Source organism: Leucoraja erinacea, chromosome 38 (genome assembly GCF_028641065.1).
Source record: "Leucoraja erinacea ecotype New England chromosome 38, Leri_hhj_1, whole genome shotgun sequence".
In the NCBI taxonomy this organism is placed as follows: Eukaryota; Metazoa; Chordata; class Chondrichthyes; order Rajiformes; family Rajidae; genus Leucoraja; species Leucoraja erinaceus.
In genome coordinates, this window is record NC_073414.1 from 2,575,334 (window position 1) to 2,636,281 (window position 60,948).

General features: G+C 47.2%; 2 protein-coding genes across 4 annotated transcripts in view; both read right to left on the bottom strand.

Annotated features, from left to right (window-relative positions):
* LOC129714121 (ras and Rab interactor 3-like) overlaps positions 1 to 19,901 on the bottom strand; it is a 28,038-nt gene extending 8,137 nt beyond the window's left edge. Inside the window, 8 exon segments of the mRNA XM_055663605.1 lie at positions 5,733 to 6,440; positions 8,421 to 8,786; positions 9,646 to 9,727; positions 9,730 to 9,739; positions 11,107 to 11,179; positions 14,202 to 14,310; positions 15,273 to 15,465; positions 19,362 to 19,901. Coding sequence (XP_055519580.1) covers positions 5,733 to 6,440; positions 8,421 to 8,786; positions 9,646 to 9,727; positions 9,730 to 9,739; positions 11,107 to 11,179; positions 14,202 to 14,310; positions 15,273 to 15,465; positions 19,362 to 19,411 — 1,591 coding nt within the window. The 5' untranslated portion in view covers positions 19,412 to 19,901.
* A 12,304-nt stretch (positions 19,902 to 32,205) lies between these two features.
* On the bottom strand, positions 32,206 to 57,998 carry sirt2 (sirtuin 2 (silent mating type information regulation 2, homolog) 2 (S. cerevisiae)). 3 transcript variants are annotated; one of them, XM_055663607.1, is made up of 19 exons: positions 57,924 to 57,998; positions 57,400 to 57,507; positions 57,184 to 57,307; positions 56,626 to 56,732; positions 52,503 to 52,534; positions 51,690 to 51,738; positions 50,762 to 50,878; positions 49,642 to 49,683; positions 48,996 to 49,102; positions 47,724 to 47,780; positions 46,289 to 46,357; positions 45,040 to 45,169; positions 43,892 to 43,951; positions 41,953 to 42,008; positions 40,114 to 40,190; positions 37,259 to 37,310; positions 36,709 to 36,776; positions 35,344 to 35,410; positions 32,206 to 33,482 (listed from the first exon to the last, which is right to left on the bottom strand). In XM_055663607.1, the coding sequence occupies exons 3-19, from the start codon at positions 57,300 to 57,302 to the stop codon at positions 33,312 to 33,314; spliced, it is 1,380 nt and encodes a 459-aa protein (XP_055519582.1). In that variant the 5' UTR covers positions 57,303 to 57,307; positions 57,400 to 57,507; positions 57,924 to 57,998; the 3' UTR covers positions 32,206 to 33,311. The 3 variants fall into 3 exon arrangements, with proteins under 3 accessions (XP_055519582.1, XP_055519583.1, XP_055519584.1); XM_055663608.1 differs by lacking the exons at positions 57,400 to 57,507; positions 57,924 to 57,998 and having other exon boundaries at positions 56,626 to 56,682; positions 57,184 to 57,300; XM_055663609.1 differs by lacking the exons at positions 57,184 to 57,307; positions 57,400 to 57,507; positions 57,924 to 57,998 and having other exon boundaries at positions 51,686 to 51,738; positions 56,626 to 56,680.
* Positions 57,999 to 60,948: the final 2,950 nt, after the last annotated feature.

Consider the following 60,948-nt stretch of genomic DNA (forward strand, 5'->3'; position numbering starts at 1 on the left):
CGTGGGCGCTCAGCAGAGTAACAGTAACAATAGATGAGGAGGAATTTCTTCAGTCAGAGCCTGGTTCATCTGCGGAATTCATTGCCACAGCTGGCTGCCGAGGCCAAGTCAATGATTATTTTTAAGACCGAGATAGATAGATCCCCGTTAGAGAGATAGGATCTGCACTCGAAGAATTATTGATTGTTCCTTAACACCCCACAGATGCCACTCGACCTGTTGGGTAGCTTCAGCAGATTGTCCAAACTCAGCGGGTGAGGCAGCATCTATGGAGCGAAGGAATAGGTGACGTTTCGGGTCCATAGATGCTGCCTCACCCGCTGGAGTACAACAGGAGGTAAACTCCAGAGCAAATAAAATCATGGGAGACCCCTTCCACCCCTGCAACGGACTGTTCCAGCTGCTACGGTCAGGCAAACGCCTCCGTTGCCATGCGGTGAGAACGGAGAGGTTGAGAAGGAGTTTCTTCCCAGAGGCAATTCGGACTGTAAACGCCTATCTCGCCAGGGACTAACTCAACTGAACGTTTTTCCTTCCATTATTTATTATGTAAAAGAATATGTGTGTTATGATTGTGTTTATAATTTGTTTGGTTGTTTTGTTGTTTGTCTTTTGCACAAAAGTCGAGCATTGCCACTTTCATTTCACTGCACATCTTGTATGTGTATGTGACAAATAAACTTGACTTGACTTGACTTGACTTGACTGAGTTTCTCCAGCATTTGTGTCTACCGTCCATTCTAAGCAGCACCACTTGTATCTCTAAAGTCTAAAGTACGGGGGGGGGCTCATTGAAACTTACCGGATAGTGAAAGACCTGGATAGAGTGGATGTTTCCACTGGTGGGAGAGTCTAGGACTAGAGGTCACAGCTACAGAATCAAAGGATGTTTCTTTAGGAAGGAGGAGGAGGAATTTATTTAGCCAGCGGGTGATGAATCTGTGGAATTTCTAACATGGCTTTAACTCTTACATTCAATGCCCTGGTTAGTGAAGGCAATCATACCTGATGCCTCCTTCACCACACCATCTACTGATGTTGCCACTGTCAGAGAATTCTGGACTTGGACCCCAAGATCCGTCTGTAAGTGTGATGTCCATCACACAACCCCTGACCTCCACACAGAGTGGTGAGTCTGTGGATTGCTCTGCCTCAGAGGGCGGTGGAGGCCGGTTCTCTGGATGCTTTCAAGAGAGAGCTAGATAGGGGAGTCAGGGGATATGGGGAGAAGGCAGGAACGGGGTACTGATTGGGGATGATCAGCCATGATCAGATTGAATGGTGGTGCTGGCTGGAAGGGCCGAATGGCCTCCTCCTGCACCTATGTTGTCTATTGTCTATTGTCGTTAACCTATGCACCATGAGCCTAAGCATGGAAGACTATCATTAACAAGGAAAATTGACACAAAATGCTGGAGTAACCCAGCAGGTTAGGAGAAGGAATGGGTGACGTTTCGGGTCAAGACTCTTCTTCATTCTTTGGAAACGGCACCCATTCCTTCTCTCCATAGATGCTGCCTGTCCCGCTGAGTTACTCTAACATTCTGTGTCTATCGGTGTAAACCAACATCTGCGGTTCCTGTCTGTACATTAACATGGTCAGTCTAGGATGCTGGAAGCCCATCTTAGGCGCCGTGAGGCTTGGGCTCAGAGGTGTCTGACATGCAGGAAGTTGATAAATATTTTTATCTGAGCTCTGACACAACGCCCGGAAAACCACACAGTCCGACTTCTGCAGAAGTTCTTTGGAGGTGAGTGACTTAATTTCTGGCCTGAGTATATATATGGATCTGTGACAATCCTACTTTGGGTTTCATGTGAATTCCCCTCAAGGTGGTTAGTGAAAGGGAGGCTGGAACGATACGGAAGTTGATTTAAAACTTCTCCATAAAATTCCTGTACCCTAACAAGCAGCGCCAGAGACTTGGGTTCTCCAAATCAGAGGAAGGACATTATTGCCATAGAGTGAGTGCAGAGACGGTTCACCAGACTGATTCCTGGGATGTCAGGACTGTCTTATGAAGAAAGACTGGATAGACTTGGTTTATACTCTCTAGAATTTAGAAGATTGAGAGGGGTCTTATAGAAACTTACAAAATTCTTAAGGGGTTGGACAGGCTAGATGCAGGAAGATTGTTCCCGATGTTAGGGAAGTCCAGGACAAGGGGTCACAGCTTAAGGATAAGGGGGAAATCCTTTAAAACCGAGATGAGAAGAACTTTTTTGTGTGAGAGTGGTGAATCTCTGGAACTCTCTGCCACAGAGGGTAGTTGAGGCCAGTTCATTGGCTATATTTAAGTGGGAGTTGGATGTGGCCCTTGTGGCTAAAGGGATCAGGGGGTATGGAGAGAAGGCAGGGATGGGATACTGAGTTGGATGATCATCCATGGTCGTATTGAATGGCGAATGGTGCAGGCTCGAAGGGCCGAATGGCCTCTACTCCTGCACCTAATTTCTATGTTTCTATATTTCTATCGTGTGTGTTTGTGTGCCTATGTTTACATGCATGTGTGTGTGTGTGTGTTTGTGTGTGTGTGTGTGTGTGTGTGTGTGTGTGTGTGTGTGTGTGTGTGTGTGTGTGGGTATGTGTGTGTGTGTGTGTGTGTGTGTGTGTGGTGTGTGTGTGTGTGTGTGTGTGTGTGTGTGTTTGGGTGTATGTGTGTGTGTGTGTGTGTGTTTGGGGTGTGTGTGTGTGTGTGTGTGTGTGTGTGTGTGTGTCTGGGTATGTGTGTGTGTGTGTGTGTGTGTGTGTGTTTGCATGTTCGCCCGGTGACCTCGTGGGTTTCCTCTGGGTGCTCTGGGTTCCTCTCACACCCCAAAGACGTTTGTACGTGTTTGTAGGTTATTTGGCTTCTACAAAATGGGTAGGGAGTAGATGTGAGAATGGAATAGCATAGAATTTGTGTGAATGGTTGATCGGTGTGGGCTGAAGGGCCTGTTTCCACGCGGTATCTCTAAACTGATCTAAACTAAACCCGCACTTGCAGGAATAAATTCTCCAACGTTAGGTAACTCATTTTTCCTTCCCTGTCTATCAGAATCTGCTCGCCACGCGGGTTCGATCCTGACCACGGGTGCTGTCTGCACGGAGTTTGTGCGTTCTCCCCGTGACCTGCGTGGGTTTTCTCCGGGTGCTCCGTGCAAACTCCGTACAGTCAGCAACCCATGGGTCAGGATCGGGCCTGGGTCTCTGGCGCTGTGAGGCAGCAGCTCTACCCGCTGCGCCCCTGTGTCGCCCTAGAGATGCAAAAACCCAGAGGTCGGTGATGTCTGCACAGAATCTCAGAGGGACTTCCTTCACCACAAGAGGGTTGAGAATGTGGAACAAGAGGGGGTTTGAGGTGTTTAAAGGGGAACCAGGGTTTCATCAGAAGGCGGAAGGGTGGCAGAGGAGAGGGTATGGGAATAAGATCGTCCCATCAACAGAAGGTTAGAGACCCCCGCTTACTGGAGGACAAAGAAGGGAAGAGATTTAACTTTATTTTCGCCTTCCATCACAGTGAGGAATGTGGTGGATGTTTGTGTTAAAATGTACTTTGTGTGTTCTGTTTATTATTGGTATGATTGTATGGCAATTTAAATTCGAGACATCACCCATTTCCTTCGTTCCATAGATGCTGCCTGCCCCGCTGAGTTTCTCCAGCGTTTTTGTCTACCTTCGATTTTTCCAGCATTTGCAATTCTTTCTTAAACAGGTATCAGACTCAATTGCCTCTTGAGAACACAGTGCTGCACTTTAGAGAGTTGTTTTGTATTGATACTTGAACAATGATACTCTGTAAAATAATGTAACAACTACTGATATACTTTAAGTCCATCGGAACCAGCCATCATTGAGTGTTGGACTTTCTGATTCTGTGCCATTGTAAATAGGCAGAGAGAGGAATGGCAACAGACAATTTGTTACAATACAGTGAAGGTTATGGTTACCATATTGTGAGATTTTGTGTATTCTTTGACTATGGACAAAATTGTCTGATCATTATAGAAACATAGAAAATAGGTGCAGGAGTAGGCCATTCGGCCCTGCACCGCCATTCAATATGATCATGGCTAATCATCCAACTCAGTATCATGTACCTGCCTTCTATCCATACCCCCTGATCCCTTTAGCCACAAGGGCCACATCTAACTCCCTTTTAAATATAGCCAATGAACTGTGGCTTCAACTACCTTCTGTGGCAGAGAATTCAACAGATTCACCACTCTCTGTGTGAAAAATGTTTTTCTCATCTCGGTCCTAAAAGATTTCCCCCTTATCCTTAAACTGTGACCCCTTGTTCTGGACTTCCCCAACATTGGGAACAATCTTCCTGCATCTAGCCTGTCCAACCCCTTAAGAATTTTGTAAGTTTCTGTAAGATCCTCCCTCAATCTTCTAAATTCTAGCGAGTACAAGCCGAGTCTATCCAGTCTTTCTTCATATGAAAGTCCTGATATCCCAGGAATCAGTCTGGTGAACCTTCTCTGTACTCCCTCTATGGCAAGAATGTCTTTCCTCAGATTTAGAGATCAAAACTGTACACAATACTCCAGGTGTGGTCTCACCAAGACCCTGTACAACTGCAGTAGATCCTCCCTGCTCCTATACTCATCTCGATACCAAGGCAGGCTTGGCGATCGCTTCGTTCAACACCTCCACTCGCATTAACCAACCTGATCTCCTGGTGGCCCAGCACTTCAACTCCCCCTCCCATTCTGAATCCGACCTTTCTGTCCTGGGCCTCCTCCATGGCCAGAGTGAGTCCCACCGCAAATTGGAGGAGCAGCACCTCATATTTCCCTTGGGTAGTTTACACCCCAGCGGTATGAACATTGACTTCTCCAATTTCAGGTAGTCCTTGCTTTCTCCCTCATTCCCCTCCCCTTCCCACCTCTCCCTCAGCCCACTGTGTTTGCCTCTTCCTCTCTTTTTCCCACCCAACCCCCCCCCCCCCTCACATCAGTCTGAAGAAGGGTCTCGACCCGAATCGTCACCTATTCCTTCTCTCTATAGATGCTGCCTCACCCGCTGAGTTTCTCCAGCATTTTTGTAGACAATAGACAATAGGTGCAGGAGTAGAGGCCATTTGGCCCTTCGAGCCAGCACCGCCATTCAATGTGATCATGGCTGATCATCCCCAATCAGTACCCCGTTCCTGCCTTCTCCCCATATCCCCTGACTCCGCTATTTTTAAGAGCCCTTTCTAGCTCTCTCTTGAAAGCATCCAGAGAACCTGCCTCCACCGTCCTCTGAGGCAGAGAATTCCACAGACTCGCCACTCTCTGTGAGAAAAAGTGTTTCCTCGTCTCCGTTTTTCACACAGAGAGTGGTGAATCTGTGGAATTCTCTGCCACAGAGGGTAGTTGAGGCCACAGTTCATTGGCTATATTTAAGAGGGAGTTAGATGTGGCCCTTGTGGCTAAGGGGATCAGGGGGTATGGAGAGAAGGCAGGTACGGGATACTGAGTTGGATGATCAGCCATGATCATATTGAATGGCGGTGCTGGGTCGAAGGCCGAATGGCCTCCTCCTGCACCTAATTTCTATGTTTCTATGTTTCTATGTTCTAAATGGCTTACCCCTTATTCTTAAACTGTGTGTGGCCCCTGGTTCTGGACTCCCCCAACATCGGGAACATGTTTCCTGCCTCTAGCGTGTCCAAGCCCTTAATAATCTTATATGTTTGAATGTTTCATTTTTGTCTACCTTTGGCTAATAAAGTATGATGATGCTTTACACAAAGTCTTACCTGTGTCACAGTCCTCCTGGTCGCTCTGGTCGAGGATGTGAGTGAGCTCGGAGCTCTGTGTCAGGTAGTTACGGAGGCTGGTGATCATTTGTTGGACTCCCTGCAACATCTCGGTGCTGCTGGCGTGCTTGTTGCCGCTCTGCGCGGTGTAGGAAACGAAGCCTTGGACCAGGCTGCCGAAGTAGCAGCCCTTGTTGTGGCCCAGCTCCTCGATCCTGTTCCTGACGCGACGGTCGGGCGACACCAGGCCGCCGAAGGCGTGGCTGACGGCCGACAGGCGGTTCATCACCTTGTTGGTCAGGGCGTGCGAGTGGCGTTTGTGGCGGTGCCGAGACGGCAGGAGCAGCGACCCCCCGCTCTCCTCCTCCACGCTGCTGATAGACAAGGAGTCCAGCTCGGAGATGGGCGGCAGCGTGGGGCTGTCGCAAGCCAGCAGAGACGTCTCGGAGTGAGCCTTGCGGAGCGTGGACGAGCCCCTTGGCGCTCCGGTCTCTGCCCACGAGGCTCGGAAGTAAGGGGGCAATGTGGAGCTGTCTCTGGCCATCGCTGTTCCCCGTTCCCCGGGACACAGGGACTCGGCCGCCTCTTCTCGCCGCTCCCCAGTATCCGTTTCCAAATCCTCTCCCCAGCTCCAGGCCGCTCGCTGGGTGAAGAGCTTTCTCCTCAACACCGTAGAACGAAGCTCCGGGTTAGGCTCAGGGTGGGGAACTGCAGAGAGAGAGAGAGCACACAGTTCAGATTATTGTCCCGTGTGCCGAGGTACAGTGGAAAGATGTTTGTTGGGTGCTGCCCAGTCAGGGGAAAGACAATACATGATTACAATCCTGGGATCATTCCTATATAGGCATATGGATGAGAAGGGAATGGAGGGTTATGGTATGAGTGCAGGCAGGTGGGACTAAGGGGAAACAAGTTGTTCGGCACGGACTTGTAGGGCCGAGATGGCCTGTTTCCGTGCTGTAATTGTTATATGGTTATATGGTTATATGGTTATAAACCTCCTCTGGACTATCTCCAGCCCCAGCACGTCCTGCCTCAGATTATGGGGCCCAAAACTCAAGGTTCAAGAGAGTTTATTGTCATGTGTCCCTGATACGACAATTAAATTCTTGCTTTTGCCTACAATAACTGCTCACACTACTCCAAACACACCAGGCCCAGGTTCAATCCTGACTACAGGTGCTGTCTGTGTGGAGTTTGCACGTTCTCCCCGTGACCTGCGTGGGTTCCCCGGGCGCACCGGTTTCCTTCCACACTCCAAAGACGTACAGGTTTGTACGTTGATTAGCTTGGTAAAATTGTAAATTGTCCCTAGTGTGTGTGTGTAGGATAATGCGAGCTTATAGACAATAGACAATAGGTGCAGGTGTAGGCCATTCGGCCCTTCGAGCCAGCACCGCCATTCAATGTGATCTTACCCCGTTCCCGCCTTCTCCCCATATTCCCTAACTCCGCTATCTTTAAGAGCCCTATCGAGCTCTCTCTTGAAAGCAACCAGATAACCTGCCTCCACCGCCCTCTGAGGCAGAGAGGTAGATAGGTAGATAGATTAGGTAGATAGTAGTGCAGCACTGCTCTCTGGTTGTGGTAGGATGGTTCAGTTGCCTGACACAACGTTTACACGCGTATAGAATATTTTGTTATTATATATAATTTGTGTTGACTGTTCTGTTACTGCAGGTAAGCATTGTAAATGCAAGTCAAAGTCTTAAGAAGGTTCTACATCCAAAATGTCACCTATCCATGTTCTCCACAGATGCTGCCTGACCCGCTGAGTTACTCCAGCACTCTGTGAAACGTCGCCTATCCATGTTCTCCACAGATGCTGCCTGACCCGCTGAGTTACTCCAGCACTCTGTGAAACGTCACCTATCCATGTTCTCCACAGATGCTGCCTGACCCGCTGAGTTTACTCCAGCACTCTGTGAAACGTCACCTATCCGTGTTCTCCACAGATGCTGCCTGACCCGCTGAGTTACTCCAGCGCTCTGTGAAACATCACCCACCCATGTTCTCCACAGATGCTGCCTGACAAAGTCTGTGGAATTCTCTGCCTCAGAGGGCGGTGGAGGCCGGTTCTCTGGATGCTTTCAAGAGAGAGCTAGATAGGGCTCTTAAAAATAGCGGTGTCAGGGGATATGAAGAGAAGGCAGGAACGGGGTACTGATTGGGGATGATCAGCCATGATCACATTGAATGGCGGTGCTGGCTCGAAGGGCCAATTAGCTTACTCCTGCACCTATTGTCTATTGTCTATTGTCCATTGTCCCGCTGAGTTACTCCAGCATATAACCATATAACAATTACAGCACGGAAACAGGCCATCTCGGGCCCTCTAGTCCGTGCCGAACACTTATTCTCACCTAATCCCATCTACCTGCACTCAGACCATAACCCTCCATTCCTTTCCCGTCCATATACCTATCCAATTTATTTTTAAATGATAAAATGGAACCTGCCTCCACCACTTCCACTGGAAGCTCATTCCACACAGCCACCATAGAAACATAGAACTAGAAATTAGGTGCAGGAGTAGGCCATTCAGCCCTTCGAGCCTGCACCGCCATTCAATATGATCATGGCTGATCATCCAACTCAGTATACACCACTCTCTGTGTAAAGAAGTTCCCCCTCATGTTACGTAAAGAAGTTTCCCCTCATGTTACCCCTAAACTTCTTGTGTCTTACCTTTAAACATCTCGTCTTCATCTACGCTCCTCCCTGAATCCGACTTCTCGCTGTCATTCCTCTCTAAGATCTCCGGCTGCTTGTGCGGGGAGCCGGGGTCCCTGGCGGCTCCCGCCGAGCGCTTCCTGCATTTAGTGGCTACCTTGGATCGCCGGAGGCTGCAGGGAGAGCCCTGGCCCAGCCAGCCGTCGCCGTGTTCCTTCAGGAAGAGCGGGTTGATGAAGAACAGCGCCCCGTTCTCGCCGGTCACCTGGATGGAGCACATAGGCAGCTGTTGCTGCTTCAGGAGCTGCGTGGTCGGCGCGGGTTCGATCACCGCCGACCCACACGAGCCTTGTTGCTGGTTCATCGGCTGATCCCAAAACTCTGCGGGGAACAAGCCAGGGGGTTAATTAGAGGGTTTAGGAATAAGGGGTAGTCGTCGGCCATTTAGGACTGAGATGAGGAAAATACCTTTCCAACCAGAGAGTTGTGAATCTGTGGAATTCTCTGCACAGGCAGTGGAGGCCAATTCATTGGATGTTTTCAAGAGAGAGTTAGATATAGTTCTCAGGGCTAACGGAATCAAGGGATATGGGGAGAAAACAGGAACGGGGTACTGATTCTGGATGATCAGCCACAATCACATTGGCAGTAGACAAAAGTGCTGGAGAAACTCAGCGGGTGCAGCAGCATCTAAGGAGCGAAGGAAATAGGCAACGTTTCGGGCCGAAACCCTTCTTCAGACTGATGTAGGGTGGGGGAGGGGGGTGGGGGTGGGGGGGAGGGGTGTGGGGTGGGGGAGAAGAAAGGAAAGGGGAGGTGAGGAAAGGAAAGGAAAATGCTGGCTCAAAGGGCCGAATGGCCTATTGTCTATTGGCTGATGGGCTTGTGGGTTGCATTTGAACCATTTAAGGTTATTCCTCACCTTCAGCGCTAGATTCGAGGATATAGGGGACTTGTGAAGGGCAGGAAGGTGTCCACGCCGTGTTGGCATGTGTAGCTGGGCCTGGACTATAGGAAGGTGCAGCTGCCTGCTGTGGAGGGCCGGAGAGGGGCGGTAGGCCGCGGCCACTGGCAGGCCGGTGAGAGGCCAGGAGTCCGACATCAGCCCCCCCTGTGGTTCGAGAAAGCAGAGCTGAAGCGAGAGTCGCGAGGAGGAAGCGCAAAGCAGGAAACGGGCCCCGAGGAAAGGAAACCGTGCAAACTAAACATGAAACAAGTAAATGTGGTGAGTTGAACTCACGCATGCCGAGTACCGAGATCCTCTCCAGTTCCTCCTTGTCGGTCGAGCATAGGATGGCAAATGGCAGCAGCAGCCGAGAGGGGGCAGGACATCCCTGTGACAGAGAGTGGGGTACGTGTGTTATAGAGAGGGCGTGCAGATACCCAATGCACTAGTTCCTTATTCCACGTTAGAGGTTCCTGTTTTTTTTGCAATTACAGAATACGCAGAAATTGGCGATGGTTTTTTCCATTGATAGTCCCTCGACGAGCGACGGTCTACATTGTAAATACTTCCCTGTATATGCGGTATGCATGATGTGAATGCAGATTGGGTGAGGTGCTAACATTTGCTAATAGCGGTCCATGTTACAGTAACTCGACTTTCAATGCCAAGTGCTGCCCTGATCAGGTGTTTTACAGAAAGTAACCTTGCAGGTTCAGCAGCAGGCAGTGAAGAAAGCCAATCATAACAAGATGGGTTGGCCTTCATAACACGAGGAGTTGAGTAGACAATAGACAATGGGTGCAGGAGTAGAGGCCATTTGGCCCTTCGAGCCAGCACCACCATTCAATGTGATCATGGCTGATCATCCCCAATCAGTACCCCGTTCCTGCCTTCTCCCCATATCCCCCGACTCCGCTATCTTTAAGAGCCCTATCTCCTTAAGAGCCCTATCTCTTGACTTCTCCCCATACCTCCCACAACATTGGGCCTAGCCTAGGCGCAATCCAACCAGGACATCCTATCTACCTCATTTGGCAGCTCGTTCCATACACCTACCACCCTTTGTGTAAAAAAACGTTGCTCTCAGTTTCCTATTAACCCCCCCCCCTCACCTTAAACCCGCAACCTCTGGTGTCGGAAGGAACTGCAGATGTTGGCTGAAACCGAAGATAGACACAAAAAGCTGGAGTAACTCAGGGGAGCAGACAGCATCTTTCTGGAGGAAAGGAATAGGTGATGTTTCGAGTCTCCTACCATTCTCCAGAGATGCTGCCTGCCTCGCTGAGTTACACCAGTGTTCTGTACCCTCTGGTTCTTGATTCCCCAACTCTGGGTAAAATACTCTGTACATACAGCACGGAAACAGGCCCTTCGGCCCAACTCGTCCGTGCCAGCCAAAATACTCCATCTAAGTTAGTCCCTCCTTTTGACCCATAGTCCTCTAAACGTTTTTCCATCAATGCACCTGTCCAAGTGTCTGTTAAATGTGGTTATATAGTACCTGTCTCAAATACTTTATCTGGCAGCTCCTTCCATACACCCACCATGCTCGAGGTGAAATAGTTCCTGTTAAATCTTTCCTTTCTCATCATCCCCCTTTCCCTCCGATCCTTCCATATCAACGATCTCTTCAAATCACCGAGTCATACAGCATGGAAAGAGGCCATTCGGCCCAACCCGGCCATGTTGACCAAGGTAAGGTACCCCGGCTAAGGTACTCCCACCATTGAACTGCAGGCATGCAGGTAGACTCACCTGCTAACACAGTAGTAGCCAATCAGCTGGAAGATGCTGGTGAATCCCAGGTAGGAATGTTCCAGGTAATAAACTGCATGGAAAACAAGAATGAATTTGGGATCATTTGGGACAAGCGGGTGACGCAGCGGGTCACGGCGCCGGAGACCCGGGTTCGAACCCGACTGCGGGTGCTGTCTGTACGGAGTTTGTACTTTCTCCCCGTGACCTGCGTGGGTTTTCTCCGAGATCTCCGGTTTCCTCCCACACTCCAAAGACGTGCAGGTTTGTAGGTTAACTGGCTTGGTGTAGAAGTATAGAAGTTGGGATGTAATGTTAAAATTGTACAAGGCATTGGTGAGGGCAATTCTGGAGTATGGTGTACATTTTTGGTCTCCCAATTATAGGAAGGAAGTCAACAAAATAGAGAGAGTGCAGAGGAGATTTACTAGAATGTTGCCTGGGTTTCAGCAACTAAGTTACAGAGAAAGGTTGAACAAGATAGGTCTTTATTCTTTGGAGCGCAGAAGGTTAAGGGGGGACTTGATAGAGGTCTTTAAAATGATGAGAGGGATAGACAGAGTTGACGTGGATAAGCTTTTCCCATTGAGAGTAGGGAAGATTCAAACAAGAAGACATGATTTGAGAATTAAGGGACAGAAGTTTAGGGGTAACATGAGGAGGAACTTCTTTACTCAGAGAGTGGTAGCTGTGTGTGGAATGAGCTTCCAGTGGAATTGGTGGAGGCAGGTTCGATTTTATCATTTAAAAATAAATTGGATAGATATATGGACGGGAAAGGAATGGAGGGTTATGGTCTGAGTGCAGGTAGATGGGACTAGGGGGGAGTAAGTGTTCGGCACGGACTAGAAGGGCCGAGATGGCCTGTTTCCGTGTTGTAATTGTTATATGGTTATATGGTATAAATGTAAATTGTCCCTAGTGTGTGTACGACAGTGTTAATGTCGCTGATCGGCGCGGACTGATGGGCCGAGCGGCCTGTTTCTCTAACGGTAGTTCCTTCCTGCACATTTTTGTCTGGTTTTACAATAACATGTTTTTTTGTACCATCTACATCTTGGATTACATTAGTCACTTGGAATAAAATTATTTCCTAGCTACACGAGTTAACTTCCTCTTCAGGTACCTGAACCACACGTAGTATCTGTATTCTTTGTTCCACCCACGGTGCAGTTAATGTGAATGCAGGTAACGCCTCCCTTGTCATCTTGTACAAGAGATAGTCATCATTTCATAACTCTTCTCACTAATTTTCCATTTATTTTGCATTAAAATTTTCCCTTTACGAGTATAATTTGACAATGTTTCAAAAATAAGATTTTTATCATCTTAAAATAATAATTCAGTCAGATTTAAATCATTCACAAGGATTACTGGCTGGTAATTTACAATGGGATAGCTTCATTCGGGCTGGGAGTGTTAGCTCAGGGCACCGTGGCTCAGCGGGTTGGGCCGCCGCCTCACAGCGACAGAGACCCGGGTTCGATCCCGACTTCGGGTGCTGTCAGCGTGGAGTTTGCACGTTCTCCCCGTGGCCGCGTGGGTTTCCTCCGGGCGCTCCGATCACCCCCCACACATTCCAAAGGGTTTCTAGGTTAATTTGCCCTCTGTAAAATGCCCCTACTTCGAAGGAAGAGGGGAGGAGTGCACGCGGGGGAGGAGTAACAACAGCCTTCGGCCCACCGAGTCAGCACCGACCAGCGACCCCCGCACACTAACACCATCCTACACACACTAGGGACAGAGATGCTAACCCACAAACCAGTCTGACGAAGGGTCACATATTTCCTTCGCTCCATGAGTTTCTCCAGCATTTTTGTCTACCTGCAAACCTGCACGTCTTTGGAGTGTGGGAGGAGGCCGGAGACTCCCGGAGGAAACCCACACAGGTCACGGGGAGATCGTACAGACTCCGTTATCTAAATAGTGGCCGATATTATCTAAATGGTGGCCGATATTATCTAAATAGTGGCCGATTGGGAAAGGGGGAGATGCAGCGAGACCTGGGTGTCATGGTACACCAGTCATTGAAGGTAGGCATGCAGGTGCAGCAGGCAGTAAAGAAAGCGAATGGTATGTTAGCTTTCATTGCAAAAGGATTTGAGTATAGGAGCAGAGAGGTTCACTGCAGTTGTACAGGGTCTTGGTGAGACTACACCTGGAGTATTGCATACAGTTTTGGTCTCCAAATCTGAGGAAGGACATTATTGCCATAGAGGGAGTGCAGAGACGGTCACCAGGCTGATTCCTGGGATGTCAGGACTGTCTTATGAAGAAAGACTGGATAGACTTGGTTTATACTCTCTAGAGTTTAGAAGATTGAGAGGGGATCTTATAGAAACTTACAAAATTCTTAAGGGGTTGGACAGGCTAGATGCAGGAAGATTGTTCCCGATGTTGGGGAAATCCAGGACAAGGGGTCACAGCTTAAGGATAAGGGGGGAATCCTTTAAAACCGAGATGAGAAGAACTTTTTTCACACAGAGTGGTGAATCTCTGGAACTCTCTGCCACAGAGGGTAGTTGAGGCCAGTTCATTGGCTATATTTAAGAGGGAGTTAGATGAGGCCCTTGTGGCTAAGGGGATCAGGGGGTATGGAGAGAAGGCAGGTACGGGATACTGAGTTGGATGATTAGCCATGATCATATTGAATGGCGGTGCAGGCTAGAAGGGCCGAATGGCCTACTCCTGCACCTAATTTCTATGTTTCTATGTTTCCATGTACAGACAGCACCCGTAGTCAGGATCGAACCCACGTCTCTGGCGCTGTGAGGCAGCAACTCTACCGCTGCGCCACCATAGAAACATAGAAAATAGGTGCAGGAGGTGGCCATTCGGCCCTTCGAGCCAGCACCGCCATTCTCTGTGATCATGGCTGATCGTCCCCAATCAATAACCCGTGCCTGCCTTCTCCCCCATATCCCTTGACTCCACCAGCCCCTAGAGCCCTATCTAACTCTCTCTTAAATCCATCCAGTGACTTGGCCTCCACTGCCCTCTGTGACTTGCTGAGTTACCTCAGCATTTAGTGTCTGCATCGTGTTCATTAGCCCCTGCAGGACCCTGGGGCAAGGTAGTCATTGAGGTGAGCTTACCTGAACCATTTTCTTTGACAATAAAGTCCTCTGTCTCACAAGTCTGGTGGTCCAGGCGAACTGTCAGTATCTTATGCTTCCCACCATTATTACTCCAAACCAAAAATGCCTGGAGATACAGAGGATAATAAAACGCTTAGTTCCGTGTACTGAGGTACAGTGAAAAACTTTCATTTGTTGACCAGTCAAAGAAAGAACTACATGTATGCAACCATGCTGCCACAGTGCGGATATAAAGGATAAAAGGGACAACATTTAGGTAATAAGGTCATAAGTGATAGGAGTAGAAATAGGCCATTCAGCCCATCAAGTCTACTCCGCCATTCAATCATGGCTGATCTATCTCTCCCTTCTAACCCCATTCTCCTGCCTTCTCCCCATAACCCCTGACATCCTGTACTAATCCCGAATCTATCTACCATGGCCATGATTGGATGCCAGTGTAGGCTTGATGGGCTGAATGGCCTAATGCTGCTCCTATCACTTATGAATATGAACTTGGGGAACCGTGATCTGTTGGGTCACCAGCCGATGGTGGGGTTAGGTTGGATTATTGTCTCTTCCAACACAGACATGATGGGCTGAATGGCCTACACCTGCAACTATTGTCTATTCTAACACAGACATGATGGGCTGAATGGCCTACACCTGCAACTATTGTCTATTCTAACACAGACATGATGGGCTGAATGGCCTACTCCTGCACCTATTGTCTATTCTAACACAGGCATGATGGGCTGAATGGCCTACTCCTGCAACTATTGTCTATTCTAACACAGGCATGATGGGCTGAATGGCCTACTCCTGCAACTATTGTCTATTCCAACACAGGCATGATGGGCTGAATGGCCTACTCCTGCACCTATTTTCTATTCTAACACAGACATGATGGGCTGAATGGCCTACTCCTGCACCTATTTTCTATTCTAACACAGACATGATGGGCTGAATGGCCTACTCCTGCACCTATTTTCTATTCTAACACAGGCATGATGGGCTGAATGGCCTACTCCAGTGCAGCAGGCTACCCAGAGTCAGGGACTTGGTGAATTGGCCACGCGGTGGACTTACCCCGGCGGGCTGGCATCTAAGGATCTCCTTGACTTGCTCCGGGTCGACTCCCAGCTGCAGCCAAACCTGGTGGGACAGCAGCAGCTTGTCGAACAGACTGAGTTTAGCTGGAGTCGCTGGCTTGCCCTGGTTCTCCTCCTGCCAAGGCCGGCGATATCCTCCATTGCACAGTTGCCTTTGTGGGCTGTAGGGACTGAAACGACGTGAGAATGTTACGGGCGGTGAAAGAACGGCAGGGCCTGTCCCACTGTACGAGGTAATTCAAGAGTTCTCCCTAGTGTTCCCCTGATTCGAGCTCGTGTAATGTACGTAGGAGCTCGTGGATGCCCCGTAGCGGCTCGTACGAGTAATGGAAATCCGGTAAAATCGTGACGTATTTTTCAACACTGTGAAAAATGTCCACGAGTAAAAACATACTCGCGATGGGAAAAATGTTACTTTTTACTCGTACGAGCCGCTACGTGACATCCACGAGCTCCCACGTGCCCGCTACGTACATTACACGAGCTCGAATCAGGGGAGAACTCGGGAGAACTCTTGAGGGAGAACCCCTCGACCGAAACACTCTGGAAAATGTGCGCCTCACCTAATGCAAAAACACAAAGTGCTGGAGAAACTCCGCGAGTCAGGCAGCATCCGTGGAAGGAAATGGACAGGGGAGGATTTCAGGTCGGGAACCATCTTTCAGACTCGTGTCTCGACCCAAAATGCTGCCCATCCATCCCATTCCCTCCACAGACGCTGCCTGGCCAGCTGAGTTACTCCAGTACTTTGGTCTTTGTTCAATATTGCAGCATCTGCAGTTTTTTGTGTCACCACGGCTAATCTGACTGTGACTTTGCCCATAACCCAAACCGACCAAAAATATACAATTTCCATCTTAAATATATCCAATGATTCATAGTATTTTCTAGTTCCATTTGCACTTACTGGATATCATCATTATTTCCTCCTTAAGGGCCTGTCCCACTGTACGACGTAATTCAAGAGTTCTCCCTCGTGTTCCCCTGCTCTGCGGGTCATGTTTTTATCTCCACGTTTATTAACTCAGCAGTCAAACCCACATTAGACTCTCCAGCACAAATATTTACCCAGAACATACAGAGCAGTGCGGGAATATGCCCCATGTGTTTGTGCTGAAAAACAATGCCAATGTCAGGTCTCCTAATTTGAGGAAGGACATCCTTGTGATTGAGGCAGTGCAGCGCAGGTTCACGAGATTGATCCCTGGGATGGCGAGACTGTCATATGAGGAAAGATTGAAAAGACTAGGCTTGTGTTCACTGGAGTTTGGAAGGATGAGGGGAGTTCTTATAAAAACATATACAATTATAACAGGACTGGACAAGCTAGATGCAGGAAAAATGTTCCCAATGTTGGGCGAGTCCAGAACCAGGGGCCACACACAGTCTTAGAATAAAGGGGAGGTCATTTAAGACTGAGGTGAGAAAAAACTTTTCCACCTAGAGAGTTGTGAATTTGTGGAATTCCCTGCCACAGAGGGCACAGTGGAGGCCAATTCACTGGATGGATTTAAGAGAGAGTTAGATAGAGCCCTAGGGGCTGGTGGAGTCAAGGGATATGGGGAGAAGGCAGGCACGGGTTATTGATTGGGGACGATGATCACAATGAATGGCGGTGCTGGCTCGAAGGGCTGAATGGCCTCCCCTGCACCTATTTTCTATGTTTCTATGTTAAACTAATCTCATCTATTTATCTCCGTGTGCCCATCTGAAAGCCTCTTAAATGCCACTAATATTTCTGCCTTCGCCAGGCACCCACTACCCCAAATATTTGATCGGTACGGGTGTCAGGGGCCATGGGGAGACGCCAGCAATGGCTACCTCGCCAACAGTCTGTCTGTCCTTTACTTATTTGTGTTTCAATGGATCCCTTCAGTTCCTATCTGCTGAGAAGCAACATCCATCCCCCCAGGTAAAGGACTTTGAAATCCAACCCTGGCACACACATGGTGTCAAATATGTTGTAGTTTGTGCAGTTTTATCTCTTGTAGGTTCAGTGAGCTGTGCAGCAACGGGTGTTGGAGGCGTGAAACAGTCACATAATAGAGGCGATTAGTTCTGAGCGGAGGAAATGTGTTCTGTAATATACAGGCTGGGGCCATTTCCTGCAGTTGTCAATTTTGATGAACGTGCTTCAAGACAGTCTAACCATCATCCCCGAGATAGACACAAAATGCTGGAGTAACTCAGCGGGACAGGCAGCATCTCTGGAGAGAAGGAATGGGTCTGAAGAAGGCTGATCTATCTCTCCTTCCTACCCCCATTCTCCTGCCTTCTCCCCATAACCCCTGACACGTGTACCAATCAAGAATCTATCTATCTATCTCTGCTTTTAAAAATATCCATTGACTTGGCCTCCACAGCCTTTCCATGGCATGGAATTCCACAGATTCACCACACTCTGACTCTCAGCTCCTTCCTAAAGGAACGCCCTTTAATTCTGAGACTGTGGCCGCTGGTCCTAGACTCTCCCACTAGTGGAAACATAATCTCCTCATCCACTCTATCAAAGCCTTTCACTATTCATTTGGTCTCCTGTAGTAAGGAACTACAGATGCTGGTTTATGCCGAAGGCAGAAACAAAATGCTGGAGGAACTCAGTGGGTCAGGCAACATAGAAACATAGAAACATAGACAATAGGTGCAGGAGTAGAGGCCATTCGGCCCTTCGAGCCTGCTCCGCCATTCAATATGATCATGGCTGATCATCCAACTCAGTATCCAGTACCTGCCATCTCTCCATACCCCCTGATCCCTTTAGCCACAAGGGCCACATCTAACTCCCTCTTAAATATAGCCAATGAACTGGCCTCAACTACCTTCTGTGGCAGAGAATTCCACAGATTCACCACTCCCTGTGTGGGAAAAAAAATTCTCATCTCGGTTCTAAAAGACTTCCCCCTTATCCTTAAACTGTGACCCCTTGTCCTGGACTTCCCCAACATCGGGAACAATCTTCCTGCATCTAGCCTGTCCAACCCCTTAAGAATTTTGTAGGTTTCTATAAGATCCCCCCTCAATCTTCTAAATTCTAGCGAGTACAAGCCGAGTCTATCCAGTCGTTCTTCATATGAAAGTCCTGACATCCCAAGAATCAGTCTGGTGAACCTTCTCTGTACTCCCTTTATGGCAAGAATGTCTTTCCTCAGATTAGGAGACCAAAACTGTACGCAATACCCCAGGTGTGGTCTCACCAAGACCCTGTACAACTGCAGTAGAACCTCCCTGCTCCTATACTCAAGTCCTTTTGCTATGAATGCTAACATACCATTTGCTGTCTTCACTGCCTGCTGCACCTGCATGCCTACTTTCAATGACTGGTGTACCATGACACCCAGGTCTCGCTGCATCTCCCCTTTTCCTAATCGGCCACCATTCAGATAATAATCCACTCATCTACTCTATCCAAGTCTTTCACTATTCATGTGATCTCCTGTAGTAAGGAACTGCAGATGCTGGTTTATACCGAAGGCAGACACAAAATGCTGGAGGAACTCGGTGGGTCAGGCAACATCTCTGTAGAAAAAGGAAAAGGTGACATTTTGGGTGGGACTTAAAGATAGAGAGAGCCAGGACAAAAGAGGACCAGCAACAGATGACCTCGGGAAGGGTGGAGTCCAGAATAGACCATTGTTAGCTGGGGAAGATGCACTAACAACATGGATACAAGGGCCACTAGACAGGAACACGTGAAAGAGTCTCGTAAGGTGGCAGCAGGGAAGGTTTTTTCCACTTGTAAAGGTACAGTACATCAAAAATCCAACAGGAACTTCCAGAGAAATCCCTCTCCTGGATGGTTGGTGTGGACACGAGAGTCACATTCATCCCAAGATCCCAACATTGACAGAGAAGATGGGCAAAAATGCTGGAGAAACTCAGCGGGTGAGGCAGCATCTATGGAGCGAAGTCGAGACCCTTCTTCAGACTGATGTGGGGGTGGGAAGAAGAAAGAAGATATATGACGAGTTGAAGATAGGATTATGTTGGGCGGTGGGCCGAATGGCCTGCCTCCATGCTACAAATTCTGCACAATTGCAAGGATAGAGAGGAAAGTTCGGAGACCTACCTCATTTGTTCCTCGGAGTTTGTAGTATCCTGGATGGATGTTCTCAGCATTTTTTTTGTCCAGACGGATCTTCTAGTCACGGAGGTGGCTTGTTGGCCAGGCCATGCTGTGCCTCGAGTCTCTCTTGTTCCTGCACTCACTAACGCACACACACCCAGCCACCACGGAATGGGGAGGAGGTGATACAAGGGAAATCTCGGACAAAATCTTTCTGCCCGTCAATAGAGGCTGGTGATCCGAGGATTGGCCAGAAGGTGGTAGGTTGGGAAGCAGGAACGGTTCATGAGGTGGTCCCTAGATTAAGCTGTTGCTGCTGCTGCTGCTGCTGCAGATGAGGTTATTTCCGGAGCTGCTTTCTCTCTCTCTCTCTCTCTCTCGACAATCCACTCGAGCCCGGGTTTTGTTGTGAGCTGAGTTTATAACAGTTCAAGACTGAACCACAAACAGCGCGAATGTGGTCACCTCACTCCGTGCTCTGTTTCCCCAGCCAATGGGCGCACGGACAGACAAACTGTGTGACCCAATTTAAAGATGGTTTGAGTTGGGTTTCCAGACAACACTAGAAGCCCTTGCTCCTCTCAGACATGGAGTCTTCTCCTTGATCCAGGGGGAGACCACAAAAACTCGCTCATAATTCAGGATCATCAACTTGTGACCGGTCTTTCCTTCATTCCCTCCAGTCTCCAATCCCCCTCTCTCTCCCTATAATCCCCAAACCCTTCCTATCTCCAATTCCCAATCCCACTCACTCCAATCTCCAATCTGCCTCTCTCCCTGTAATCCCGTCTCTCTCTCTTTCTCTCTCTCTCTATATATATATCTATCTCTCTCTCTCTCTCTAGTCCCTCTCTCTCTCTCTCTCTCCATCTCTCTCTATCTCTCTCTCTCTCTATCTCTATCTATCTATCTATCTATCTATCTATCTATCTATCTATCTATCTATCTATCTATCTATCTATCTATCTATCTATCTATCTATCTATCTATCTCTATCTATCTATCTATCTATCTATCTATCCCTCTCTCCCTCCCTCTCTCCCTCTCTCCCTCCCTCTCCCCCCCCCCCACCCCTCCCTCCCCTCCACCCTCACCACCCCCTCCTCTCCCTCCCCTCTCCCTCCTCCTCAGTTCATGTTAGTTTATTGTCACGTGCACTGTCATTGTGGAGTAAAAATGTTCAACCAATACTGATAGAGGATCTGCCAGTGGGAATATTGTAATAGAGCATCTTAGTCAAGTGAATGGGATCAAAACACAGCGACTCAAACAGTGGGGGCGATGGGGATGGGGGGCTGGTCCATACAAGAAGATGGCCGGGAGTGAGGAAGGGCTGGAGCATCTATGGAGCGAAGGAAATAGTCTGAAGAAGGGTTTCAGCCCGAAACGTTGCCTATTTCCTTCGCTCCATAGATGCTGCTGCACCCGCTGAGTTTCTCCAGCAATTTTGTCTACCTTCAATCCTGATCTTGCCTGTCAGGATTGAACTGAGATCTCCAGTGGTGAGAGGCCGTGTCACTATGTATCCTCTCTTCGTAAATATTCCCTTAGCTCAGGGATAAGTCGGGAGGTGTAATTAATGCTGGTGGACAAAAATGCTGGAGAAACTCAGCGGGTGAGGCAGCATCTATGGAGCGAAGGGAATGGGGCCGAAACCCTTCTTCAGCACCCTTCATAGCAAAAGGATTTGAGTCTAGGAGCAGGGAGGCTCTACTGCAGTTGTACAGGGTCTTGGTGAGACCACACCTGGAGTATTGAGTACAGTTTTGGTCTCCTAATCTGAGGAAGGACATTCTTGCCATTGCGTACAGAGAAGGTTCACCAGACTGGTTCCTGGGATGCCAGGACTTTCATATGAAGAAAGACTGGATAGACTCGGCTTGTACTCGCTAGAATTTGGAAGATTGAGGGGGGATCTTATAGAAACTTACAAAAATTCTTAAGGGAGTTGTGCAGGCTAGATGCAGGAAGATTGTTCCCGATGTTGGGGAAGTCCAGAACAAGGGGTCACAGTTTAAGGATAAGGGGGAAATCTTTTAGGACCGAGATGAGGAAAACATTTTTTTCACACGGAGAGTGGTGAATCTGTGGAATTCTCTGCCACAGAAGGTAGTTGAGGCCACAGTTCATTGGCTATATTTAAGAGGGAGTTAGATGTGGCTAAATGGATCAGGGGGTATGGAGAGAAGGCAGGTACGGGATACTGAGTTGGATGATCAGCCATGATCATATCGAATGGCGGCGCAGGCTCGAAGGGCCGAATGGCCTCTATTCCTGCACCTATTTTCTATGTTTCTATGTTTCAGACTTCAGACACCGCCACATCCATGAATAAATAACAAGATTCAAATCCCATCATCCAGCATAGGAGTTTCAGTTGTTGAATTATTTTACAGATGTTCTTGTGCTGATGTTAGCTGATATATTTCACTAAAGGCTAGCACCTTCTGCCTCGCGTCCACAGAGGGCTAGCAGAGCATTAACATAGCGCTGATGATTTGTCATCCTACACATCAGAATTGGCCTCTTCCTATCAGAAGTACCCGCGTTCCTTCAGCGTGTTAATTGGGCAGGTGCTAATTCAGAAGCTGGTGCATCGTTCAGGATTCAAGAGGCACTCGGAGAGAGGTTGGAGCAGCAGCGACCTCGTAAACTGGTCTTCCCGAGTTTTCAACTTGGGGGCTTTTTTTTTTTACTTGTTGCTGGAAGATCTTTCCCGACGAGATGCCCAGAGGATTTCTGGTCAAGAGGAAGAGGAGGAGGTCACAGAGCGGACGGACAGGGAGTCAAGTCGTGGGGTGCGACTGTGTTGAGAGTGGTCCCTGTCCGTGGCCCTTGTTGGGAGGATGGAAAGCAGAGCAAACCGGGGGAGGCAACGAAGAGAGATTCTGGAGCCAACATGCATCCACCGCTGGATTCCCAGTTCCAGGTGACGGGGCTCAGCCCAACACTGGAGCCCTGACCACAGAGATTGTGCCACCTCCATCCCTTGGTACACTTCAGTCAACGACAAAGGCAACACACCCCGAGGCACTGGTACAGAGGAATGTGGACCCGTTGGTGGAGGAACCAAGGTTTGTGGAGAGGCAAGCAAGAGGAGGCGAGGAGGGGAGGAGATGGGGCGGTGATGTCCTGGGAGCGTTTGTCTGCCAGTTGTGTGGGGATGAATATCCCGACTGCTTTGGCCTGGCCCGACACAGATGCCCTGGGATAGTCCAGGTGGAATACCGATGTTGGGACTGCGGCAAGATCTTCAGCTGCCAGGCCAACCTTGCCTCCCACCGCAGGTGGCACAGGCCCCGTGGCACAGACCCCGCCAACAACCAGGTCAAGAACAGGGAGGTTCCCCATAGCCCGAACAGCCGCGCTGATATCAAGCAGAGGTCGGTGGGCCCACAGAGACCAAACCTGCCCCAGACTCAAACGGAAGAGGAGTTGAGTATCCAACAAGCTAGAAAGAATGGAGATGTTTGTACGCGCTGCCCCGATGTATTGGATGGGCAGCACTCTCTATTCCGGACACTTCGGGGGTCTTGTGTGCCCACTGATTGCCCAGTGGGTATCGGGTGGTCCTTCCAGAGCTGGGGGCTCCCCTAGTCTGTACCAGGCAGGTGAGATCTTTGGGGTAGGCATCCATGGGACCGATGTTTCCCCACGCACGCTGGAGGGCGTTCCTTGCAGGTGCTGCCTCGGTGGGTCACTTGAAGCATCGAATCGAGGCAGGTGACCCAACTTGTGCCGGTGGACAACAGGCAGGTGGTGCTTCAGCTACAGGAGCGACCAGGTTGTTAAATGTACAAGGTACTTGATCAGTACTGTAGATGCCTCATCTCCATAAGTCTGAATGGAGACTGGCTGGCTCGAATGGTGCTGGCTCGAGGGGCCGAATGGCCTCCTCCTGCACCTATTTTCTATTTTCTATGCAGGATGTATGTGGTTGTGGTAATCCATTCTAGAAACATAGAAAATAGGTGCAGGAGTAGGCCATTCGGCCCTTCAGGCCAGCACCGCCATTCATTGTGATCATGGCTGATCGTCCCCAATCAATAACCCGTGCCTGCCTTCTCCCCATAATCCCTTGACTCCACTAGCCCCTAGAGCTCTATCTAACTCTCTCTTAAATCCATCCAGTGATTTGGCCTCCACTGCCCTCTGTGGCAGGGAATTCCACAAATTCACACAACTCTCTGGGTGAAAAAGTATTTTTTCTCAACTCAGTCTTAAATGGCCTCCCCTTTATTCTTAGACTGTGCGTGGCCCCTGGTTCTGGACTCAGCATCGAGCTTGTCCAGTCCTTTTATAATTTGATATGTTGGATATGATTTTATTCGTGGCTCTCCCATGCCTCAATCTGTTGTATTAATTGTTTTCTCATCTGGTTTCCTTTGCCATTAATCTGGCCTTCAGCTAGAATGGATAAACCGTGTATAAGGTAGACAAAAATGCTGGAGAAACTCAGCGGGTGAGGTAGCATCTATGGAGCGAAGGAATAGGTGACGTTTCAGTTATGAGGGAAAAACACCTCTGCTCTTTCATCTAAAGTGGTGCAAAAGACGAGGCAGAGGCTGGGCCCTTGGTTAAAGTTACAGGTTTAAGGTGAAGGGGAAAAGATTGAATAGGAATCTGAAGGGGTAACTTTTTTCACTCAAAGGGTGGTGGGTGTATGGAACAAGCTGCCAGAGGAGGTGGTTGAGGCTGCGTTTAAGAAACAGTTAGACAGGTACTTGGATAGGGCAGGTTTGGAGGGATATGGAGCAGAACGCGGGCAGGTGGGACTAGTGTAGCTGGGACATGTTGGGCGGTGTGGGCAAGTTGGGTCGAAGGGCCTGTATCCACGCTGTGTCACTCTGTGACTCTTAATGCCCCTGTCCCACTTAGGAAACCTGAACGGAAACCTCTGGAGACTTTGCGCCCCACCCAAGGTTTCCGTGCGGTTCCCGGAGGTTGCAGGTGGTTCCCGGAGGTTGCAGGTAGTGGAAGCAGGTAGGGAGACTGACAAAAACCTCCGGGAACCGCACGGAAACCTTGGGTGGGCACAAAGTCTCCAGAGGAACTGAAAAGTCACATATCCACGCTCTCCAGAGATGCTGCCTTCTTCTGCCACTGACTTTCTCTGGAAAGTTTAGTGAAGGGGTCTATCTATTTAAGGTGCTGTGAATGTCAACATCCTTTATGAACTAAACAGCCCCCAGCAGTTGTCTGTTATCAGAGGGTGTTTGAAGCTCAAATCGATTCTCAGCTTTCCGCTCCATTGCCGAGTGTGTGCAGGTTGCTATTTCCTACACTGGTAGATTACACAATGCAACCATGTTGAGACTCATGCTGAGCTTAACAGGAAATGAACAAGGTACTTGCAGCCACACAAACCTCCTTCATGTTCAATTGAAAAGTTTAGCAGTTAAAATTATTCATTGTCCTCTCTCTGTTTTACTATAAACCCGGTAAAGTATTCAAACAGCAGCGTGCGACACCAGATAATAGGTGCAGGAGTAGAGGCCATTCGGCCCTTCGAGTCAGCACCGCCCGCCATTCACTGTGATCATGGCTGATCATCCCCAATCAGTACCCCGTTCCTGCCTTCTCCCCATATCCCCTGACTCCGTTATTTTTAAGAGCCCTATCTAGTTCTCTCTTGAAAGTATCCAGAGAACCGGCCTCCACCGCCCTCTGAGGCAGAGAATTCCGCAGACTACACAGTCTGCGGATTAATTTGCTTTTAAAAAATGGAAGTGAGAGACGGAGAGACCACAACGCAGGAAAAATAACTTCCTCAATTGTTCTCTGGTTCCAGTCTCTTGCACAGCCCTGATTTTACCCACCCCTCAATTGGCAGCTATGCATTCATCTCTACAACCCCACCCCCGCCAAAACCTCTCTGTACCCCACTACCCCACACCCCTCCCCACTCAAGCCAATGAACCTACAAAGCTGCACGTTTGTGGGAGGAAACCGGAGCACCCGGAGGAAACCCACGGGAGAACGTGCAAACTCCGTACAGACAGCACCCTGTACTCGGGGCTCTGGCGCTGTGAGGCAGCAACTCTGTGCCTCCCTATCGTGTTCTGGGACCAATATTAGCTATTAATAAATATGAATAACTAAACGTTTGATCAGTATCACATTTCTGTCTGTGGGAGCTCAGTCTGTTCAAGATGGTTCCTACACTACAACACTTCCTAAAACGGCTTCGCTGGGCGTGTGAGGGGTTCTGAGACGTTCCAAGATTGTAACAGGCATAGTAGAAATAAAAGTCGATTCTGAGGTTGATTCTGACCTCGGGCGCTGTCTATGTGGAGTTTGCACGTTCTCCCTCTGACCACGTGGGTTTTTCGTCCTGGGTGCTGTGTTAGGCAGGAAACATGTTCCCAATGTTGGGGGAGTCCAGAACCAGGGACCACAGTTTTAGAATAAGGGGTAAGCCATTGAGAACGGAGACGAGGAAACACTTTTTCACGCAGAGAGTGGTGAGTCTGTGGAGTTCTCTGCCGGTGGAGGTCGGTGGAAACCGGAGCTCCCGGAGAAAACCCACGCAGGTCACGGGCAGAACGTACAAACTCCGTACAGGCAGCACCCGTAGTCAGGATCGAACCCGGGTCCCTGGCGCTGTGAGGCAGCAACTCTACCGCTGCGCCACAAGTACTGGGACTTGCTGATCAAAAAAGATGTGGTTCCCATTTACAGCCACTGATTGTTTAAGAAAGAACTGCAGATGCTGGAGATAAAAAATCGAAGATAGACAAAAAAATGCTGGTGAAACTCAGCGGGTGAGGCAGCATCTATGGAGCGAAGGAATAGGTCGAGTCTTAGAATAAAAGGGAGGTCATTTAAGACTCAGGTGCGAAAAAACTTTTTAACCCAGAGAGTTGTGAATTTGTGGAATTCCCTGCCACAGAGGGCAGTGGAGGCCAAGTCACTGGATGGATTTAAGAGAGAGTTAGATAGAGCTCTAGGGGCTAGTGGAGTCAAGGGATATGGGGAGAAGGCAGGCACGGGTTATTGATAGGGGATGATCAGCCATGATCATATTGAATGGCGGTGCTGGCTCGAAGGGCCGAATGGCCTCTTCGTGCACCTATTTTCTATGTTTCTATTCGACCCAAAACGTCACCTATTCCTTCGCTCCATAGATGCTGCCCCACCCGCTGAGTTTCTCCAGCATTTCTGTCCACAGCCACTGATTTGTACCACATTTTTGACTTGCATTCACCGTGGGGGGGAGTGGAAGATAATTACAGTGCTTCAACGGCATAGTTTGAGCTGTATTTAACGAGTTAGCGAGAAGGAAATAATTGCAACAGTCACACCGCACTCACCTACTTCCTATGGATTCAACACGGGAGAGGCAGAACATGCTCCTGCTGTTGGCCTGGCTCTGCCACTTGCCTCTCAATGCCTCGGGGGTCTCAGCAGCCGAAGGGCCAAGGGGAGGAGGCACAGTAGCAGTTTCTGCCCGGCTGAAAGACGAGAAGAGGAGAGAGATCTGAAAGAAGGCTTTGACGTTTAAAAATAAAACAGCGCGTGTTGCTAGGCGAAGAGCGACGTGTGCTAAATTAAGAATAGAGGGTTTAACTAATGCTAATGTCAAGTCACTGCTTCCTGAAGTTTGGCTTTGGAACGCGGATGGGGGAAAACCACAGCGGACAGGAATGAATAATGAAGTTAGAGGAGGGAAAAGTGTGGGTTGATGCATTGGGAAATGGTGAATAGCTCTTTGTAAATAAAGCCCTTATCTCACGGTGCGAATCCACCCACGAGTAACCCAGAGTGAAAGAAAAAAATCAGACTCGTGGTTGTGTACGAGATTCCAAGTTTATGTTCAAGAGTTTAACCGAGTTCCCACGGGTATGTCTAAGTTTGCCGTTGACTTATATTTTCTGCGATGTTCCAAGTTCGTCTCCCGAGTTACTCTTGAGCCAACAACATCTACCGACGTATGGAAAAAGCATCACATGGTAAAAATGATATCATACATTTTTTTCACTGTAAAAAGACCCAGCCTGAAGAACGATTTTCCTTCCTCCAGAGATGCTGCCTGACCAGCTGAGTTAATCCATCATTTTGTGTCTCTCTTTGGTTTAAACTAGTACCTGCAATTCCTTCCTTCAAACTTTTAGAGCAGTTCGTTTCAAGAAATAATCCTTCCAAAATTGCATTCAAAAGTCCATTTGAACAGCATTTGTTCAAGGTCTGGCCTCAATTGTCGGGAGGAACTGCAGATGCTGGTTTACACCGAGGGTAGACACAAAATGCTGGAGAACTCAGCGGGACATGCAGCATTTCTGGAGATAAGTAATGGGTGACGTTTCAGGTCGAGCCCCTTCTTCAGACTGAAAAAAAAAAACGTTTCGGCCCTTCTCTCCACAGATGCTGACGGCTTGGCTGATTTACTCCAGCTTTTTGTGTCTAATAAGACTGTTTCATTCCCTTAATTTATCTCTCAACAAAACGTTGGTAAACGTTTAACAAAAAGATTAGGTAAAGTGAACATTAATGTTATTCCCCCCCGACAACAAGGTCCGTAGACCAGAGGGACAGCAGTGTGTGTCTCTCTACTCACCCAGTATGTCCGGCACAGCAGCCGTCGCGAATTAAACTGTAAAAAGCAGCGGCTCAAAACATTGCTGATTGGGCAGATCTGACCAGCAACGACCCCTTTCACACTCACCTCAGCCCTGGGGGACAAAGTTTTCAGAGCCCTACACTCACCCCAGCCCGCCCGCAACCTCTGAATGAAAGATAAAGCTCAAACTCTGCACCGAGGTCAGGATCGAACCCGGGTCTCTGGAGCTGCCAGGATGATCAATTAAAAGAATTGAAAGCAAAAGCTACTGATTATAATGTTTTATCAGTTACTAAACAGCAAAAGCAACTTGAGAACGTTTAACATAAAAGATTTACTGCCTGATTTGGTTTCAATCTGGTATTTTTATACATCTTTGGTATTTACATAATGAGGTGTGGAAGGGACATCTCCGACCTTTAGTCGTTCTTGTTATAGAAACATAGAAACATAGACAATAGGTACAGGAGTAGGCCATTCGGCTCTTCGAGCCTGCACCACCATTCAATATGATCATGGCTGATCATCCAACTCAGTATCCCGTACTTGCCTTCTCTCCATACCCCCTGATCCCTTTAGCCACAAGGGCCACATCAATATGATTATTGCTGAAATCCAACCATCAGTATCCTGTACCTGCCTTCTCTCCAGACCCCCTGATCCCCTTAGGCCACAAGGACCACATCTAACTCCCTCTTAAATATAGCCAATGAACTGTGGTCTCAACTACCTTCTGTGGCAGAGAATTCCACAGATTCATCACTCTCTGTGTGAAAAATGTTTTTCTCATCTCGGTCCTAAAAGATTTCCCCCTTATCCTTAAACGTCTTCTTCTTCTTGCGAATGAAACGTAAATAAACCAAATAGTTGGATCTCAAGCCGGGTGTTGAGCAGCCAGGTTGTTGCCTCTGTTGGTGTCAATGTCAATGTCTGCCAGGCCCTGACAGACACAGCTCCATTTGGTGGGTGGTAGAGCGGGCACCCAGAGATGACATGGTTGGCTGTGTGTTGTTCTGCTCCACATTCACAGGCTGGTATCTGGAGGAGGGAGCCCCCATCTCCACACGCTGGTGTTGAAACGTCCAGCTCCAGTACCAAGTTTGTTGAGCTTCACCCATCCACGCTCCTCTGGGGAGCTCAGACCCTGGACAGCATTTATCTGGTGAAGAGATGGAGATGAGGTTGCCTTCCACTCCTGTGACCTCTTGGTGGCTGCCCAGTGTGCTGTCTATAGACAATAGACAATAGGTGCAGGAGTAGAGGCCATTCTGCCCTTCAAGCCAACACCACCATTCAATAGACAATAGACAATAGGTGCAAGAGTAGGCCATTCAGCCCTTCAAGCCAACACTGCCATTCAATAGACAATAGACAATAGACAATAGACAATAGGTGCAGGAGTAGAGGCCATTCAGTCCTTCAAGCCAACACCGCCATTCAATAGACAATAGGTGCAAGAGTAGGCCATTCAGCCCTTCAAGCCAACACTGCCATTCAATAGACAATAGACAATAGGTGCAAGAGTAGGCCATTCAGCCCTTCAAGCCAACACTGCCATTCAATAGACAATAGACAATAGACAATAGGTGCAGGAGTAGAGGCCATTCAGCCCTTCAAGCCAACACCACCATTCAATAGACAATAGACAATAGACAATAGGTGCAGGACTAGGCCATTCAGCCCTTCAAGCCAGCACCACCATTCAATGTGATCATGGCTGATCATCCCCAATCAGTACCCCGTTCCTGCCTTCTCCCCATATCCCCTGACTCCGCTATCTTTAAGAGCCCTATCTAGCTCTCTCTTGAAAGTATCCAGAGAACCGGCCTCCACTGCCCTCTGAGGCAGAGAATTCCACAGACTCACAACTCTGTGTGTGAAAAAGTGTTTCCTCATCTCTGTTCTAAATGGCTTACCCCTTTTATTCTTTGTGGAGTTTGCATGTTCTCCCTGTGAACCTGTGGATTTCCTCTGCTTCCCTCCTACATTCCAAAGACTTGTAGGTTAATCAGCCCTCTGTAAATTGCCCCGTGTGTGTAGGGGGGAGTGGATGAGGAAGTGGGGTAACATAGAGGTGGTGTGAAGGGGCGATCGATGGTCGGGGCGGACTGGGTGGACCGAAGTGTCTGTTTCCCTGCTGTATCTCTAAACTAAACTAAACTAAACTAAACTCCTGCCTGCATTACTGTTCATTCTCAACACGAACTTGCTTGAGAATCCAGGTCAGGTCAAATCAAGTCAAGACAAGTCGCCCTTATTGTCGTCCGAACAAGTACAATGAAGTGCAGGTATAATGAGATCTTTCTTGCAGCAGCAGCAGCATCACATGAGATGCATAAAAAATAAATAACACATACATAAGACTGCACTGCAAAGCACGAGGCATTAGTTCAAAACAATAAGGGCTTGGACACGCTAGAGGCAGGAAACATGTTGGGGGAGTCCAGAACCAGGGGCCACACACACAGTTTAAGAATAAGGGGTAAGCCATTTAGAACGGAGATGGGGAAACACTTTTTCACACAGAGAGTGGCGAGTCTGTGGAATTCTCTGCCTCAGAGGGCGGTGGAGGCCGGTTCTCTGGATACTTTCAAGAGAGAGCTAGATAGGGCTCTTAAAGATAGCGGAGTCAGGGGATAATGGGGAGAAAGGCAGGAACGGGGTACTGATTGGGGATGATCAGCCATGATCACATTGAATGGCGGTGCTGGCTTGAAGGGCCGAATGGCCTCCTCCTGCACCTATTGTCTATTGTCTAAAATTCAAACACCAAACAAGATAATGGAAATCTTTCAAAGATTAGAGGTACTTAGACATCAGAAAGTTCAAAATTAAAAAAAAGGCATATTAGTCCAGTCTCCACACAACACATTCAGGTGATATATGAGGAATGTTGTTGGCATTGTATAGACTTTGATTTTAGGATTTATGTTTCCTTGTGTTGGGCGACCTTTACCCCTGGCTGAGAATTAATAATTTTGTTTCCACCCATTCTGCCCAATAAGATTCCCGCCTTGACCTCTGATTAGGGAGAGTCCAGTCAGTCAGTTTAGTTTATTGTCCCATGCTGTGAAAAGCTTTTGTTGCCTGCTAACTAGTCAACAGAAGGAAAGTACAGGATTATAATCGAGCTGTTTATAGTGCATAGATACGTGATCAGGAAATAATGTTTAGTGCGAGGTAAAGCCAGCAAAGTCAGATCGAGGATAGTCCAAGGGTCACCAAAGAGGTGGTTTGTAGTTGTGCATTGTTGTCTGGTTGTGGTGGGACGATTCAGTTGCCTGATAACAGCTGGGAAGCTGTCCCTGGATCTGAATCAGTCCCTGAATCTGAGTGCGTCTCTGAATCTGAATCTGAATCTGTCCCTGAATCTGAATCAGTCCCTGAATCTGAATCAGAATCTGTCCCTGAATCTGAATCTGAATCAGTCCCTGAATCTGAATCAGTCCCTGAATCTGAACCTGAATCTGAATCAGTCCCTGAATCTGAACTGTCCCTGAATCAGAATCTGTCCCTGAATCTGAATCTGTCCCTGAATCTGAATCAGTCCCTGAATCTGAACTGTCCCTGAATCAGAATCTGTCCCTGAATCTGAATCTGTCCCTGAATCTGAATCAGTCCCTGAATCTGAATCAGTCCCTGAATCTGAACTGTCCCTGAATCAGAATCTGTCCCTGAATCTGAATCTGTCCCTGAATCTGAATCAGCCCCTGAATCTGTGTGCGTCTCTGAATCAGTCCCTGAATCTGAATCAGTCCCTGAATCTGAATCTGAATCTGAATCAGTCCCTGAATCTGAATCAGTCCCTGAATCTGAGTGCGTCTCTGAATCTGAACCTGAATCTGAATCAGTCCCTGATTCTAAATCTGAATCCGTCCCTGAATCTGAATCTGAATCTGAATCAGTCCCTGAATCTAAATCTGAATCCGTCCCTGAATCTGAATCTGTCCCTGAATCTGAATCTGAATCAGTCCCTGAATCTGAGTGTGTCCCTGAATCTGAATCAGTCCCTGAATCTGAACTGTCCCTGAATCTGAATCTGTCCCTGATTCTGAAACTGAATCTGTCCCTGAAGCTGATTCTGAATCTGAGTCTGTCCCTGAATCTTGAGGTGAACCTGGTCCAGGATTCAGATCCAGTTCAATTCTCTGCCAAGTGGGAGTGGCATTTGGTCTCAGATATCTGCCTGTGGCTGGTACTGCTTGTACAAGGCATGCAGCGCAGAGATTAGCTGGGAATGAGCATAGATGGAGAACTGAGGCAGGAAATCACAAGTGAATCAATCTGAATTAACATGTCGTTTTATTTGCTAACTCAAACACCAGAAACATGCCAAACCTTTATACACAATATATAATCATTAATGAAGAATCACAGTTAATTATCTACAGATGCAAACCAGAAGTAATTTAAAGAATTTAAGGTTAGGGTGTTTTTTTAAACTTTACTTCAACTTTAAACATCACCATTTCTACCAAAGATCCTATAGCGGAGCAGGATAGACCACTCCGTCTAAATACAATGGGCTGACGTGTAGTACGCAACGGAGCGGAACTTGGGCCTTTTTTTCATCCATTTCAGTAACCCGACCCGACCCGACCCGACCCGACCCGCAGTGTAATCAACGTTGCGGGGCAACAGTTTGTGTTAATAAATTATAATTCTGAAAGTGAGAAGATTTTTACCAAAGGATTTTTATTTTGTTACGAGGATGTTTCCGTAACCGGCTTCCGTCTCCGCACTAGTATCTTTGCTCCACTACGGGATCTATGGTGCGGAGACGGAAGCCGGTTACGGAAATGGGGCCGAAAATTATCCATAAATCTGCCCACGTCTCTTTTTCGTGGAGTGGGCTATCTTGCTCGCTGTAGGATGTTTGGTTTCTAGTCGTCCATTCGATTAGTTGCAACAACTCCATTCTCCATCAATCCGCTGCCGACTCTGGGCCCAACTCTCAAACCAAAGAGTGCTTTGAGTCACAATAGGCAGAGCAATGAAACTCTGTTAGTAATTTGCAGCTTTATTCTCATGGAATTGGTTCCCAGAGGGATGAAATGATTCCCCATTTCATACAACGATTGCAATAATAAACTTGTACTGCAACACAAACCCCCCCACCACACACACTGCTGTTAAAACTGTTGTTACACCCTGTCCACTGTGGATGGGTTCGATGCCCCTTGACTAGGTATCTATAATCAAACTTAAGGAAAGTCAAATTGGCAATATACATTGGCGGAGAGGCAATATTGTCGTTGCTGCAGCAGAGGTGAGTGAGGATGGGTTTCAATTACTCCGCAGTCACTCTTCACAGCAGTTAATACGAGGGGTTGCAGTTGCAAATATGTTTGCTTTCCCTGCTGGGTTATTTAGTACTGTGGACTGTGGGAGAGTCATGCTTTCTTTTGGGCACCTGGCTTCTCCGCCTCTTCCTGCGTTACCGCCTGTGCCTTCAGCGCGCTTCCCTTCTCCTCCTGAGCCGCGGGGCCGGCTGATGCCTGCGCCCCTTCCTCTTGGCTGTCTATCAGGGCGTGTTCCTTCTTCACAACTTCTGCAAGTTCTTCCTGCGCAGAGAATTAAAGATAACCAGTGGGGCCAGACGCGAGAACAGTGTGTGTCTGATGAAACCCACCAGCACCGACATCACAAAACCTGACATAGAAACATAAAAACATAGAAACATAGAAACGTAGAGGCCATTCGGCCCTTCGAGCCTGCACCATTCGCCATTCAATATGATCACGGCTGATCATCCAACTCAGTATCCTGTACCTGCCTTCTCTCCATACCCCCTGATCCCTTTAGCCACAAGGGCCACATCTAACTCCCTCTTAAATATAGCCAATGAACTGGCCTCAACTACCCTCTGTGGCAAGAGTTCCAGAGATTCACCACTCTCTGTGTGAAAAAAGTTCTTCTCATCTCGGTTTTAAAGGATTTCCCTCTTATCCTTAAGCTGTGACCCCTTGTCCTGGACTTCCCTAACATCGGGAACAATCTTCCTGCATCTAGCCTGTCCAACCCCTTAAGAATTTTGTAAGTTTCTATAAGATCCCCTCTCAATCTCCTAAATTCTAGAGAGTATAAACCAAGTCTATCCAGTCTTTCTTCATAAGACAGTCCTGACATCCCAGAAATCAGTCTGGTGAACCGTCTCTGCACTCCCTCTATGGCAATAATGCCCTTCCTCAGATTTGGAGACCAAAACTGTACGCAATACTCCAGGTGTGGTCTCACCAAGACCCTGTACAACTGACACGATAGTGATTGAAGGTAAACATAGAAACATAGAAGGTAGACAAACAAAATGCTGGAGTAACTCAGCGGGTGAGGCAGCATCTATGGAGAGAAGGAGTGGGTGATGTTTCGGTCTAGAGCCTTCTTCAGAAAATGCTGGAGTAACTCAGCGGGTGAGGCAGCATCTATGGAGAGAAGGAATGGGTGACCCTGAAGGGTCTCGACCCGAAACGTTGCCCATTCCTTCTCTCCATAGATGCTGCCTCACCCGCTGAGTTACTCCTGCATTTTGTGTCCACCTTCGATTTTATCCAGCATCTGCAGTTCTTTCCCACATAGACAATAGGTGCAGGAGTAGGCCAGTCGGCCCATCGAGACAGCACCGCCACTCAATATGATCATAGCCGATCATCCCCAATCAGTACCCCGTTCCAGCTTTTTCCCCACATCCCTTGATTCCGTTAGCCCCAAGAGCTAAATCTAACCCTTGAATACATCCAGTGAATTGGCATCCACTGCCTTCTGTGGTGGAGAATTCTGCAGATTTACAACTCTCTGGGTGAAAACGTTTTCCCTCATCTTAAACGGCCTACCCCTTATTCTTAACCAGAAACCCGGGTTTGATCCTGACTACGGGTGCTGTCTGTATGGAGTTTGTACACTCTCCCCGTGACCTCGTGGGTTTTCTCTGGGTGCTCTGGTTTCCACCCATGTCCCAGAGACATACAGGATTGGCTTCGGTAAAATTTGTAAATTGTCCCTAGTGTGTAGGATAGGGCTAGTGCATGGGGATCGCTGGTCGGCATGGACTCAGTGGGCCTTTCTGTGCTGTATCTTTAAGCTAAAAGCTTTAAATATAATGAACGCTCTACTCAGTCCTGTAGCCTTTCATGGAGTTATTTTGCAGTGCATTGGCCAACTCTAATATTAATTGCGCAGGAAAGAACTGCAGATGCTGGTTCAAACTTGCCTCTCCCACGTTAAAGCTATGCTGAAGATAGACACAAAATGCTGGAGTAACTCAGCGGGACAGGCAGCATCTCTGGAGAGAAGGAAATGGTGACGTTTTGGGTTGAGACCCTCCTTCCATTTACGTTATTAATTAATTAAAGCTATTATTTGGCCTGGGGTGAAGCTACAATCGAGAGATTGAGCGAGATTTACAATATAATGGAAACGTTACCATACCTTCCATCCCAGCAACTCAGCAAGAGCCAGGCACCCATCATCGCACGGACCCACATATGCTACATCCCTGCTGAGGCAAAACATGGCAGGTGAGGATAGAAATGGAACACCAGGATAGACACAAAAAGCTGGAGTAACTCAGCGGGTCAGGCAGCATCTCTGGAGAAAAGGAACAGGTTCATAGAAAATAGGTGCAGGAGTAGGCCATTCGGCCCTTCGAGCCTGCACCGCCATTCAATATGATCAAGGCTGATCATCCAACTCAGTATCCCGTACCTGCCTTCTCTCCATACCCCCTGATCCCTTTAGCCACAAGGGCCACATATAACTCCCTCTTAAATATAGCCAATGAACTGTGTGGCCTCAACTACCTTCTGTGGCAGAGAATTCCACAGATTCACCACTCTCTGTGAAAAATGTTTTTCTCATCTCGGTCCTAAAAGACTTCCCCCTTACCCTTAAACTGTGACCCCCAGTTCTGGACTTCCCCAACATCGGGAACAATCTTCCTGCATCTAGCCTGTCCAACCCCTTAAGAATTTTGTAAGTTTCTATAAGATCCCCCCTCAATCTTCTGAATTCTAGCGAGTACAAGCCGAGTCTATCCAGTCCTTATTCATATGAAAGTCCTGCCCCTTTGTCAGACTGAGAGTCGGGGGAAAGGGATACGAGAGATATAGACGGCAATGTAGAGAGATATAGAACAAATGAATGAAAGATCTGCAAAAAAGTAGCGATAATAAAAGCAGGCCATTGTTAGCGGTGGGCTAGGTGAATAAGTCAGACAATGAGACTGAACAAGACGACTTTGAAGCTAGTACATGACTTGGATGGGGGAGGGATGGAGAGAGAGGAGATGGAAGTTACTTGAAGTTTAAAAAAAGTCAATAAGTTCCTCTCTCCACGGATGCTGCTTGACCTGCTAAGTATTTTTTTCGCATTTATTTCAGATTTCAATGGTGTTTACGTTTAAGGTAAATGGATCTATGTATAAGAATGAATTGGATACAGTAACAAATGGCAGCCTGCAAATGTCTCCAGCCCCGAGGGTGCATAAGATTCCATTTTTTGTTTGTAGAGATACAGCGCGGAAACAGGCCATTCGGCCCACAGATTAACACTATCCTACACACACTAGGGACAATTTACATTTATTCCAAGCCAATTAACCTACAAACCTGCACGTCTTTGGAGCGTGGGAGGAAACCGAAGATTTCGGAGAAAACCCACGCAGTTCGCGGGGAGAACGTGCAAACTCCGTACAGAAAGCGCCCGTAGTCGGGATAGAACCCGGGTCTCCGGCGCTGCGCAACTCTGTGACCGCCGTGGGTGGCGAGGTGAAAAATGAATCGTAGACAAACTTGCCTGTAGGCTTTTTCTGAATCAAAGTCAAGAGAATTCCCAAGTCCCAGTAGAGCCATCATGGGGTCACTCTGCAGGAAAGAAAGGGAAAAAAAACCCTTCATTCACACAATCAGAAACAATGATTTATGTTGGGAAAAGATGCTTTAGTTCAGAGATGCAGCGGGGAAACAAATTTGATACGCTGCTCCTCCAATTTGCGTTTAGCCTCACTCTGACAATGGAGGAGACTGAGGACAGAAAGGTCTGTGTGGGAATGGGAAGGAGAATTAAAGTGGCCGGCAACCGGGAGATCAGGTAGGTTCAGGTGGGTTGGGCGAAGGTGTTCCGCAGAATGGAATAGAAAGGTACTCAGGTGAGGAGAGATGCAAGTGGGAAGAATGTGTTGGAAGCATAAACGCTGACACAAGTGGCTCATTGCTGTGTTGTACCTGCCGTCTTTTGTTACATTTCAAAATCTTTCGGCGACCGTAAAAAATCCCCAAGTGGGACAGGCCCTTTAAATGACGGGCAGTGTGTAGCCTGGCTGGCAATACGCAGCACTTGTACGAACCTGACGAGTGGTCTCTTTGTTAATGAACAGCCTCGGTGTGGACTTGGACACTCTGTAGGAGAAGGGAAGAGAGCTTTGTTACCACAATCCCTATGTGAACCATAACACTTTGTCAGCCACTGGTTTCCCAGAAGCAGCACCATTGCAGCAGCAAGGGCAGATCTATCTCAAGCAATCAAGTCACCTCTTCGGGCAGCACCTGCCAGAGCAGACTGTTGCAAAAGCATGAAATACAGCCTGCAAGCTGGCCACGGGTTGTGGAATGACAATAGACAATAGACACAGGAGTAGGCCATTCGGCCCTTCGAGCCAACACCGCCATTCAATGTGATCATGGCTGATCATCCACAATCAGTACCCCGTTCCTGCCTTCTCCCCATATCCCTCAACTCTGCTATTTTTAAAAGCCCAATTTAGCTCTGTTTTGAAATCATCCCGAGAACCTGCCTCCACCGCCCTCTGAGGCAGAGAATTCCACAGACTCACCACTCTCTGTTCCCTCGTCTCCGTTCTAAATGGCTTACTCCTTATTCTTAAACTGTGGCCCCTGGTTCTGGACTCCCCCAACATCGAGAACATGTTTCCTGCCTCTAGCGTGTCCAAGCCCTTAACAATCTTATATGTTTCAATGAGATCCCTCTCATCCTTCTAAACTCCAGAGTGTACAAGTCCATTCTCTCAGCATATGACAGTCCCACCATCGCGGGAATTAACCTTGTAAACCTACGCTGCATTCCCTCAATAGCAAGAATGCCCTTCCTCAAATTAGGGGACCAAAACTGCACACAATACTCCAGGTGTGGTCTCTCTAGGGCTCTGTACAACTGCAGAAGGACATCTTTGCTCTTATATTCGATTCCTCTTGTTATAAAGGCCAACATGCCATTCGCTTTCTTCACTGCCTGCTGTACTTGCATGCTTACTTTCATAGACTGATGCACAAGGACCCCCAGATCCCGTTATACTTCCCCTTTTTGCAACTTGACGCCATTTAGATAATAATCTGACTTCCTGTTTTTGCTACCAAAGTGGATAACCTCACATTTATCTGAATTAAACATCATCTGCCATGCATCTGCCCACTCCCCCAACCTGTCCAAGTCACCCTGCATTCTCATAGCATCCTCCTCACAGTTCACACTGCCACCCAGCTTTGTGTCATCTGCAAATTTGCCAATGTTTCTTTGAATCCCTTCATCCAAATCATTGATGTATATTGTAAATATCTGCGGTCCCAGCACCGAGCCTTGCGGTACCCCACTAGTCACTGCCTGCCATTCTGAAAGGGACCCGTTAATCCCTACTCTTTGTTTCCTGTTTGCCAACCACTTCTCTGTCCATGTCAGCACTCTACTCCCAATACCATGTGCCCTCATTTTGCCCACTAATCTCCTATGTGGGACCTTATCAAATGCTTTGGGTGGTCGCTGGTCGGTTTGGACTCGGTGGGCTGAAGGGCCTGTTTCCATGCAGTATCTCTGAACTAAACTGAACTCACAGTCACAGCTGTTGCAGCGTGCCTGATCACAGGATGTGGCCACACTCAAGGCTCCAGTGTTGCCAAAGTGTTAAAGAATTTTGACTTTGGTGTCATTTTCTTGGTGTCATTTTCTTTGAAACACGGGAAACTGGTTTAATCCAGGATTAGTAATTTATGAGAAGGCCAGACAAGATGAGCAGGAAGGATCGATTGCCATCAAAGCAGAGGTCAGTGACCAAGGGACTTAGACGTGTCATTCATGGGAGGAATAGAAGGAAGCTCATGAAATATATTTCTAACTGATAGACCGAAGGTTGGGCAGGAACTCACTGCGAGGGAAGATGTTGGAGATAGGCACCTCCTTCAAACATCTAGAGTGTTTTATTGTATGGTATAGTATAGTATATCTTTATTGTCATTTTCCTGAGTACTCACATACCCAGAGAAAACAAAAAAACATTGCTCAACCAGTGTCCATTCAGTGTGCAGTAAAAAATAAATAGAAATAAAAATACATATATCATGAACAAATTAAACGCTCTACTCTCTACTAAACATCAACAGGCGTTCCGATCGGCAGCGGCACGACAGTGGCTCTGCTGCAGTGTGTCCAGGTTGGTGGTTGGTGCGCGATACTTTGGCAGGGGGCAAAGTCCGTTTATCAGTCTTATAGCCTGCGGGAAGAAGCTGAGGAGCATCCTGCTGGTTTTGCAGCTAATGCTCCTGTACCTCTTCCCAGATGGCAGGATGGAGAATATGGGATGCGATGGGTCATTATTGTCATGTCGTACAATGGAACAATGAAATCCGTACAGGCAGCAGAGGAGTCTCGACCCAAAACGTCACCCATTCCTTCTCCCGCAGAGATGCTGCCTGTCCCACTGAGTTACTCCAGCACTTTGTGTCTATCTTCGGTTTAAACTAGCATCTGCAGTTCCTTCCTTACACAATGTAATTCCTACTGGCAGCAGCACAATGGGTTTATATTTAATATTTTGACAAGCACAAGGTGCAATAGTAATTTAAAAGATAAATGATGCCAGGATCTGGTAATGGGGGGTGGAAAATATGGTTGGTATATCCCTTTCTGCGGAGTTTTTTATAATAGAGCGATTGTTTCTCTTTCTTTCATTCTTTCCCAGGGTCTATTTCTTAACTTTCTTCTCTAACTGTCTTTCTAATGGGCTTTCTTTTCCCAACACTTTCCTGCACTATCACGCCTCTTTCTCACTATCCTTACTTCTTTTATTTCTATCTTTCTTGGGGGAAAAAAAAACCATATTTAATATTTTGGTATTTTGTGACATTTTATAATTGGTTGTAATTTGGAATATTTCCGACGTTTCTCCCACCCCTCGTGAAGACCCCCACACACCTGTTGACGAGCGATGCAAATGGCTGGACCTGCAGGGATGTGCCCAAGATGATGAGGAGGTCGCACGCTGGAAAATCCTAAATGAATGACAATAAAAGAGCTTATTAAAATGGGGGGAGGGAAATACAATGCCGTGAAGGGGGGGGGGGGGGGGGGGGAGGGGAGAAAAAGGGAGGACCGGGTACGGGACACTTTGGACACTTTGCACAACATTGTTGGCTCACGAAGATCCTATAGCGGAGCAGGATAGACCACTCCTGCTAAATGCAACGGGCTGACGTGTAGTACGCAACAGAGCGGAACGTGGGCCTTTTTTTCATCCACACGAAACACCTGATGACCCCCAGGTCACATCACTGAGGATGTGCCCCCAGCGCATCTAGAATATGTTTCATTCACACTTTCGTCCGTTTAAAGTATGCGGGCACTGCCAGCTGAACTGGGCACTAATTGGCTGACTATGATTACTCAGGGAAATGGCGATGAGCCGCCTTTCGTCTGAAAGCCTGGATGAGTCATTTCAGAGAATGTCTCGGCGAGAATTACGTCACACGAGGTGTGGAGATGCACAGAGCAGATTTACTTCCTGGAATTGCATTGATAAAATCATGCCACTTGCCACTATGATGCCTCCCCTTCCCAGCTCTCCCACAGCCTACCGTCTCCGCCTCTTTCCTTTTTTTCTTCCCGCACCCCCCCCCCCCCCCTCCACATCAGTCTGAAGAAGGGTCTCGACCCGAAACGTCGCCTATTCCTTCGCTCCATAGATGCTGCTGCACCCGCTCAGTTACCCCAGCCTTTTGTGGTCTACCTTCGATTTTACCAACATCTGCAGTTCTTTCTTACAATTTCTGCTGTACATCACAATGGTGATCTCATCACTAACTCACCACTGACTGCGTATTATTCCTGGACTCCTTCCCCCCCCCATACGTATCAGGGGACTTCATTGTAGCAATCTTAAGAAATTGCTCATCGCGAAAAAGAATTGTACGTTAAAATAGTTTGAATTTCAGTAATTCCATGAAGCAGATTTCCCCCGGATTTTTTTTTCTCATTTTCATCAATTTCGCAATCAATTTCCACATTTATCTAAGTGTGGGTAAATGGTATCAATAAGAATTGGGAAACTTGATGGTTGGCACAGATATTGTTGGGCCGAAGGGCCTGTTTCTGTGCTGGAAGACTCCATGATAAGTTATTAACAAAACACAAAGTGCTGGAGTAATCGGTGTTTAAGAAAGAACTGCAGATGCTGGAAAAATCAAAGGCAGACAAAAATGCTGGAGGAACTCAGCGGGTGAGGTAACATCTATGGAGCAAAGGAATATGCAACGTATCGGGTCGAGACCCTTCTTCAGACTGAGTGGGTGACTCAGTGGTCCGGTAGCATTTGTGGAGGGTATGGGGAGCTAAGGTCAGTACGAAGGAGGGTCTCGACCTAAAACGTTGCCTCCCCCATTCCCTTCACAGATGCTACCTGGCCCGCTGAGTTCCTCCAGCACTTTGTGTTTTACTCCAGATTCCAGCATCTGCAGTTCCTTGTGTCTCTGACAATTCTGAACGTTTGGCAAATGCCACGGTCAAGTTTCCCAGAAGATCAACACAAAAATAGCCCCAAGGACCTACGGCTGGCTATTACCGTAATTCTCCGAGTTTGAATCAAGGGGAAAACTCGGGAGAATTCCTGAGTAACTCGGGAAACTGGGTCAGGGGCTTGAAGGGGGAATCGTGGAGAGGCAAGGAGTGCAGTCCTTACTTTTTTTTTTAAAGTTCCTAAGGAGTAAAACTTGAAGGATCAAATTTCAATACAGATGATGTGGACTGAGTTATACTCACAGACTCCATGGTGGCAAAGAATCGAGGGGGGAGACTTTCGCCGAAGAACACAATATCTATTTAAAGGAAGGAAATGGGGTTTAAACTATGTTCATCACGCCTAAAGGGCCTGTCCCACTTGGCAACTTTTCCAGCGACTGCTGGCATCATTAACTGACATATCAGGTCACCGAAAGATTTAGTGATAACGTATGGCACGCGGTGTTTTTTCAAGTGTCGCAACATTTTTTTTGTCGCGGCTGGATTTTGAAATGTTCAAAATCATTTGGCGACACTGATATGTCGCTGGCAGTCGTCGAGAAAATCGCCGAGTGGGATTTAACACTGCATTAAATCCATTTACACTGCATTATAGAGTTTTGTACAGCCGGCTGGTCAGGAGATGTGTTGGAGGAGCACAGGGAGGAAGGATATTGACCACACTCCCTTTCTCTTCTTCAGATGGGCTGGACACTATCATCAAATCTCAATGTATACACCCAGCAAACATTTGTCCCTTTGGCTCTGTCAGTGGAGATGGCCCCACTCTCCCAGCTAGAACAAGCTGGTAACATTATACAGCCAGCCACCTGCTCCTGAATACAATAGACACAAAAAGCTGGAGTAACTCAGCGGGTCAGGCAGCATCTCTGGAGAGAAGGAACAGGTGACGTTGCGGGTCGAGACCCTGAGAAATGTCACCCATTCCTTCACTCCAGAGATGCTGCCTGACCCACTGAGTTACCCCAACATTTTGTGTCTATCTTCGGATTAAACTTTCTTCTTTCTATCTTTTTCTTCTCCCCCCCCCCCCCCCCACATCAGTCTGAAGAAGGGTCTCGACCCGAAACGTCGCCCCATAGATGCTGCCTTACCCGCTGAGTTTCGCCAGCATTTTTGTCGACCCTTTTATCTGAACATGTCCCCCCCTACTTCTACATTCTCTCCCAGAGCAAAACATGCTCTCAGCATTTCAGCAATGATTAGAAGAGGAATGGAGATCTGAGATTCTCTCCCCCAAAGAGCTTGGGGGTTGATGACTAGTTTCAAAGCTTCTTGTTTGATAAATTTGAATGGTTACGGGAACCAAGCTCAAGGTGAATGGGTGCACAGCAGCTCAGTCAGGAGAGCCGCTGGTTCACAGCGCCAAAGACTCTATGTGGAGTTTGCACGTTCTCTCTCTGTGACTCCATGGGTTCCCTCCCACACCCCAAAGCTGTGCAGGTTTGTAAGTTTAAGAAGGAACTGCAGATGCTGGAAAATCCCAGGTACACAAAAATGCTGGAGAAACTCAATGGGTACAGCAGGATCTATGGAACAAAGGAAATGTGCAATGTTTCGGGCCGAAACGTTGCCCATTTCCTTCGTTCCATCGATGCTGCTGCACCCGCTGAGTTTCTCCAGCATTTTTGTGTACCCAGGTTTGTAGGTTAATTAGCCCTCTGTAAATTGCCCCTAGTGTGTAGGGAGTGGATGAGAAAGTGGGATAACATGGAATAGTGTGTACGGGTGACCAATGGTCAGCGTGGACCCGGTGGGCCAAAGGGCCTGTTTCCATGCAGTATTTCTAAACTGAAAAATGAAGTTACCACATGGATTTGTCATATTCCAATTGAATTCTAGAGCTGGCTTGAGGGTCTCCTCAATGTTTTCATAAGTTCTTAAGTTGTAGGATCGGAATTAGGCCATTCGGCCCATCAAGTCTACTCCGCCATTCAATCATGGCTGATCTTTCCCTCTCAACCCCATTCTCCTGACTTCTCCCCAAACCCTTGACACCTTTAGTAGTCATGAACAGACTAATGTCCACCATAAAAATATCCATTGACTTTGCCTCCACAGCCTTCTGTGGCTATGAATTCCACCTCTTACACACTGGTGGTGATGTCCCGCAAGAACCATTCACTGGAGTAGATCACAAACCTTGCGAAGGGGGACTAGCCCCCGCTCTTTTACTCACCCGGTTTCACTACAGAATCGCACAGCTCACATTTTGGCAGCGGCTTTGTGAAGATCTGTGCTGTTTGAAGGAAGAAAAAGGGAAGGGAAAAGGAAATTAGCAAACTTATTGCACCTCAAAGCTGAAACCCAAGGAGTCGATGCACTGTGTGGTTGAAGGGACACAAGCAGGCTTTGCTTATAGAAACATAGACAATAGGTGCAGGAGTAGAGGCCTTTCGGCCCTTCGAACCTGCACCGCCATTCGATATGATCATGGCTGATCATCCAACTCAGTATCCTGTACCTGCCTTCTCTCCATACCCCCTGATCCCTTTAGCCACAAGGGCCACATCTAACTCCCTCTTAAATATAGCCAATGAACTGGCCTCAACTACCTTCTGTGGCAGAGAATTCCACAGATTCACCACTCTCTGTGTAAAAAATGATTTTCTCATCTCGGTCCTAAAGGATTTCCCTCTTATCCTTAAACTGTGTGACCCCTAGTTCTGGACTTCCCCAACATCGGGAACAATCTTCCTGCATCTAGCCTGTCCAACCCCTTCCTGGGTGGCCACGGTGACGCAGCGGTAGAGTTGCTGCCTAACAGCGCTCGCAGCGTCGGAGACCCGGGTTCGATCCGGACTACATTCTCCCCGTGACCGCGTGGGTTTTCTCCGAGATCTTCCGTTTCCTCCCACATTCCAAAGACGTGCAGGTTTGTAGGTTAATTTGCTTGGTATAAATGTAAAATTGTTTCTAATGTGTGTAGGATAGTGTTAGTGTGCGGGGATCGCTGGTCGGTCCAGACTCGGTGGGCCGAAGGGCCTGTTTCCCCGCTGTCTCTCTAAACTAAACTAAACTAAACTAACTGTGCCCCATTCACATAGCAGGTTCCCAGTAAACTGATCAATTCCACCACTCTCTCAACCTATTGAACTTTCACCTGATTTACGATACGATACAATAGAACATTCCCAGGAGCGAGGGTTATATGTATGTAGTGATGTTTGTATTTAACCTATGAACCACTGTTGTTTGTTATACTATTCTTATTCCAATGTAAAGCACTTTGGCCAACGAGAGTTGTTTTTTAAATGTGCTATATAAATAAAAGTGACTTGACTTGACTAATACAGGTCGGGCAGGAATGTATCAATGCAGACTTACTTTTCATCCAGTCCAGGTTATACTGCTTCCTGCATGTGCTGTTGGTGCAGTGAGAGGTGTAGAATGTTCCGTGGGCTTCTATCAGGTCCTCGTCTTTCAACCCAACGACTCTTTCAAGAGTGTCAATGTTCTAGTGCACGGAATGGGGTAAAACAACAGGAAAAGGAATGTTAGGTGCTAAGCCAGTGAGTGTTTCTATCATCAGCCCCCCCACCCAGTTTAGTTTAGTTTGGAGATACAGCGCGGAAACAGGACCTCTGGCCCACCGAGTCCGCACCCACCAGCAATCCCCTCACAGACTAGAACTGTCCTACACACACTGGAGCCAATTTACAATTTTCTCCGAAGTCAATTAGCCTACAAATCTGTACCTCTTTGGAGTGTGGGAGGAAAACGGAGCACCTGGGGAAAACCCACGCAGGTCACGGGAAGAACGTACAAACTCCGTACAGACAGCACCCGAAGTCAGGATCGAACCCGGGTCTCTGGTGCTATGAGGCAGCAACTCTACTGCTGTGCCACCGTGATCACCCTCTCTTCACCTTTATCCTCCCCAACCCCCTCCCCTATCACAATCGGTCCTGATTCAAAACATCACCGATCCATGTTCTCTAGAGATGCTGCCTGACTTGCTGAGTTACTCCAGCACTGAGGCTTGCATGCCATTATCATTGAAAAGAAGGCTGCAGTTCCCTGCTGGGCCACTGGATGGCAGCCATAGCACAGTGTCCTCGACTTAAAGTGGCAGCAAAACTCAAAAGTGCTGGAGTAAAGGCGACTGCCAGGACTAGTTTTAATGGAATTCACCTGCGACACCTGGCGACAACCTACGGCCACACCTACGTCAACCTACGAAAGCAGAAATTGTCGCCAAAAAGTTTTCAACATGCTGAAAATTTTGTGGCAGTCGCCCAAAAAATCACCTAAGAGGGGGGGGCCCATACAACTCAGCGAGTCAGGCAGCATCTGCGGAGGGAATGAATGAGCGATCGTTTGGACTGGGACCCTTCATCAGACCGAATTAATTAATTCCCTCCACAGATGCTGTTTGAGCCACTGTGGATTACTCCAGCACTTTGTGCTTTGCTCAAGATTCCAGCACCTGCAGTTCCTTGGTCCTCCACTTAAAGTGGCTGTTATAAGAACATAAACAGACTTTGGGCGGGGGAGTGGGTTTACGGGGAAGGGGGCAGGTACATGAGTCAGCAGTAAAATGGGAATGGTGAAAATAGATAACGGCAGAGTTTACCTGTGTGTAACAACGTAACAGCAATCCCTTGTCTCTCAGCATCCGTATGAAGTAGTGGCAGACCGTGGGCTGTAAGGGGGATTTATTATTATTATTTATTATTAATTAATGGAAATAGAATAGCAGTTAAATAGCAGTCAAAACTTAAGTCATAGTCAAAGAATGATACAACATGGAAACAGGCCCATCGGCCCAACTTGCCCACACCAGTCAGCATGTCCCAGCTACGCTAGTCCCATCTGCCTGTCCATATCCTTCCATATCCCTCCAATATGGCTCCATATCCCTCCATATCCCTCCAATATCCCTGCCTGTCCATATCCCTCCAAACCTGTCCTATCCATGTACCCATAGACAATAGGCAATAGACAATAGGTGCAGGAGTAGGCCATTTGGCCCTTCGAGCCAGCACCGCCATTCAATGTGATCATGGCTGATCATCCCCAATCAGTAACCAGTTCCTCCCCATATCTCCTGACTACGCTATCTTTAACAGCCCTATCTAGCTCTCTCTTGAAAGTATCCAGAGAACCGGCCTCCACCGCCCTCTGAGGCGGAGAATTCCACAGACTCACAACTCTCTGTGTGAGAAAGTGTTCCCTCGTCTCCGTTCTAAATGGCTTACCCCTTATTCATAACTGTTTCTTAAACGTTGGGATCGTCCCTGCCTCAACTACCTCCTCTGGCAGCTTGTTCCATCCACCCGCCACCCTCTGTGTGAGTTGATGTGTTAGTTGATGAGCCTGACTCCAGGGGGAACTCTGCAGAGGTGTTGGTATCTGAAGTATCCATCTTCCTCCAGGTTGGTAAAGCTATTGTTGTGCGGAAGCTCTGCATTACCCTCATCCCCCCCCCCCCCCACCCCCCCCCACCCCCCAGAGAGAGACAGCCTGAACCACAGACCACACAGCCCTCAGTCATTTTTAGTTTAGTTTTGTTTAAAGATACAACACGAGGCCGCACCAACCAGCGATCCCGCATATTGAGACTATCCTACACACACGCTAGGGACAATTTACATTTACACCAAGCCAATTAACCTACAAACCTGTACGTCTTTGGAGTGTTGGAGGAAACCGAAGATTTTGGAGAAAACCCACGGAGCTGACGGGGAGAACGTGCAAACTCCGTACGGGCAGCACCTGTGGTCGGGATCGAACCGGGGACTCGGGCGCTGTGAGGCAGCAACTCTACCGCTGCACCACCGTGCCACCCATCGTAATGTCCCTCATCACTCCTGCATTTTGCAGGGATTCTGGTCTGGGATTTGAATACATTGTGTCTTGAGTTTGATACGCCAGCGAGACCGAACTGGCACCGACCGAGAACAACAGCGAGTCCCCGACGCTGATCAGAGCAACATTATGTTCTGCCCGCCTTCAATACAGGAGCTGGAGTGAAATAAACATTTGCACTTCATTGCTTCATCTCTTACCTTAAACTGTCCTGGGTACAGTTCCTTTGCCAGCGCAAAAAAAGGCTCCGGATTTTGCTGAAATTTAATAAAATAATGTCAATATTGTTAATGATGTCGTTCAAGCAGACTTAATAACCCAAAAGGACACAAAGTGCTGGAGTAACTAAGCACCCGCTGAGTTTCTCCAGCACGTTTGTCTACCTTCGATTTTCCAGCATCTGCAGTTCCTTCTTAAACACTTTGTCTACTCCACTGCGAAATCTCCTCAAGGTATGCAAATAGTCGTCACACAAAGGGCACCGACAACGTTACAAAGTATCCCGCGCCAGGTTCCTGCGCTCTATACATGCATGCTTACAGAAGAGATGTCTATCTATGCGGGAGGCAGTGAAGAAGAAGAGGCAGGAAGGCAGTGCTGAGAACCAAAATCAGATTAGCCTCACTGAGACCAAGCGTAGGCTTGGCGATCGTTTCGCCGAACATCTCCGCTCGGTCCGCTTTAAACAACCTGACCTCCCCGTGGCTCAGCACTTCAACTCCCCCTCCCATTCCGAATCCGACCTCTCTGTCCTGGGCCTCCTCCATGGCCAGAGTGAGCACCACCGGAAATTGGAGGAACAGCACCTCATATTCCGCTTGGGTAGTCTGCACCCTAGTGGCATAAACATTGAATTCTCCAATTTCCGGTAGCCCTTGCTGCCTCCTCCCCATCCGTAACCCTCGAGCTGTCTCCGCCCTCGCGCTCCTCCACCGCCCTTTTTCCTGCCTTCTCCCCCCCACCCTCCATCCGTCCGAAGAAGGGTTTCGGCCCAAAACGTTGCCTATTTCCTTCGCTCCATGGAGGCCGCTGCACCCGCTGAGTTTCTCCGTCTACCTTAGCCTTGGTCTTGTTGACCGTCGGAGCAGACGCGCCGTTCCATGTGACCAGGCTACAAATCACAGGTCAAATCTGAGAATGGTGCATGTTTGTCATGTGTGGGGGAGTTTTTTTTTAAATAAATATTTATTAGAGGCATCTGCATTTCATAATCCAAACCAGTACAGACTTTGTTTAACGGTTACATATTAAATATCCAGGTTATAGGAACCCAGTTACCAAAGTAGCTGGGATCCTCCGTTATAGGTTATCTATTAACATTGCCTCTAATTATTTATTTATATTTATAGATAGGAAAAATAAATAAAGAAAGATAGGATAAACTATCAATAATACAACTTGGGAGATAGGTCCATAGGTCAAAGAACATAACTGTGTGGGGGAGTTTTAAGAGAAAAAAAAGCACCAGTTACCTTGAAGAATCCCATCTCAAAAATGGATTCTGGATACGGCAAGTCATACTTCTGAAGGTTGTGGTAGAGGCCAGTTCCTGGACTACGGAAGTCAGGGATTCCTGCCGCTGTTTGGGGGATAGATGTCACAGAGGTAGCAGTTAGGAAAAATGTCAACAATTTCCTCACGGTAAAATGATTTCCTCCCACTCCCCTAAACATCAGCCTGAAGAAGGGTCTCGACCCGAAACGTCGCCCATTCCTTCTCTCCAGAGATGCTGCCTGTCCCGCTGAGTTACTCCAGCATTTTATGTGTATCTTCGATTTAAACCTTCCTTCCTGCACTACGTAAGCTCAGTTTAGTTTAGTTTAGAGGTACAGCACAAAAACAGGCTCTTCGATACCAGCCAGCAATCCCCACACATTAACACTATCCTACACAAACTAGGATCTATTTTATATTTACACCAAGCCAATTAACCTACAAAACTGTATGTCTTTGGAGTTTTGTCATTAACATACACCTGTTTAAACACTTAATGGTGTGTACAGTGCTTCAGGATATCCTGACAAGGATGTAGAATATGCCAGAGTATTCAGCATAGACTGTTGCGTGGGAATAAATCCCTTCGTGAAAATAATTGTTTACAAGAGATCAGTCACTTACACGTTGATATGCCAGCTCCAACCATGCATATTATCTTGTCACCTGAAAGAAAAATGCATTTGAGAAAATAAATCAACATTGGATTGTCTCTTAATAAAGATGAGCTTCCCAGCATATTATTTTTCTCACATTCCGTGGCCTTTAAATAATATGTTCATAAGTTCATAATTGATGGGAGCAGATTTAGGTCATTTGGCACATCAGGTCTACTCCACTATTTAATCATGGCTGATCTATCTCTCCCTCCCAACTGCATTCTCCAGCCTTCTCCCCATAACCCCTGACATTTTTTTCTGTCTATCTTTAGTTTACACCAGCATCTGCAGTTCCTTCTGACATATGTAGACTGTGACTGAGACTGGCACCCCCCACTCCACCATCCCCCTCCCCAATCTTTGCACATCTCCAAACATAATAATAATAATAATAATAATAATAATAATAATAATAATAATAATAATAATCTTATTTATATAGCACATTTTTAGTCAACTTGCATTGACCCCAAAGTGCTTCACATAATTACATTATATTTACACACAGGCAAAGGTGGGTGAAGTGTCTTGCCCCAAGGACACAACGGCAGTATGCACTCCAAGCGGGATTCGAACCGGCTACCTTCCGGTCGCCAGCCGAATACTTAGCCCATTGTGCCATCTGTCTTCCCATTTCCACTTGTCACTCTAATTTCATGTTTCATGTATTTTATGCTTTCATGATTGTTGGCAGATCAATTTCCGTCCTGGGATCAATAAAGTTGTATGATATTGTATAATATGGTATCAATACATGAAGATTCATGTGTGTATATATTTATTTATTTATATGTGTATATATTTATGTAATGGTATATGGACACACTGATCTGTTTTGTAGTAAATGCCTACTATGTTCTGTGTGCTGAAGCAAAGCAAGAATTTCATTGTCCTATCAGAGACACATGACAATAAACTCACTTGAACTTGAACTTGAGCTGTTACTGTTCTAATTTCGCCATTAACATTTGTCAGAGTGCTGAATGTGAAAGTCTCAAACAGGAAATACAAGCTTAAAGTCAAGGCTTGGCATGTAAGATGTGGTCCACTGCGCTTCAGTACGTGTTGAACGATTAGCAACTTACATTTCTTGTTGAGGATGTACTTGGCCACCCCTTCGAGGCTCCGTTTCTCCAGCACCGGCCCAGAGTCTGAGTGCTGCAGATCAAGGGAGCGTGACAGCAAGTTCCTCAAGAAATCCACTGTGGAGGAAAGCCAAGACAGTAGACGATCACCGACTCAATACAAGACGAGGCCATTTGACCATTGTCCTACTGTTCTTTTTGTTAATTGAACAATACAGCTTGGAAAAGAACAGCAAAGTCAAGTCCCGAATGGGCCTCCTCCACTGTCAGAGTGAGGCCAAGCGCAAATTGGAAGAACAGCACCTCATATTTTACTTGGGTAGTTTGCACCCCAGCGGTATGAACATTGAGTTCTCTAATTACAGATAGCCCTTGCTTTCTCCCTACCCCTTCCCAGTTCTCCTACAAGTCTTACTGTCTCTGCCCACTTTTATCTCCCCCCCCCACCCCACAGATGAAGGGTCTCGACCCGAAACGTCGCCTATGCCTATGCCTTCCCCCCACAGATGCTGCCTCACCCGCAGAGTTTCTCCTGCATTTTTGTCTACCTTCGGTTTTTCTAGCATCTGCAGTTCTTTCTTAAACAGAGATAATATATAATCGGGGACAGTCAGACTGGTTGGAGAACTGGGAAGGGTCTCGACCCGAAAGTCACCCATTCCTTCTCTCCAGAGATGCTACCTGTCCCGCTGAGTTACTCCAGCTTTTTGTGTCCACCTTCAGCTTAGCTTTAAAAGGTGGGAGAGGCAAGTTTTGCATCTTTTGGAACAGAGGGGAAAAGTTGAAGAGAGACTTAAGTGAATGGTTTAAAGTTATGATTAAGCCAGTGGATTTGGACAAAGAGAATAACAGGTAGAAAGGGAAATAACATATAAAATGTGGACAATCCTCACAGAAAATATTAATGTTAGAAGCTGTACGTACGTACTTTCAGACACATCTAACTGCCCGCTTGCTTCCCCTTGGGAATCTGGGCTCTGAAATAAAATAAAACAAAGAAAACCTTTTTCAGCTTTTGATACAATGCCTCACCTGTGTCGATCCACTAAGATAGACTAGGCTTGTATTCACTGGAATTTCGTTGTCTGCGAAGGGCGCTCAGCATCACCAAGGACTGCTCTCACCCCAACCATGGACTGTTTACCCTCCTCCCATCCGGGAGGCGCTACAGGTCTCCCCGTTGCTGGACCAGCAGGTCCAGGAACAGCTTCTTCCCTGCGGCTGTCACACTACTCAACACTGTACCTCGGTGACTGCCAATCACCCCCCCCACCCCCCCCACCGGACACTCCTCCCACAGGAAAAACACTATGACTGTATGCATGTAAATAGATTTATTTATTGAAATCATATTCTATGTCGCTCTTCCAGGGAGATGCTAACTGCATTTCGTTGTCTCTGTACTGTACACTGACAATGACAATTAAAGTTGAATCTGAATCTGAAAAGGGATATTATAGAAACATATAAAATTCTTATGGGATTGGACTGGCTAGTTAGTGAAGGGAGGAATATGCTTCGAGTTAGCTGACTCACAAACCCTACCCATGGATTTCTACATCTTGCATGAAGTGGGCCTCACCCTAGGTTCACAATGTGAGTAAAACAATAATACTTATCTTCCTGATCATGCCAGATCATATGGATAATTCTGCAGGCGTTTAAATTTGATTAATAGTAACATTTACCAGTGGCAAACAAACACATTTTTTCTTATTATTTAATAAAATTATTTCCCTACCTCACTTTCAGAGTCTGTACCAGTCTTTGGATCTGAAGTTGATGAAGGAAAAAAATGTTTATTTCGTTTTAGTTTTTGAGATACAGCGCAGAAACAGGCCCTTCTGCCTAATGGTTCCATGTCGACCAACGATCCCCGCACAGTAACACCAACCTACACCCACTAGGGACAATTTTTACCTACCAAGCCAATTAACCTACAAATCTGTACGTCTTTGGAGTGTGGGAGGAAACCGAAGATCTTGGGGAAAACCCACGCAGGTCACGGGGAGGACGTACAAACTCCGGCCAGTTCATTAGCTATATTTAAGAGGGAGTTAGATGTGGCCCGTGTATGGAGAGAAGGCAGGTACGGGATACTGAGTTGGATGATCAGCCATGATAATATTGAATGGCGGTGCAGGCTCGAAGGGCTGAATGGCCTACTCCTGCACCTAATTTCTATGTTTCTATGTACAGACAGCACCCGTAGTCGGGATCGAACCAGGGTCTCCAGCGCTGCATTCGCTGTAAGGCAGCAATTCTACCGCTGCGCCACCGTGACCTCCCAGTAAATTTGAAGATAATTTAATCAGAAAGGAAGGATTTACAACATCAACATTAGATTTGTTACATGGAGACACAAAGGAATTGCAGAAGCTGGTCTGAAGAAAGGTCCCGACCTAAATTGTCACCTACTGTATCCATCTCCTCCGGAGATGATGCCTGACCTAATCCAGCTACTCCAGCACAGGTTGTGTTATTGTGAGTGGTCACAGAACAGTATAACTAAGGGACATGGTGGGTGTTACTGAGAGAGGGGGGTTATACACTAGAATTGGAGGGACAGTGTGAGTGTTATTGTAGGGGGAGAGTGGATATGGTGGACCAGACAGACTGGGTGTGATTGTGAGAGGGGATTATAGACTGGAGATGAGGGAACAGAGTGATTCAAGAATCAAGATTCAAGAGAGTTTATCGTCATGTGTCCCTGAAATTCTTGCTTTGCTTCAGCACAACAGAACATAGTAGGCATGAATACAGAACAGATCAGTGTGTCCATATACCATTATATAAATATATACACACATGGATAAACTGATAAAGTGCAAATAAACAGAAAATGGGCTATTAATGTTCAGAGTTTTGTCCGAGCCGAGTTTAATGGCTGTGGGGAAGTAGCTATTCCTGAACCTGGTCGTTGCAGTCTTCAGACTCCTGTACCTTATACCTGGGCTGGGTGTGATTGTGAGTTGTCACAGGACACTTTAACTCAGGGACAGAGTGGGAGTTATTGTCAGGGGAGTGTAGAGGTGGAGGGATATTCTGGGTATGAGTGTGAGTTGCCACAGGATAGTATAACTAAGGGACAGAGTGTGTGTGATTGGATGATCACATCGCCCTGCCTTACCTCTCTGAGCTGCTCCACCCATACGCTCCTGCCCGGTCCCTCAGGTCAGCTGGTCAGCTGCTCCTGGAGGTACCGAGGTCTAGTCGGAGGCTCAGAGGGGATAGAGCCTTCTCTGTTGCTGCTCCGGCACTCTGGAACACCCTGCCGTTGCACATCAGACAGGCCCCCTCACTGTCCATCTTCAAATCCAGTCTTAAAACGCATTTGTACTCCCTGGCTTTTGACCATGCCTGAGGCTTTGCTTCTGTGTGTGGTCTTTTTGATGTTTCTTTATTTGACATGTCTTTTCCTACTATTTCTTTTGATTGTTATTTTTGGTGTGTGTTAACTTTTTTGTCAATGATTAGTGATGTACAGCACTTTGTTGCAGCTATGTTTGTTTTTAAAGTGCTCTATAAATAACATTATTATTATTATTATTATTATTATTGTGAGAGGGATTATATACTATAGGTGTAGGGATAGACTGTGAGTTGTCACAGGACACTTTAACTCAGGGACAGAGTGGGAGTTATTGTCAGGGGAGTGTAGAGATGGAGGGATGGGCTGGGTGTGAGTGTGAGTTGCCACAGGATAGTATAACTAAGGGACAGAGTGTGTGTGATTGTGAGAGGGATTATATACTAAAGGTGTAGGGATAGACTGTGAGTTGTCACAGGACAGTTTAACTCAGGGACAGAGTGGGAGTTATTGTCAGGGGAGTGTAGAGATGGGGGGATGGGCTGGGTGTGAGTGTGAGTTGCCACAGGATAGTATAACTAAGGGACAGAGTGTGTGTGATTGTGAGATGGATTATATACTAAAGGTGTAGGGGTAGACTGTGAGTTGTCACAGGACACTTTAACTCAGGGACAGAGTGGGAGTTATTGTCAGGGGAGTGTAGAGATGGAGGGATATTCTGGGTGTGAGTGTGAGTTGCCACAGGATAGTATAACTAAGGGACAGAGTGGGTGTGATTGTGAGGCCCCTCCCCCCCCCGGGATTATATACTCAAAGGTGTAGGGGTAGACTGTGACATTGTCACCGATGTCCCTTTAACCCGCGCTCCCCGCCCCCGCCTCCGGTCCAGGGAGTGTCCGATGGAGGGATGGGCTCCGGCCCCGCAAATATTGCCACAGGATAGTAGCAACGGGGGACAGAGTGGGTGTTTTGTCAGGGGAGGCTGTTGAGGAGGGGGGAACTCGTCTGTGTGTGAATCAAGAGAGGAATATTCTGGGTGAGATTAGATCCAATTTGCCATGGGACACTTTACGACTCAGGGACAAGCATTTTCTGTCAAGATTCAAATGAAGTCCCGTCCACTCGCTATTGGCTCAAGATTTAACACACGATCCAATTCAAGACATCCCATTGACCAAGCCCCGGTTCAGATCCAATGACGTCACCGCGGCGGAGCCCCGGATTTAATTCGGTTGACGTCAATTCTCGGGCAAGCGGGGCTGTGTCAGTCACGATTTAATCAAGATTTAATTCAAGAACGGGGACGGTCGCCAATTCCCCCCTCCCCCCAAGATCCCCTTCCCGATCCAATTCAAGATCCCCGGGCCCCTCCCCCCCTAGTCCCCGGGCCCCTCCCCCCCCGGGCCAATCAAGATTCCCCCACCTCACGATTCACCTTCAAGGCCTCGACATTGAGCCGATTCAAATCGCCAGCGCTTCAATTCAAGCCTCCGGTCAAGCCCGGTCCGGTCCCTCCAATTCTAGATCCCCGCAAATATTGTCCGGCAAAGCAACGGGGGACGTGAAGAAAGGTTCCGCCTTGAGCTCGGCTGTTGTGGAGCCGGCAACTCGTCTGTGGTCAAATCAAGATTCAAATCTACATCCAATTCTAGATCCAATTCTAGATTTAATTTAAGATTCAAATCACGATTCAATTCAAGATTTTATTCAAGATCCAATTCAAGATTCAATTCAAGATTTAATTCTAGATCCAATTCAAGATTCAATTCAAGATTCAATTCAAGATCCAATTCAAGATTCAATTCAAGATTCAATTCAAATTCTAGATCCAATTCAAGATCCAATTCAATTCATTCAAGATTCAATTCAATTCAAGATTTCAATTCAAGATCCAATTCTAGATCCAATTCTAGATCCAATTCAAGATTCAATTCTAGATCCAATTCAAGATTCAATTCAAGATTCAATTCAAGATTCAATTCAAGATTCAGATTCAATTCACGATTCAATTCAAGATTTTATTCAAGATTCTATTCAAGATCCAATTCTAGATCCAATTCAAGATTCTATTCAATTCTAGATCCAATTCTAGATTTAATTCAAGATTCAAATCACGATCCAATTTCAGATTCAATTCAAGATTCAATTCAAGATTCAATTCTAGATCCAATTCTAGATCCAATTCTAGATCCAATTCAAGATTCAATTCCAGATCCAATTCGAGATCCAATTCAAGATTCAATTCAAGATTCAATTCTAGATCCAATTCAGGATTCAATTCAAGATTCAATTCAAGATTTCAATTCAATTCAAGATTCAATTCAAGATCCAATTCAGGATTCAATTCAAGATTCAATTCTAGATCCAATTCAGATTCAATTCAAGATTCTATTCAAGATCCAATTCAAGATTCAATTCAAGATTCTATTCAAGATTCAAACCAAGATTCAGATTTGCAGATTTTCATAGGTAAATGGTAGGTTGTCCTCAATTGCAAGGGGGATTCGAAAATCAAAAGACTTACGGTAAATTTATCAAGAAGATATCTACTTGCCTTGAGGCCTGTTTCTGGGAGATTCAATGGACTGTTTCCTCGTTTGAGACATCTGTCCTGTGGAAGATATGGAGCAAGATTGTCCACCTTCTGTTTCTTTGAATCCGCTGTTATAGTTCAATATTAAATATTTTAATATTTTAGTTTAATTTAGAGAAACAGCACAGAAACGCGTTTACCAGCGATCCCCGCACACTAACACTATCCTGCACACACAAGGGACAATTTACAATTTTAACAAAGCCATTTAACCTACAAACCTGCAAGTCTTTGGAGTGTGGGAGGAAACCGGAGCACCCGGATAAAACCCACGCGGGTCACAGGGCGAACGTACAAACTCCGTACAGACAGCAAGCGTGGTCAGGATCCAACCCGGGTCTCTAGCGCTGTAAGGCAGCAACTCTACCTCTCCACCACCATGCCACCATTTTAAATTGTGGATTTATGTACCGATTGGGTGAAGTATTTGATATCAATTTCATTTAGTTTGGATCCCATGGAATAAAACTTCCCCTACTCTCTGATCGGCAGACTGTGGTCGTCAAAATAGGTTCCTACCTTGAATACAGTTCGATACGCTGCATTGAGTGTGGATGGGAGGCACTTTTCAATTTGTCAATGATGTACCGGATCAGGATGAGGAAAATAATGAGAACAATCACCAAAGTGGAGATCATGGCTGCTGCAACGTACAAAACAAACATAGTAAACCCTAAATTTATGAAAATTGATGACATTATTTTCTCCCTATATGAGAATAGCTCCTGGCCTTACCCTTGTGGGGCAGTGGGCAGGTGCTATAGACCTGCACGGGAAGGTAGACGCTCCCGGCCCCACGAGTCTCGGGCAGATGGGGCTCGTCAGCCTGGGAAGGCAGTCCATCTAGGAGAGGAAAAACACTGATTTAAAACCTCCGCTGCCTTGTGGCCATATCCAGTCAATATGGAAAAGGTTCCAGGAGTAAACCTCAAGAAAATCCAGAGTCGGAGCCCCTAAGGCAGTTCGTTGTTGTCTACAACCTCGCTCTGGCAGCTCCTGCGACGGCGCTGGTGCCAAACTGTAACGGCCCTGCTGTTCCTTTGGATCGATCAGCGACGTGGAGAAGGGGGACATGCTTCATGGGCAACAGCCTGTCCTCCATATGACATCGCCCAGGCTTGCATTCGACCAGGATGCATCACACCCATGGTCAGTCATGACCAAGGAGGGCCCACTACTACTACTAGCACTTCCTCTTGTTATGTTTGTTTTTGGGGCATGTAATCATCGCTGGCAAGACTTGAGTTTATCATCCTTACCTAAACAACCTCGGAAGGTGTTGGTGACCAGCCGTCATGAACCGCTCCCTTTCTTCGGGTGAAGGTCCTGCAGAGCTGTTGGTGGCAAAATGAACAGTATTTAAACAAATGACAATGAAGGAAAAGTAAAGGAAGACAAAAATGCTGGAGTTTCACCTGCTGAGTTTCTCCAGCAATTTTGTCTACCTTCGATTTTTCCAGCATCTGTAGTTCTTTCTTAAACATGAAGGACAAGTAAGATGTTTCCAAGTCATGGACTTGAAGGGAAGCCTACAGAGGGTATTGGAGTCATCGAAACTTTGGCCCAACTTTCCCATGCTGAGTAACATGTCCCATTTACACTAGCCCCACCTGCCTGCGTTTGACCCATATCCCTCTAAAGCTGTCCTAATTCATTATTGCCACAGAAGGCTGTGGAGGCCACATCAATGCACATGTTTAAGGAGGAGATTGAGAGATTCGAGCCAGCACCGCCATTCAATGTGATCATGGCTGATCATCCACAATCAGTACCCCGTTCCTGCCTTCTCCCCATATCCCCTGACTCCGCTATCTTTAAGAGCCCTATCTAGCTCTCTCTTGAAAACGTCCAGAGTACCGGCCTCCACCGCCCTCTGAGGCAGAGAATTCCACGGACCCGCGACTCTCTGTGTGAAAAAGTGTTTCCTCGTCTCCGTTCTAAATGGCTTACCCCTTATTCTTTCCTTGTATCACTTGCCAAATCGAGAAGAAGAAAATGAAATTAGAAGTGGGGACTCATCTAAATAGTAGGCAAGCATCTGGTACGAGAAGGTTCTCGATTGGAAACCATGGCAACATAATCCTGAATCATCGAGTGAAATCACAATGACACCTTCTTCTGGTCAGCGTCTCAGCGTAGGGTGGTTTTCAGTTGTAAACACACTGATGTAGCACAGTGTGGGAGTGGATATTATTTACCAGAGTACAATAGCAGGCAAAGCTCACATGGAATGTGAGAATTAAAACATATTGCGAGGATTTACTTAGATTTTTCATGTGGAACAGGGAGGCTAATGTGTTAGAGTCACAAAGTCACACAGCACGGTATCGCAGTATAGAAGTGTGAAAACGGAGACAGTTTCTTCCCAGCTGTTATCAGGCAACTGAACCATCCTACCACAACCAGAGAGCAGTGCTGAACTACTGTCTACATCTTTGGTGACCCTCGGGTCTATCCTTGATTGGACTTTGCTTGGTTTACCTTGCACTAAATGTGCAAACTAAATCCATGTGAGCCACTAAACTCACAGAGAGTGGTGAGTCTGTGGAATTCTCACAGAGATGGTGAGTCTGTGGAATTCTCACAGAGAGTGGTGAGTCTGTGGAATTCTCACAGAGAATGGTGAGTCTGTGGAATTCTCTGCCTCAATGGAGGCAGATTCTCTGGATGCTTTCAAGAGAGGGCTAGATAGGGCTCTTAAAGATAGCGGAGTCAGGGGATATGGGGAGAAGGCAGGAACGGAGTACTGATTGGGGATGATCAGCCATGATCACATTGAATGGCGGTGCTGGCTCGAAGGGCCGAATGGCGTCTACTCCTGCACCTATTGTCTAATGTCTATTGTTATTTCCTTATCATGTATCTATGCACTTTAAATGGGTCACTGTAATCATGTATTCTCTTTCTGCTGACTGGTTAGCACGCAACAAAAAATCTTTTCACTGTACTGTACCTCAGTACATGCGACAATAAACTAAAGTAAACTAAACAGGCCTTTCAGCTCAGCTTGTTCAAGCTGACCAAGATATTCCATCTACACCAGGCCCATGTCACTTTAAACCTTTCCTATCCATGTTTACAAGGAACTGCAGATGCTGGTTTACAAAATAAAAAGGCACAATGTGTTGGAGGAACTCAGCGGGTCAGGCAGTATCTCCAGACAACATGGATAAACAATAGTCTGAAGAAGGGTCCCAACTTGAAAGACCACATATCCATTTTCTGCCTGACCTGGAAAGAGTGAGTGTGGGGAGAATGTTTCCATTAGTGTGGAAAGTCTAGGAGCAGAGGTCATAGCCTAAGAATTAAAGGAAGTTCGTTTGGGAAGGAGATGAGGAGGAATTTCTTTAGTCAGAGGTGTGGTGAATCTGTAGATTCATTGTTACAGAAGGCTGTGGAGGCCAAGTCAATGGATATTTTTAAGGCAGTGATAGATAGGTTCTTGATTAGTATGGACGTCGGAGTTATGGGGAGGAGGCAGGAGATGGGATTAGATAGATCAGCCATGATTGAATGGCGGAGTAGACTTGATGGGCCGAATGGCCTAATTCTGCTCCTATCACTTATGATCCGCTGAATTTCTCCAGCACTTTGAGGCTAAATTGCTGATGAGCGAATGGGAGATGTAGTTCCGATTTTCCATTCTCATTCCTGTTTTCATATCTCGGGCTTTCCTTTCCTTGTCTTGATAACCTACTCCAAACCACAATTCTCTCAGATCCCTTTGTTCCTCCATTTCTAGCCTCTGTGTAATCTCAAATTTAATAACGCCAACTAACTACCTGTTCCCCGAAATCTGGACTTCCCACTCCGAGTCTCCTCACACCATTTGTCCCACAATAAGATAGACACAAAACGCTGGTGTAACTCACTGTATCAGACAGCAACTCTGGAAAAAGGAATAGGTGACGATTTGGGTCTCGATCAGAAACGTCACCTATCCATGTTCTCCACAGATGCTGCCTGTCCCGCTGAGTTACTTCAGAACTCTGTGAAACGTCACCTATCCATGTTCTCCACAGATGCTGCCTGACCCGCTGAGTTACTTCAGAACTCTGTGAAACGTCACCTATCCATGTTCCCCACAGATGCTGCCTGACCCGCTGACTTACTCCAGCACTCTGTGAAACGTCACCTATCCATGTTCTCCACAGATGCTGCCTGACCCGCTGAGTTACTCCAGCACTCTGTGAAATGTCACCTATCCATGTTCTCCACAGATGCTGCCTGACCCGCTGACTTACTCCAGCACTCTGTGAAACGTCACCTATCCATGTTCTCCAC

Bases quoted from the DNA above. Each gene is read 5' to 3' on its own strand.
- sirt2 (XM_055663607.1), bottom strand. From the start codon at position 57,302: ATGATCTCCACTTTGGTGATTGTTCTCATTATTTTCCTCATCCTGATC. The intron at 56,733-57,183 runs GTAGGAACCTAT...GAACTATAACAG, and splicing joins CGTATCGAACTGTATTCAAG to CGGATTCAAAGAAACAGAAG. The intron at 40,191-41,952 runs GTGAGTATAACT...TCATTCATTTAG, and splicing joins TCTTTGCCACCATGGAGTCT to GATTTTCCAGCGTGCGACCT.